The sequence below is a fragment of the Hippichthys cyanospilos genome, chromosome 2 (genome assembly GCF_059441005.1).
Source record: "Hippichthys cyanospilos isolate Australia breed blue-spotted pipefish chromosome 2, RoL_Hcya_1.0, whole genome shotgun sequence".
Classification (NCBI taxonomy): domain Eukaryota; kingdom Metazoa; phylum Chordata; class Actinopteri; order Syngnathiformes; family Syngnathidae; genus Hippichthys; species Hippichthys cyanospilos.
In genome coordinates, this window is record NC_142370.1 from 11,323,378 (window position 1) to 11,380,615 (window position 57,238).

Consider the following 57,238-nt stretch of genomic DNA (forward strand, 5'->3'; position numbering starts at 1 on the left):
AAGGACTTAAAACATGCCATCAGTGTCTGATGTATTCAATTTTAGAACCTTTTAAACTCATGAAAAACATCAACATAAAGTGTCCTCTTTTGGGTCATAGAAGAGATCTGTTATCAAAAAGCAATAACTTAATCATGAATAAATATTTGTCTGCAAAAAATAAACAACATAAATTGCCAGAAATTATTATAAATAAATATTTGTCCACAGATAAATATTAAACATATAGTGTCTTCTTTTGCGATTACAGTAGAAATCTGTTCACAAAAATAAATAATTATGAATAAATAGTGTCCACAGACAAATATTAAACATAAAGCGTCCTCTTTTGGGATTACAGTACAGATTTGTTGACAAAAATAAATAATTAACTTAAATATTAATAAATATTTGTCCACAAAAAATAATCTACAAAAAGTGTCAGACCTATTCTCAAAAAGAAATATTTATGAATAAATATTTGTCCACGGGTAAATATTAAACATCAAGCTTCCTCTTTTGGAATTACAGCGGAGATCTGTTGACAAAAATAAATCATTATCTTAACCCATTTAAGCCCAAATTTTTCCTGAGCATGAAAACATCCAAATCATATGCTACTGGTAACCCTTTGTAATAATCAAGAACTTAAAAAAAAAAAAAAAAAAGTTGATGAAAAGGTGTGTTTTATGACCGGTCACGTGGCGGGTGTGATAATATGTTATCCTCAGTTAAAGCTGCTGCAAGTGCTCTTTTGTTTTGTTTTTTGTTTGTTTTTTTTTTTTGTTTTTTTTTTTTAATCATAGAAGTCTTTGTATTTTGACCGCAACCGCTGAAATAGAGGGTTGGGTCATCACTTTAATGATGATTGAAACAATGCAAAGACTAAAGATCAAAATATGCTAACATGGTTTCTTGATTTGAATATAATCGAAGCTGCAAAAGTGTCACTTTACAACAATATATATTGAAACATTTACTTTTAATTAGAGAACCAAGTGCTTGATTTGTTCGTGCATAGCTATCTTGTATAACAATCATTCAAACATACTGTTATTACAGTAACAGGAAATAAATGTAATGTTTTGGACGGACGCCAACATGTAGGTGATAAAAGCAATGATCTGATACTTGATCTATCAGCCCCACAGCCATACAGTCAGTCGATTTTTCATATTGGTGACATCTGAAGAACCGAATACCTGTGTTGATTGGCCAGTGAGAGTCTTTCTCATATCTTGTCGTATCAGATGTTGTACAGAAGCCGCCAAAATGGATCTCCTTCCATGGAGTATTGGTTTCATGCTAAACCTTTGCAAAAGGTATGTGCCACTGATCGTGTGAAGGTGAGCAGGTCAGTGGGCATTGGATGAGGATGGCTTTGACTGACCCATTCAGCAAAATTTAGGTGCATCAAGCTATATATTCAGGAATGCTAACAGCCGATCGGCCTCTTTGACCGTTTGAACGCTGTCAATACTTGTTAACACTTCCAGTTGTGCACCATGGCTAGTAGATCTTGAAGTTTTCTCAGACTGAGCCTTTTTGTAGCTAGATGACCTTTGAGTTTCTTTAGCCTTGTCTCTCTGGCAACTAGAGGTCCAGGGAGGTTCCTCAGACCGGACCCTGTGGAGGCCAGCGGGCCTCAGAGGTTCCTTAGAACTATTCCTCTGTTGGCTGGAGGACTTTGGCTTGTCACCAGTTGAAAGTGGTGAAGAAAGAGTGTTGGGGAGGGTTAGGCCAAGATCACAGATAATGTTTCTGTCTTGATCTTTGTGTCCCTTGCAGCTTTGCTCTTGTGGCTGCCTGGTATGGCCGATTGGGGTCCTGTATTCTGTCAGGTGGTGTGAGAGGGCTAGTGAAGTGGTGGAGGGAAAGGTCATGTTCAGCATATGTATTTATTGTCATTGTTGGTAAATGGCCTATCTCTAGAAATTTAAGTGCATATTATCTCATATTAAAAAGAATACATTGGATGAAAATAGTAGTAATGTATTCCCCGGCTAAAATATAAATTCACCTTTTGTAGCCACGCTGTTTTGTGATTGTTTTTGTTCCATCAAGGTTTGAATTTTAAGAGATTATCTCATGTAGAGGCTGCGCTGGAAGCCATAGGTTATAACATCAGACATTTGCGCAGAAAGATGGCACATGGACATTTTTTGTTCACGTGTCATTCAAAACCTTTTTTTCAACCTCCCTCGTTGCATCAACATGATGCTTTCGATGCAGACATATTAGGAATAAAGGGGACTGCAAACATACTTTTAACATAACACCGACACACTCGGATTGTTAGAATGATGCACCAGCACAGGAGTAACATGCCTAAAGCGTTTATTAACGGAGTCCCCTCTGGTGGCGAATAAAATGGTGGTTCAAACTCGAAATACTTCGATAGTATCTCTGTCAACCTCCACCTTGCAGATACAACATTTTTGTTTGTAACCCCTGCGATGAATGAGGGAACAGTGTACATTGAAAAGACATTCAAAAAATATCGAAATTTGATAGGAAAGCAAAAGAGAGACAAAATTTGGACCATATCGAACAGACTCAATTGCTCATCAATGAACGACTATATTTGGACTAAACTTAGAACACAATGGACAAGCTGAAACACAACCACATTTTCATTGACTATTTGTGGACTAAAGCTTGTCTTGAATGGACAGACCAGATTTAGCCCAAACCTCAACATCCAGAGGACGTCTTGGTGGGTGGGATGCGCCGTTCGTGGGTCCGACAATAATGTGAAAAGAAGCTTCCATGGAGTACCTCATGTTAGACACTGTAAATGTGACCGAACAAAGGAACTAAATGACCAGTTGCCACATTTTCTTCCTGAAACCCCCTTGAAGGGATCTGCGTCCTCCTTGTTTTGTGGCTTAAAGCTATCCAAATCCTACAGAAATGCTTTGAAGCCACACAAACGAAAGCTTCGTTCTAAATAAAAACTACATCAAATGTGAGAACAAAACCCAAGTGCTAGGGTGTGTGTTATCAGTTGTTATTCTTTGCTAATCTATCTTTTGTTTGTTGTTGTTTATCAGTTCACAAGGTTACGAATCGCAGTCATTAAATATATGAAACAAAAAGACAAAAGCACTACCTATCCGGTGATGACACGGTTTGGATGGCATGCTACCATTCCAGTCGTCTGAGGCGCTTTCAGATTATTATTATCGTCATGTCACCCTTTGAAAATGGAACAATACCTTCAGGGTGAAATACGATGAAGTTTGAGCCAGAAAGTAAAAGAGGAAGATTTTAAAAGACCCCTTTCCCAAAATAATCTAAAAGACTCATTTTAAAAAGCCACCGCTGCCTATATCCCTAATTTGGTCTTGTCCCACTCGCCGTTCCACTGAAAATTTCTGGCTATGTCCCTTTTGGCAGCCCATCTAGTACCCATCAGCACCAGTTCGCTGAAAGTAAAATTCAAACAACTTGGAATGATGTCCCATTACAATTTTTGGGCAACCGAGTCATAGACCCTGGTTTTAAGGATCAGCCGATACCGAGTGCCAATCTGATACGTCAAAAATAGATTTACATTGTTCAAAAACAAAATAAAAAACTTCCAAATAACTTCTCAAATTCATGTACATAACGCTATGCTATTATACACAGTACATTTAGATTCATATGAACCAAGCCACCAAAACAATCTAACAATGCTAAATCTTCATGGCTTTTTAACACCAAATTATACTAAGTGAATGCTAACGTTGAGCACAGTACGTATCAAAGGCTTTATTTGCATGCAGTCAATAGCAGCGTTGGGTAATGTCAAAATCCAGGTTTTGTGAAACATTCAGGGCCCTATTTTCGTGCTCAGGCGCCGTGTATGATTATCAACGCGGCACAGACGTGCTCGGGCTTGGGTTAGACCTGTGCTTCTCGATTATATTTTGCCAAGCCCCCCTAGGAAAGAGAAAACTTTTCGCGCCCTCCCTCCCTTACCCACTCGACGCGCTCGACGACTAGAAATAAGATTATTAGCTATATACATTGTAGAAGTATACCTAAACCTGTATCTTTATTATTAACAAAAGAGAAAAACAGTTGAAATCAACTTTCAACACCTGATAATTATTTTTTACAGCATTTATACGGGTTACAGCCAAGTGCATCAAAGTGCCTGGAAAAAAAAAAAAAAAAAAAGACAATAACACTTCACATGACAAAAACAAAGCCTTTTCCTTGTGGTCACCCGCAACCCCTCCATGCAATTTGGTGGTCAGGTACAGCTCCATGCAGGTAGACTGACATATCCAAACCCACATAACTCTCCCCTCTTCTTGTGAAAAAAAAAAAAAAATGGGGTCCGTTTGCGTGGGGAAGGTGTCTTCAAAAGTCTTTGTTCTGCCAGCCATTCTTAAACCCTGACTGATATCTTTTCTTGAAGGCCACACCTAGCCTTTTGCTCCTGGTGGAATGTTGTGTCGGGGGATGCCATCTGTTCCTTTTGGAGGTGCCGACTTGTCTTTCTCCTGGGCCAAGACCATATCTGCTTTGGACTGACATTACGTCGTCTCAATCTTTGTTAGAATAACACAGTTCCATGTACACACTATTTTATTGATATATTGAATTTGAAAAATATTTCCTTCAGTAGATAATAGAATCAGCAGCACGTTTTATGCTTCCCTCCTACAAACATCTTGTCCAAAGTGGAGCTGTGTGATTTTGCGTCAGACGCGGAGCAGGTGATCATTACACCTGCAGATTAAAGGCAAGAGCGGCTTGCTTGAGGTATGTGCGTGAGTGAACTCTGTTTATGACTGCTACTGAATATGCAAATGAGAAACCGGACAATTTGGCAAATCTCCAATTTGTTTTCGACACCTATTTTTAATGAAAAAAAAAAAAAACGGGCATAAGTAAGACAGAGCAGATGTTTATCTCCTCTTTGCAAAAAAATGGGTTAAGCATAGACTAGGACTGAGGCGGTCTGAGCCATCCGGGTGTCAACACAGCCAGCACTCTGATACTGTAGCTTTTTAGTATCGCGAGTCCCGGGGACCTAACAGTTTCCTGAGATAAAATGAGCACTGAATGAACATTGCCATATGTCATGCAATTTTTCGGCAGGTCAGCCAGAAATAAAACAATTGACGTTACGTCACGTCAAGCTATAACCCTACAAATGTTGCTCTAAAGTTAAATGAGTCAGATACAGCACAACACTCTGTTGAAACGTTTTTGTTTTTTTTAATCCAAAAATCCTTTGCGCATTTTAGGATTTTCTTGGCTGAAAAAATATTTCCCAGGGAATATATCAATGAAAAGGTTGAGAAAAAGAAGGTTGAGAACCACTGCTGCTACAAAGATGACTTCAGGCATGTAGAACGTCACCTCACTGGTAGGGAAGGAGCCCGAGCCGGTCTGCGAGGTTGGCAAGTTCAAACTAGAAATCCTCAGGGACTCAACCTATTCATTTAGTGTCCCATTTGTGTCAGCAAGACGAGAAAGTTAAGACATCATTGGAAATGCCATATAATCAAGCCCACCTGAACACACGGCTTAGGTTGGTTCTTCTACCTGGAGGACAGGGGTTGGACTCGCAACAACTCAGCATTCTCTGCTAGTATAAAAAGTACAATGGGAATCTACGGGCAAACAATGAATAACCTTAATCTAACCCCAACCCAGTGTTTCTCAACTATATTTTGCCAGCCCCCCCCCCCCCCCACCCCCCACCCCCCGTCGATGCACTGACTATAAATGAGGTTATTATTGAAAATTGTTTAACTATACCTACACGTGTATCCTTTAACATTAACAACGGAAAAACGCAATATAAATCAACTTTCAACAACTGTTAATTATTTGTATCGTGTTTATACGGGTTACAGCTTAGTCTAAAACGGAAAAAAAAAGAAGCAAGTGCACCAAAGTGTCTGAAACTAAAAGTAAATGATGAAAATTATTACTTTATTGCTATTACATTCTGAATGACAAAAACAAAGCCTTTTTCCTTGATCATCCACACCCCCCCCCCCCGGCATCACCTCGCGCCCCCCATGGGGGGCCCGCCCACTATTTGAGAAGCACTGCCCTAACCCAATGTTGATTAAAAAAAAAAGGCTACTCCCTGAGTCTGGGAATGAATTGACTACAACAATAATGCTATTATGTTTTATTGCATGATTGGTTTGTTTGTTTTGCTTTGTTTTAAGGAATCAATAAATGAGAATCAACTCATGTGTTGTAAATAATTGGAGAGTTTGTAATAAACCAAAGAATACAGACAACTGAAAACTGATTTTAGATGATATATCACAATAGTCGAGAAGGTATTGTAGTGGATTGTGTGAGGAGTTGGAGGGCTGCTCAGTGTTCGCATTGGTCAGCTTCACGGGCGCACACAAATCTGTTTTCATCTGTGCAGCTGTCATTGTCCCAGAGAAGATCTAGAAGGAAACGCAAAACAATGAAAATCTTCTACATTACTAATCAATATGCATCATTTCCCTAATGCAACCAGCCGAACTAAATTTGCAAGTCGCTAATTTTTTTTCATCTTAAAAGGGGAAGTCAACCCCAGATTGTTCTTAATAATAATAATAATAATAATAATAATATTATAATGAAAAAGAAGAGGAATGTTCTGTGCCCCTACTAGTTAAAGCAAAGCATTTTTTTTCATCTCGAGGAACGGCCATTTTGTTATTGCGATTGTCTGAATTAGCATAATTAGTTGCCATGATTGGGTGTTACTTTAACCCTGAGCAAATCTGATTAATTCCACAAACATAATAATAATCACATTGCCATGTTCACACTATTGGTGGAGCATAGAACATACTATTGTGAAGATTTTTTTTTCGGTTGATTTCGTTTTTAACGTTCTTTTGTATATTTACCGTCAAATTCAATCTCAATGCAGTCTCCAACATCGTTGTCATTATTGAAGGCAGTGAAATCAACGTCTGAGCCATCGGTCCAGAAGTAGGCGTCAGCCTGGAAGTCGAAACAATAAGTTAGAAGGGATATACGTTATTGTAGTATGTTCTACTGTCATGCGCATCATGAATAGGACCCGAAATCCAGCCAATGCTGAAGAAAATGAGTAGAAATGCTCGTGACATCTGAGTAGGATGAATGTGGCGCACAAGTCAACGCGTATTGTTTAAAACCGTTTTATTTAAAGGTTTGATGAATTCACCATACTACCTTTAGCTCCCCATACCCTCTTGGTCTCAATTGGCGCCTGGGCCTTTTCTGTCATTGTTTCTGTAATTGGCGTTGCTTTTATATGACATTGATATCGTACTATGTTTCATATTTTCTTATGGTGTTCTACTTGGTCCGGTTGGCAAAAACTTGTTGAAGTGCTATATCTTCCTGAGAGCTGGCCTATTTAATTCTGTCCACTGTTGCATTCATTTTGTCTCAGCAAGACGCCTGTAAATTGCATTCCCACCCAAAGAGATGAGGCATCATTGGAAAGGCAAGGATGTCCTCTACCAAGCACACTAGGACTTAGTAGAGGAGCTCCACAGTCAAAAGATATTCTGTCGAGTAGACCAAAAACACAGCGGACAAAAATGAGTTTGAATTTATGAATTGCTGTCAACAACTATCATAATGATTCATAGCATTCTATAAAATAATCACAGCGTTTTATACCTTTTTCTTCGAGTTAAAATATATCAGAAATTGGTGAGATTGTCGTAATGTTCCAGATCAATTTGCGTTATTTTTGTTTTACTATATTTTTTTAGCATCAAATGGATCAGCTGGTCAAAGAGTTTGTAGGTTAAATAAGGATTGATTGTTTTGTTTTGGGCACTTTGATGCACCTGAAATTGTTTCTCAGTTTCAGACCAACCTTTTAACCAGCATCCACCCTGTAAAAAGTAAAGGTATCATTTGTTGATCATTTATATTGCTTTTTTGTTTGTCGGTGTTAAAAAGGATACAATTTTCAGAGATAATGATTTTTAGATCTCTAGAATGGGAGCTGGTCGCGAAATGCTTTCTCTTTCCTTGCGGGGCTTTGCAAAAAAGAATTGAGAAGTACTGAAATGAAGGCAGGTAAAAAAGCTGATGTGATTTTTGGTATCATTACTCATCCGTCCATCACTCCGGTTAATCCACTGATTACAGTCGTTTCAAGAAAGTTGACGACTTTCACCTCAATTGCCTCGTGTAGTCCAAGCCAAACATCATCAGTTGAGTCGGAGGCCGCTTGAATCAATTCAAGAACTACGGCATATTCTAGAGCACTGTGGACGGACGCCAAATTCCCATCAAGAATGTTGCAGATACTCTGGAAGAAGAAACAACAACAATACATTTTATTGGAATCCATCTGTGACATTTCGGCAATCGACAGTAAAAAAATCAAATGTAGCTCCTGCGCGAAATGTTTGTCATACCTCTGCATCTGCAAACTGCCTTCTACTATCTTGGTAAATGAAACAGCGACAATCCAACTGAGTCCAACCTTTCGGGCAACAATTTTCTGCAACACAATTGTGATTTTCAGACGAAAATGACGATTAACCCTGGAATTAAATGTAGGCGAAAGCAAGAAATGCTTTTTCTTTTACGGATTAAGAAACAGCTGTTCACCTTTCTCGTGTTTGGTAGGTTTCGACCACTGCGAGAATCCAAAACATGTTTAAGTCCGATGCAAGCACAATTAGGGACAGCAATAAATCAAACATGCGCTTCTTGAAATAATTGAAGATTTTGACTTACAACTCCGGTCAACAGTCCACTGATCCCGCAAAGGAGGAACAACGAGCGAAGAGCAAATGCCATCTATGTAATGCCAATATATATATTTGTCAGTCCAAGAACCCCTCAAAATGGCCGAGGTGAGTTAAACAAAGCAGGATATCACTAGTGAGCAATATTACCTCTACAGTGGTGAGGCGTCACGCCGAGAGTGCGGTTTAAGAAGTGAACAGCAATCCATTTATAATAACTTGTGTCAACTCTGGAATGTAGACTGCAGTAATCATGCAATCAAACTAATTAAAAAAAAACAATAGCCTAGAATGAAGATGAACCATTTTTCTCTAAGGGTGGTGTCACAAGGAAATGTTCTCTTGCTCTCATAATTATAGATTTAAGTTCTATACAGTCAAAGCATTGTTTTAACAACAATATCGCAAATGGATCGACCATATGATCATACTTGGTAGAGGCCTGTGTTTCATTGTTGAAAAACTCATCATGATCGTCATTGGTCGGTTGTTTGGTGAGCTAATGGAAATGACAGGCCATAGCGTGCGCGAGCGCGACAACAGAGCGACAACACAAGGCAGTTATATAAAGTGGCCCTGAGACTAGGGTGTAACCTTATCATTGACGTTCATAGCATAAAAGAGGTGCCAAGATGACTATGGCGATAAAAGGAAATAAAATAAAATGCAAAGCATTTATTCAGCAGTATAACCTTGTTTGAATCATGAAAGTAAAAGTTGTCTTTGAAAGAAGCAAAGCGTGAAGTGGTAATGGACCACGGGACGGAACGGTCGAGGGATGGTCATTATGTTCTTGAAAAAGAATCAAGCAACAATTGTATGAACTGAAAACCGATTGCGCACACACACACAGCATAACTCTCGGTTGATAAGCACCAGGCTTACATACGTACAGTGATATTGAAACCTAACCTTAGTTTCAAACCCTACTTTAACACCATTACCCTAGTGTAAAGCCTTACTATTACTTTGTCACCGTAAGAGGGTATCAAATTACGGTTAAGATTTCAAACTAGGGTTGGGGTTTCAAAGTCATGTTTCAATCTGGAGTTACGGTTTTCTCTTACGGTGACAAAGTAATAGTAGGGCCTAGATGTATATCATAATATTACTTTGAAATTGTACTTTGAAGCCCTGACTGTAGATTGTAATTCCTAAACCTTTCTATAAAATCTGACTTTGAAACCTAAACCTATTTGAACCTCTAAACTATATTTTGAAAGCCCACCATGCTTTAAACTCTACTTTGAAACCTCAACTCCTTTTTTTAAAACTCTACTTTTACACCATGATTTAAACTCTACTTTGAAACCTCAACTCATTTTTTAAAAACGCTACTTTGAAACCTACGTTTGAAACTGAATCTAGTTTACAAACTCATCTTGGAAAACCTATCCATTGATGTAGCGTGAAAGTCATTTTGATTACCGTTAAATGTAAGAATCAAGTGTTATTTGCAATACTTTGAGAGTTGGCATTCAGTTTAGTTCATTTTCTCCTTTACTATGCAGGTAATACAAATGCATTGTATCAGTGTGTTAAGTAGCGACTGGTGCCAAATGAAACTTTTGAGAGGCGCACACAGTCACTTGTTCCAGTTGCGTCAACGACTGAACGTCATTTCATTATTAATTTAAACAAATGGGCATATAATGGAATAAAGCACACACAGGTATTAGAAATAAATTTGATTTGATAGATATTTACGCAATTAGCTGTGTGACTACAAATGTGATGTTTTATGTGATGTTATCTATTGATTTATGTTTACATGTGAAGCCCTTCAAAAGTCTGTGGTGATTAAGGGCTATAAATAACTTTGACTTGGATTGACATGAACATAATAGGGCGGAACACGCTCACAGTCTATGGATGAAGAATCTTCACCTATAATTAAAATTATTTAAATGCTTAAGATAAATCGAGAACACCGGGTGGGGGGAGTGAATTTAACACTCTCGGCAAGCGCTGTATTTCTTTGCTGTTAGCAAAGATTTTTGCATCCGCAAAACGCGCTGCTCGTCTTGTATTTTCTTAGCTGGTAAAATACACATTTTGCAACGTTTCTCACAGTGCTTTTTTGCCGCTTGGAATTGCAGCATAAAGTTAAATTGACGGCATTGTATGCTTTGTAGTTTGTTATTTTTAAATGTAAGTTTAGAGCCTCGCATTGGTAAAAACAGATAACGCTGTAACGACGTCGTCTCTGATTAGCTCAGCCAAGCTGTTGATTCATAAAACAAAATACAATGTTTTGCCGCGAAAAATAATGTGAAAATCATGTTAGTAATATTATATTCTTTTTACGTTTATTCATTAAGATTGAACCATGTAATCAAACGACACGATATCGTATTTCACTCTGTCCCAAACCCATTCTGGAAGTGCAATTAAATGCTCTTCCACTAGATGGCAGAAGAATCATAACGACAAAATTCTGGATATGTCAATGGCATGCGGATTAAGAGTCTATTTGTGAGTAAATGTGATGCGGTTCACGCTCATTACTAAAAGATCGTTTTACGTTGGTCGTCTACTGTAAGGATTTTACTTTGCCGCGAGAATACGAAAATAAAAGAAATATGGATTGGCAAAAAAATATATACAAATTTAAATACAGTAAAACCATAGTCTCTGTGTTTTAGAAGGAAATGTATGTCTTTCCCACACCAAAACGCTTTATTCAACGCTTTATTTAACGCTTTTTACGTTTATTCATTAAGATTGAACCATGTAATCAAACGACACGATATCGTATTTCACTCTGTCCCAAACCCATTCTGGAAGTGCAATTAAATGCTCTTCCACTAGATGGCAAAAGATACATAACGACAAAATTCTGGATATGTCAATGGCATGCGGATTAAGAGTCTATTTGTGAGTAAATGTGATGCGGTTCACGCTCATTACTAAAAGATCGTTTTACGTTGGTCGTCTACTGTAAGGATTTTACTTTGCCGCGAGAATACGAAAATAAAAGAAATATGGATTGGCAAAAAAATATATACAAATTTAAATACAGTAAAACCATAGTCTCTGTGTTTTAGAAGGAAATGTATGTCTTTCCCACACCAAAACGCTTTATTCAACGCTTTATTTAACGCTTTTTACGTTTATTCATTAAGATTGAACCATGTAATCAAACGACACGATATAGTATTTTACTCTGTCCCAAACCCATTCTGGAAGTGCAATTAAATGCTCTTCCACTAGATGGCAGAAGAATCATAACGACAAAATTCTGGATATGTCAATGGCATGCGGATTAAGAGTCTATTTGTGAGTAAATGTGATGCGGTTCACGCTCATTAATAAAAGATCGTTTTACGTTGGTCGTCTACTGTAAGGATTTTACTTTGCCGCGAGAATACGAAAATAAAAGAAATATGGATTGGCAAAAAAATATATACAAATTTAAATACAGTAAAACCATAGTCTCTGTGTTTTAGAAGGAAATGTATGTCTTTCCCACACCAAAACGCTTTATTCAACGCTTTATTTAACGCTTTTTACGTTTATTCATTAAGATTGAACCATGTAATCAAACGACACGATATCGTATTTCACTCTGTCCCAAACCCATTCTGGAAGTGCAATTAAATGCTCTTCCACTAGATGGCAAAAGATACATAACGACAAAATTCTGGATATGTCAATGGCATGCGGATTAAGAGTCTATTTGTGAGTAAATGTGATGCGGTTCACGCTCATTACTAAAAGATCGTTTTACGTTGGTCGTCTACTGTAAGGATTTTACTTTGCCGCGAGAATACGAAAATAAAAGAAATATGGATTGGCAAAAAAATATATACAAATTTAAATACAGTAAAACCATAGTCTCTGTGTTTTAGAAGGAAATGTATGTCTTTCCCACACCAAAACGCTTTATTCAACGCTTTATTTAACGCTTTTTACGTTTATTCATTAAGATTGAACCATGTAATCAAACGACACGATATAGTATTTTACTCTGTCCCAAACCCATTCTGGAAGTGCAATTAAATGCTCTTCCACTAGATGGCAGAAGAATCATAACGACAAAATTCTGGATATGTCAATGGCATGCGGATTAAGAGTCTATTTGTGAGTAAATGTGATGCGGTTCACGCTCATTACTAAAAGATCGTTTTACGTTGGTCGTCTACTGTAAGGATTTTACTTTGCCGCGAGAATACGAAAATAAAAGAAATATGGATTGGCAAAAAAATATATACAAATTTAAATACAGTAAAACCATAGTCTCTGTGTTTTAGAAGGAAATGTATGTCTTTCCCACACCAAAACGCTTTATTCAACGCTTTATTTAACGCTTTTTACGTTTATTCATTAAGATTGAACCATGTAATCAAACGACACGATATCGTATTTCACTCTGTCCCAAACCCATTCTGGAAGTGCAATTAAATGCTCTTCCACTAGATGGCAAAAGATACATAACGACAAAATTCTGGATATGTCAATGGCATGCGGATTAAGAGTCTATTTGTGAGTAAATGTGATGCGGTTCACGCTCATTACTAAAAGATCGTTTTACGTTGGTCGTCTACTGTAAGGATTTTACTTTGCCGCGAGAATACGAAAATAAAAGAAATATGGATTGGCAAAAAAATATATACAAATTTAAATACAGTAAAACCATAGTCTCTGTGTTTTAGAAGGAAATGTATGTCTTTCCCACACCAAAACGCTTTATTCAACGCTTTATTTAACGCTTTTTACGTTTATTCATTAAGATTGAACCATGTAATCAAACGACACGATATAGTATTTTACTCTGTCCCAAACCCATTCTGGAAGTGCAATTAAATGCTCTTCCACTAGATGGCAGAAGAATCATAACGACAAAATTCTGGATATGTCAATGGCATGCGGATTAAGAGTCTATTTGTGAGTAAATGTGATGCGGTTCACGCTCATTAATAAAAGATCGTTTTACGTTGGTCGTCTACTGTAAGGATTTTACTTTGCCGCGAGAATACGAAAATAAAAGAAATATGGATTGGCAAAAAAATATATACAAATTTAAATACAGTAAAACCATAGTCTCTGTGTTTTAGAAGGAAATGTATGTCTTTCCCACACCAAAACGCTTTATTCAACGCTTTATTTAACGCTTTTTACGTTTATTCATTAAGATTGAACCATGTAATCAAACGACACGATATCGTATTTCACTCTGTCCCAAACCCATTCTGGAAGTGCAATTAAATGCTCTTCCACTAGATGGCAAAAGATACATAACGACAAAATTCTGGATATGTCAATGGCATGCGGATTAAGAGTCTATTTGTGAGTAAATGTGATGCGGTTCACGCTCATTACTAAAAGATCGTTTTACGTTGGTCGTCTACTGTAAGGATTTTACTTTGCCGCGAGAATACGAAAATAAAAGAAATATGGATTGGCAAAAAAATATATACAAATTTAAATACAGTAAAACCATAGTCTCTGTGTTTTAGAAGGAAATGTATGTCTTTCCCACACCAAAACGCTTTATTCAACGCTTTATTTAACGCTTTTTACGTTTATTCATTAAGATTGAACCATGTAATCAAACGACACGATATAGTATTTTACTCTGTCCCAAACCCATTCTGGAAGTGCAATTAAATGCTCTTCCACTAGATGGCAGAAGAATCATAACGACAAAATTCTGGATATGTCAATGGCATGCGGATTAAGAGTCTATTTGTGAGTAAATGTGATGCGGTTCACGCTCATTAATAAAAGATCGTTTTACGTTGGTCGTCTACTGTAAGGATTTTACTTTGCCGCGAGAATACGAAAATAAAAGAAATATGGATTGGCAAAAAAATATATACAAATTTAAATACAGTAAAACCATAGTCTCTGTGTTTTAGAAGGAAATGTATGTCTTTCCCACACCAAAACGCTTTATTCAACGCTTTATTTAACGCTTTTTACGTTTATTCATTAAGATTGAACCATGTAATCAAACGACACGATATCGTATTTCACTCTGTCCCAAACCCATTCTGGAAGTGCAATTAAATGCTCTTCCACTAGATGGCAAAAGATACATAACGACAAAATTCTGGATATGTCAATGGCATGCGGATTAAGAGTCTATTTGTGAGTAAATGTGATGCGGTTCACGCTCATTACTAAAAGATCGTTTTACGTTGGTCGTCTACTGTAAGGATTTTACTTTGCCGCGAGAATACGAAAATAAAAGAAATATGGATTGGCAAAAAAATATATACAAATTTAAATACAGTAAAACCATAGTCTCTGTGTTTTAGAAGGAAATGTATGTCTTTCCCACACCAAAACGCTTTATTCAACGCTTTATTTAACGCTTTTTACGTTTATTCATTAAGATTGAACCATGTAATCAAACGACACGATATAGTATTTTACTCTGTCCCAAACCCATTCTGGAAGTGCAATTAAATGCTCTTCCACTAGATGGCAGAAGAATCATAACGACAAAATTCTGGATATGTCAATGGCATGCGGATTAAGAGTCTATTTGTGAGTAAATGTGATGCGGTTCACGCTCATTAATAAAAGATCGTTTTACGTTTGTCGTCTGCTGTGAGGATTTTACTTTGCCGCGAGAATATGAAAATAAAAGAAATATGGATTTTGAAAAAAAAAAGATACAAATGTAAATACAGTACAACGATAGTCTCTGTGTTTTAGAAGGAAATGTATGTCTTTCCCGCACCAAAACGCTTTATTGATTTGTGATTATCATTTGTCAGGACACTTTTTCAAATAAATTTGACTGACAGGAATTAATACATGGGAATAAAGTGATCTGGGTATGTAAATCTGAACTTCAATCTTCGTTCCAGGTGAAGGATGGTTGGGGTTGGGTCACTACCAATTGCCACAGTAATAAGGAACCTCTTTGGCACAAACATATTTGTTGTTTTCATCGCAATCGTCTAGGTCCCAGAGAACATCTAGAAAGAAACACAAAACAGTGTGAGGACGAGAACATTTACTGAGCCACACAAAAGAAGGAGTACTCCAAGGGGAGATTTCGAAATATCTTTTGAAAAGGAGCGTCCATGCAAAAAACAATGGTTTGAAATTAACTATTCATTTGTCTCTACATCCATCCATTTTCCAGAGCCGCTTATCCTCACAAGGGTCGCAGGCTTGCCAGTGCCTATTCCAGCTGACTTTGGGCAGTAGGTGGGGGACACTCTCAACTGGTTGCCAGTCAATTGCACTGAGACGAACAACCAATCATGCACCCAATCACTCAATGTAATACTTCCAATACACCTGCCATGCATGGTTTTGGAATATGTGAGGAAGCCAGAGTGCCCAGAAAGAGCCCCCGTCGGCTCGGGGAGAAATTGCAATCTCCACACACGATGGTTGGAGCGGGCTGGATTTGAACTCAGGACTCTGAACCCTGAGGTGGACCTGCTAACCACATTTCCACCGAGCCACCCTGGCCTAGTACATTTAAATAACAAGTATTTACTCATTCGCTACTAGTACAGTTAACAGGGTTATTCAATTGTCAATTACAGTTAAGTACGTTAAGTACGGAAACGCAAAATTAGAAGAAGGGAAATTTGCAATTTAATTTCACAATGTTTTCAGGAAAACGCAATCAGGGGAAAGGTATACACAGCGTTCCCTCATTTTTCGCAGTTAACGGGGACCGAAAATAGGATATACATGCATAAATTAAGTGTTTTGGTAAAACCCTCCGTACCTTTCTTTCCCATGCCCAGTGATCTCCTAACCATAGAATGGAGGATGAACAGTCTCTCTTGGGGCACAAACCCTATTTTTCTTTTTCAAAACATAGCAAGGTGCATGAGTAAGTGATGAGCGCCCCTCACTAAATCTCAACTCTCGCCGCAGCACAGCGCGCTAACCGCTACCCCTTGCCCCATCTATTCTTTTCTTTAGGGGCCAGTCTGTGTTGTCACTTTGTTCAATCTGCTCACCCCCCCCCCCCCCGCCCCCACATGTAAATCCCTACACAGCTCATCGAGTCAAAAATGAGCACAGTCCGAGAGTTGTGTAGAGATCTTGCCAAAATGCCCTTTATACAGTGTGAGATGTAAATGAGCAGTGATTTAGTTTTAAGCTCGTGTGCCTTCATTTGAACAAGATTGTGTACGAGGGCTGTTAGACTGCTTCAAATTCCACTTTAGGACTGAGCGTGGGAGTGTTGCAGTGCATCATGCGCTGCTGTGGCGATGGTCCTTTGGGGAAAAAAGAAAAAAAACGCAAAACAATGAGATCGGGAAAAGTGAAGCGCAAAGTGGCGTGGGAACACTGTATTTCTTTAGAATGATCCGTCATTGTTTTCTTTGGAGGTTTTTGTGTATAAAAAGTAATAGAGGTGTCCGTATTTGGTATTGGTGACTATTCAAGATATCAGTCAGAAAAAAGTAGTATCGAACATCCCCAGTAGCGAATGAGTTAAATTAGTCTCTGCCAGTCCGTTTGAAATGGATATTTGACGTCTATAGAGGTCAATGGCAGTGAATGAGTTGAAAGGTTATATGCTATCTACCATCATTTTCAATGGCAACGCAGTCTCCATCATCGTTGTCACCGTTGAAGTTAGTGAAATCCGCTGGTGAGCCATCAGTCCAGATGAAATCATCTTCCTGCAAGGCAAAGAAACGACTCAAGTCGCACCAAAACAAGCCACGAAGCCTGAAATATTTCATTGCCGTGAGCCCAGCTGGTGCCGAAAACTACGTTTGCGCATCGGCTTCTCGGCGGGATTGTGGTTACTCTTTACCGCGATCCGCAACGTTTACCCAAGGCCAGCACAAGCTGAGAAGTTTCTTGTGCTGTAAAATGACTTTTTTTCCCCAACTTTTTGTTCCAATCTGGAGTTCAACAGGTTCCCCCAACCTGCTGCAAACAAATGCGAGTCCCTCCCCACGATGACAGTTTCAGGACTTTTTAAATGCCCTCATGACAGCATTAATTGAAACACAAGTGGAAGCATTACGTCAATGAAGCTGACAGCAGAAGAATGCCGGGTCTTCTGCAATTTGTCAAATGATCGTAATAACCACAAAAGTTTTTCACATATTTGAGAAATGTGAGCCATCATTTTAGAAAATATCCAGATCAACCAGTTACAGGTACAAGGTAGCGTGAAGCGATTTTTGTAATAAAATCTTGTTAACCTGCAAGGAATTTGCAGTATGTTCCAGTATGCTTACAATTACGTTTGAACGTATTTATGTCTGAATGCACGTTAGCTTACATTCAAACGTATTTAATTGATCAAATGAGTTTGAGCACTTAACCACTGCGGTCATGTCGAAGCGTCCTTGAGCAAGGCACTGAAAACCCAGTTGTGTCTGATGGTGCAACATCAGTAGGTAAATAATCCGTCAGTGTAGAGCATTTTAAGTTCCTCGAAGTAGAAAAGCGCTACAAGTTTGAGACCATTCAAACATCCGAATGTGTTTTTCAAATACGTTCAAACATACGAACATGCTCTCAAATACATTGAAATGTATTTAAATATTGTTGGCTAAATCACAATTGCCAAAGTCATTTTGCAAGGTTTTTGGAACGAAAACAAACATATTTAGAGAACACGTTGGTATTTTTCCCCCCTTTTGCTAACTTGTTTTCACATTTGGTTCAGGGTTTTTTGTTTTGATAAAAAAAAAATAATAATAATAATAATAACCATGTGCTCTAGAAATGATGTTTTTTCTTGGTTTCCAAAAATGATGCTACGTATCCAACTATTTGGTTCAACGTACTTCCAGATTTGTTCAAACGTACTTTTGAGTACACTCTAACATATTTCAATATTTTCAAAAGTACTTTAATTACGTCTAAAAATAGTACTCAAACGTAATCGTAATCAAATATATGAGCAAATGTGTCCGAAGGCGTGTTCAAATATGTTCCAATGTGGTTAATTATTTTTGAACGTACTTACTAATATTTTTGAACGTGCTTCCAGAGGCATTCAAAAATATTCAAATATGTTTATTCGTACTTGCAAGTATTTGCAAACATACTTGCAAACATGCTCAACCCTACGTTCAAATACATTCGAGCACGTTTAAATATGTTCAAACATACTTGCAAATATGCTCAAACTTGCTTTCAAACACATTTGAACGTATTTAACCACCGTGCGATATTTTGTCCATTCTTTTCATGTTTACATTAAGGGCATTTCACATCATAAAGAAAGACATTAGGGAGCGGAAATTTCACTCAAATGGTGACAGCATGTCAAAGTTCAACGCGGCACGGACACGGTGCTAAAATACTGCGAGAATGATGTGGAATAATTATTTGAAAAACGATTCACCAGTATAGTCTCATGAAATCCAATCCAAACGTCCACACTACTATCAGAAGTGCCCGCCCTGTTCAGTTGGACGACGACGGCATTTTCCAGGGCGTTGTGGATGGAGACCAGGTTTCCGCCGAGAATGTTGCAGATGCTCTACGGGACGAACCAAAATGACCGTGGAAACCTCAAATTCATATGTCAAACATTTGCTGCTTGGTATCGACGGGCGACGGCCGCCTCGAGTCTTTGATACTACCTCTGCATCGGCAAAATCCCTGGCCTCATCTTGGAAGATTAAACAGCGATCGTCCAACCGGGTCCAGCCGTAAGGGCAGCAAACGCCAGCTGCACAAGTGGTGATGGATGGCAACAAAATGAGACGTGATGATTCAAACTGATATCAACTCCCCCCCCCAAAAAGAATCAAAAACATGATCTGTTGCTTCATGTGTCATCCGCGCAGTTTACCAACCTTTCTGATGATGGACGAAATTAGACCACTGTGGAAAAACAAATGAGATTGTGGAGAATGAACACAAATGAAGGTGGCAAAAACTCAGACATAACAATATATGTATGGAGCTGCGATGGGACTTACAGCTCCATTTAGCAATCCACTGATCCCGCAAAGGAGGAACAACGAGCAAGCCAAGGTCATCCTGCGCGGGGACAGAAAATCACCACTCGGTTCAAAGGAAAACTTTGCAAAAGCTTTGAAAAGGGAGACGAGTGTCAGCGCCGCAGTCGTGACTGATGCTGACTAAGTGGACAAACTATATATAGTCGGGGGAGCAGCTTGTCAGTCAAGCGGATGAGATAAAACAAGAATTGACATAAATTATTCTTACCACTGATGTCCTTCACTCTGGAAGTTTTGGCGGAATGACAGCAACGCATTCTCAATCAACCTTGCATGACAGAACTCGTTTTTCTGCGTCAAAATCTGTCACTTATCGGTTGACGTATAAGAAAGATGACTTTTAATTGTCACCGCTCACTAAATGCAGTTGCTGCGCTTCCATAGGGGACTCATTTTTGCATATAACTCATCAACATTTTTTTTTCTCCTTCCAGAACTCGTTTAATTATTGTACGGCGTTACGTAGACAGACCAACTTCAACCACAAGCGTTCCTGCTAGGCATGACAGTAAGACGCCACCTACGCAGTGAGAAGGCCAACTTCAAAATAAGCCTCACCTTCCCAAATAACATTTGGACACCAATGCCTTGATAGGCTTTTATTTCGAAGTAGATCCCGGCGGCATGTCGTAGCGTAACGCTTAATTTGACTCATCTGAGATATCAACAACACAATGTTGTCCTGAAATCAAGTTCAATGCCAACAATGCTAATCAAGGATGCTACAAAAAGACTTAATCACACTGACACTGTATTCATTATACTCGCCAGTGCTAAACAGCGGCTCCAGTATTAGCATCTTGCAGCGGTGAGCAGCACTAAACGTGTTAGCAGCTGGCTACACTCTACTGCCCCCTAGCCGCCAGACGATTTTTCAGAAGCACTTTAATACACGTAAATGATTCAATTGACTCAGATACGGTGCCTTCCGATCACTTTTTAACAACGGCCAGCAGGAATCACTACCGTGGTTGTTACAGGTACACCTGTTGAAGCCTATTCATAGAAATAAAAGACCAAAGCCACTTTTTTGCTCTCATATACTGTATCAGCTTCTGATCTCCTCCAATAATCACTAAAAAACTCTGCTTGAAGGTTTTTCTCAGAAACCTTTAGGTAACATTAGATATTGACTCATTAGAGGGATCAACTAAATGTAAAGCTATCTCTCAATTATTTTCAATCTCAGTAATATATGTACAGTACCATATTTAAGACACCACATCCATAGAAGAAAAATGGAAGGTATATATATATATATATATATATATATATATATATATATATATATATATATATATATATATATATATATATATATATAGATATATATATATAGATATATATATATATATATATATATATATATATATATATAGAGAGAGAGAGAGAGAGAGAGAGAGAGAGAGAGAAAAGGATGGATGGATGGATGGATGGATAGATAGATAGATAGATAGATAGATAGATAGATAGATAGATAGATAGATAGATAGATAGATAGATAGATAGATAGATAGATAGATGTGTGTGTGTGTGTGTGTGTGTGTGCGCACGCACAAATGAACAACAGAGTATATTTTTGGGGGGTTAGTTGGAAGAATTTTGTGATGTCAAATAAGTAAAAACTAAGTTGGGCAAATGCCAAAAGTGAAATGAGTTCAATCAGATATCCCTCGAAAAAAAGTGCTTTATTGTGTGATAGACATTTGTTCTTCTTCTTTGTCAAATTTATTTGACTGACAGCAATAAATAAATAAGAATAAACATATCTGGTTTGAAGAAGCAAAGACACCATTGATTTTTTTTTTTTTTTTCAGGATACTGCAGAAGGCATTATGTCGTTTATGCTGCTTGAAAGTGTGTTTAGTGACTGCATTGATCTGCACGTCTGGCACAAACAAATGTGTTTCTGTCACTGCAATGGTCATTGTCCCAGAGATTATCTAGAAGAAAACACAAAACTGTGTGAGGTCAACAAATCTTAAAAAAATCCTCAATCAACCCAACAAACGAGCGGGATCAATCTTTTTACATCTAGTATGAAATGATCCCTCCGAAAGTCATGATCAATTACCACTGCGTTCAATCTCAAAGCAATCTCCGTCACTTTCGTTGTTGTTAAAGGCGGCAAAGTCAAACGTTGAGCCATCGGTCCACAAATAGTTGTCATTCTGTAAGACAAAAGCACAAATTAGTCACGCCAACAGGAAAACGCATTCTTGGATGCTTGTCAGAACACAATGACACATCTCATGGACCTTGTGACCAAGGTAGAATTGCTCATCATTAAACAACAGGTGTAAACCTGTTTCGAAACAGGTACTTTTGAGTCACTTTAATACAAATATATCACACTGAACATATCGTACACAGTACACAATTTGGTTATGAAACCGCCCTCAGCCAAGCAAATCTCAGCCTGAATCCTTGAAATGCTTAGTTCAATTGTTTTGATTTTTCCTATTATTCTACAATACCTTTCAACATGTTAATTTCTCTGTAGAAAATCCCCAAATTACGCATGGTGGGATATTTTTTATTTTGCAGTTTTGAGTTGTGTTAAGAATTAGGACGAGCTTCACCTGGATTGCCTCGTGGAGTCCAAACCAAACGTCGACATTGGAGTCAGATTCTGCTTGTATAATTTCCAGAACCACGGCGTATTCCAGAGCACTGTGGAAGGAGGCCAGATTCCCACCTAGAATGTTGCAGACGCTCTACAAGAGGAAAGAGCAAACCCCCGCAAAAACATTCAATGAGGATGTGGGAAAAAAAGTTACAAGAGCGCTCCTGTCTTTACTTTAATTAGTATTTTTCCACCATTTTTGCCATTTAACAGCTCTTGATTATACAACACTAAAGCACAACTACCGCGTGAATGCTTTCCATATATCCACATCAAACTCTATTTTGATACCCCAACTGTAAGTTGTATGTTGCGGAACCCAATCCCTCGTTTGAATCCCTATTTTACACCCTCATAGACGTTTGAAACCCTACTACCAAACCCTAAACTACTTAAAACCCTAGATTGAAACCTAAAAAAAAGTCTGAAATTCTACTTTAATGTTACAACCCACCGGTGAAACCATCCTAAACCATGTTTAAAACCCTACTTTGAACCCCTCAGACTAGTTTGAATGCTCGTATCAAAACACTAACTATGATTTTAGCTCAAGTCTAAAAGACTACTTTGAAACCCATCCCCGACCATTAAGACCATTTGAAAACCTACTTTAAAATCCTAAACCTAGTTTTAAGGCCTCATTTGTACCCCTACCCCACATTTGAAATCTTAACCCGAGTTAAAATCCATGGAGTGAAAGTTGAAAACGCTACATTGAAACGGTAACACTAGTTTGATTCCCCAACTCAAGTTCGAAACCCCATTTTGAAATCTCACATGTAGTTACTTGAAACGCTAGCTTGAAAGACTAACTCTCGTTTGAAACCCAGCATTGAAACCATAATCCTGCTAGTTGGAAACCCTATTAAAACCATAACTTTTTCTTTTTTAAAACCGTAGATTGAAACCCTTATCGTTCAATGAAACCCTAGATTGAAACTCTAACCCTAGTTAAAAATCCACTCTACAAAACGCTCACTTGAAATCCTCCTTTTAAATTCGAACCTTAATTTGAACCGCGACTTTGAAAAGCCTAACCCTAGTTTGAAACCCAACCCTCGAGAATTTTTTGCAATTAACATTTATTGCACACGTGTTGACTGTTGAAAAACTGAAAACTAGTTTACATAACTCTAAAGCACAAACACAGTGTGAACGTCTTTCATACCTCGGCATCTGAAAACTGTCGACGATCATGTTGGAAGATGAAACAGCGCTGTTCCAACTGAGTCCAGCCTTTAGGACAATTGCCTGCAGCACAATTATTGTGTGAAAAAGCAAACGAGGTTTACGAACTGAATCTGAGAACAAACTGCGATGGAAAACGTATAATTAAGATATGTCCAACCACCTTTCTCGAATTTGCTCCGCCTTGACCACTGTGGAGAATAAAAACATGGTTAAAACTGACAAATTTCAGTCCGGGATCTCCATTTGCCATCGCTATTGTTCCTTGGCTTGTCTTCTTCCACTGTTATTTTTACAATGAATAATCTTATTACAAAAAACACACATATCAAACATAAGTCATAACAACACGCATAAGAAAAAAAAAACTACAAATGCAGATGAAGGCAGCGCTAAAACCAACACAATCGCAAATATGAGTTTAGAATCAGCAGCCGAGATTTGACTTACGACTCCGGTCAAAAGTCCACTGATTCCGCAAAGGAGGACCAACGAGCGAATTGCCAAAGCCATCTGCGCAATGACAGAAAAACTCCGTTACGGTCACAAAGCCTGGAAAAAGTCACACAATTGCACGCATCTTCAATAAAGCACGGAAACGTGTGCGGTGTTACCTCTGCAGTCACGGTGCTTGCTGCTGAGTTCGATGCGCTCCATCAAAGAAACAGCCTTTTATATTGGAGTATTGGAATGTGTTTTCTGGGTGTCATGCCGTCATTGTTTTTCTAGAATTAGCAGATAATGAAGATAATGAGATGCTAGAGAGTAAAGGTGGCGCCACAAGAACATTTTGTCTTGATGTCTTCTTATTCAGAAACTATCCCACACCCTGAGGCCTTGGTTGTGATCCGCCTTACGATAAAACACACCCAACCATTAAAATATTTGGCGTCATAAAATGATACACGTTCAGGTTTCGGCATCAGAAAGGATCCATCTCTATTTTTTTAATACATTCATTCATTTTAATTTCAATTCATGTTTTAATTTTACAACACAAATGAACAATGATTGCATGTTTTTACGAGTAAGGGATGTGTTTTTTTTTTCGGGATTTGTTGCGGCAATTGAGCAACCATCGGAGAAGCGCCTACTCTAAAGATAGCTTTTAAAACGTCATCAATTTTCTATTGCCGCTTATCCTCACAAGGGTCACAGGCTTGCTGGAGCCTATCCCAGGTGTCTTCGGGCAGTTTGCTGGGGAAACCCTGAAAAGTTTGCCTGCCAGTTGCAGGGAACACAGGGACGAAAAAAACATTCACGCACCCAATCGCACCGATGGACAATTTATGATGTCCGATACGCCTGCCATAAATGTTTTTGGAATGTGAGAGGAAGCCGGAGTGCCAGGAGAGAACACAGGCACGCCATGCTAACTCCACACAGGAAGACCAGAGCGAGCTGGAATGGAACTCAGGTCTTTTAATTGTGTGGCGGACGTTCTCGTCACTCTTAAACTACGTTTAAAATAAGCTATTCCATAAAGCAGTGCTCTGTTTAACTCAGTTCAGCAAATCTTGATTTAACTGGATTTAAAGTTTCAATTTTAAACTATACATTTAAATCAGTAAGGATGATTGTGTATACAGTATTTAAATTCAAATTAGCAAGAAATGACACCATTGAGTATAAAGACTATATACAGCGGTTCTCAAATGGGGATACAATTACAGCATTTCAGCCCCAAGTTAGAACAACAACAAATCTCATTTAATGCCATGGTGGGAGCAGTATATTCTTGTTTTCGAACTGAGAACAAATGAATTAGAACATGAGGCAACTAATTGCCAAATGGTGTTACTCTTTGCAAAATATTGCCCACCTTTATTTTGACACATTCTATATCAATGTACATTGTTATTATTAAAGCAAAGCTAGATTGTTGTTGTGGATATTGTTAAACAGTCTTATCGAGCTGTTGAATAAAAGACAAAAACCCCTCTCCTTACACCAAAAAAAACAACCAAATTTATATTAAGAGAAAAAAAAAACAATCATAGTCATACATGTTTCCTCCAGAAAATGATGGTGGAACATGTGGGAGAAAAATCCCTGACGTTTTAAAACTTACCTAAAATTAAGGCACAATTAAGTTGCACAGTTAAGATCAGTGGTTCTCAAATTGGGTTAGGTGGAGGCGGTATGAAAAATTTTAACAAGGTCTCTGCAGGTATCTGCAAATGTTTTTTGCCATGGCAGGAACGGTACACACTTCTTTTCAAATAGAGAAGAAATTCATGGCGGCAACTTATTGATCAATTGTTATAGTGACTCCTTTGCAAAACATTGTATGCTTTTATTTTGTCAAATTATAATACAGATGCACATTGTCAGATGTCAGCTCAATTTGCAGAATAAAAAACACACCACTAATGAAAAAAAAAAAAAAAAACAACACCCGCCCCCAACTCTTTTAAAAACAATGAAGATTTACTACGTTTCAAACGGAAATCGGGGGAACATGAAAAAAAAAAATGTTATAAAATCATTTATATAAAATTATAGAAAGGTCCAATTTTTTTCAGGTTACACAGTTTAAACCAATGGTTTGAGAACAAGGGTACGTGAAGGCATTTCAGAGGGTATGTAAATTTTTTACAAAGTCTCTGCAAGTATCAGCAAATCTAATTAAATGGTTTTTAATGCTGTGAAAAAAAAACATCACTTTTCTTTCTTCATTTGCAAATTGAAAGCAAATAAATTGGAACATGAAGCAACCTACAGCCAGTGACCCCGTTGGTTAGGGGTACTTGGCCGAAAATGTTTCGGGGCGATGCATCATTGAAAAAGGTTGAGAACAACTGGTTTGACAAATGTTACACATTACACATTTGGATGAGGAAAAAAAGTTGTTTTCTCACAAATTTCTTATTGGGCACCATTTTGCAAAGTTTCCCCCTCACCTTTGAAGCAGGTACCCTTGCAGCATATCGGTTTTCATTTTTCTTTTTGGTTAACCAGGAGAGGCGCGTGGCTCCCGTGAGGAATTATCTACCAACGTGCAATTTACAAAAACATCAAACGATACCGCCTCATTTGTGGCAAGTACCACAAATAAGTCGTACCAATCATTTTAAATGATGGCGCCCCTAGCTGGGCACACCTATCTTGTCGCGTCATCGCGACATTTGTCATTCACTCTTTGTGTTCTTGAGCCAGTTCCGTCTTTAAGCTCATTGGCGCAGATTTTCTATCAAGCTTCACTTTTGAGCCTCATGAAAACGCGTTGAAAAACAAAACAAGCAATTTTCAGATAAGTGAGCTGCAGAAAGCTTTGCTGGACTGGACGCACCATCGTGCGCTCACATACAGTATGTCACCTATGCGTAAGTAGTACCCACCCCTCGCTCGCATTCCAAAAGAATTATACCATTTGCGGCTTGGGGCGTGTCGGAAAATCTGGATCTTAAACAATTTTCGCCACACCGACTCAGGTTGGTGCAGTTCTAACAAAGTCTTGTTACACAAGGCAATGACAATAAAATGGCCAGCGATATTCATCAGCATCATCCTCACCGCTTTGTTTAAATACAAAATTTCCAGCTAGCTAACAATGCCTTTCGCGTGGCTAACCGTTTTGCAAACTTGCTACAAGCCTTTAATTATAAATCACCTCCAAGGCTTAGCTATACGACAAGTACAATATTGCTGTCAAGTAAGCGATGACGAGGTGTAATTAGCAATCGACAAACCAGCTACGCTAACTGCTACGATAGCGCATCACGACTTGTGCTTGAGAGTTTAGTGCTAGGCCCAGGGATCTGAAAACTAAACTTTTGACTGTACTGCAAGGGGTACAAATATTTGAGAACACGATCCAGGGACATGCCTTCCGTAATTCCCGCTACTGCATTCTTGCACCAAACGCGCGCTTCGCTCATTTACGAAGACAAAGTTGACCAGAGCACAAACCTCCTTTTCACGTTTTAATCAAAAATGTTTGTCTTGGCTTAAAAACACAACACCGAAGCCCCCCCCCCCTGCGCAAAGAGAAAAAACAATGAATACAGAGCAGACATACGACAAAGCAACTTAAGGAAACACTTTTAAAAGACAATTTAAAGTGAGCTCATTTGAGAAAAGCAATTCATTTGAATAATTATGAATTAAGGGTGAGTGCGTGCCAGGAAGCGGCAAAAATAAAAGGTATTCAAACTAGCACGAACACACCCCGTTATTGGCTTGATGTTAGCAGGTTGATGTCATGAGTCAGTCAATGTTTGCGGTGAAGCTGGTGGATGGCGTCAGACGGCCGTGCGGCATCTGTTCTGGAAAAGCTGTTCCACCACCGATGAGTCGGCCAGCGTGGAGATGTCGCCCAGGTCTCGCTCGCCGCCGGCGATTTTGCGCAGCACACGCCGCATGATCTTGCCTGGAAGAGGAAACGCTTTTGGGTAGCGCCCTTTTCAAAAGATGCAAGTCTTTTGGGAAATCTGCTGCTGCTGACTCCTGGCTCATTTCCAACGTTGACCATGAAGTTTCTTTAGCAGAAACCGATCAATTTTGGGAGGAAACAAGCTTTCCAGGGGAACTCAAACTTCTAATTTTCTTTACAAAAAACATCTGCTATGCTGCACCACGTGTTCTAAACACTGTGTTCTGATCATATTGCGCTTGTGAAAGATGAATTAACCAGCAAAAAGACTTCTCCAATTCTTTTTCACCTTAATGTATTCTTACCGCATACAAGCGGTCGTACACAAGAAAGCCTGATATCATTTAATATATACCATAACCTTATATCCTTCAAGGAATAGTGTTTAAAATTTAGACCGTTTTTCATTACGGACAGCAGGAGATGCTGCATTTACCATTATCCGTAGCTATAACAAGCATGGCCACCTCCAGAGAAGTGCCACCCAACATGTAATATCATTGAATGATTATTCGACCTATGATTTGTTCTGGATTTGTGCCTTGGTTTTCTTTTTTTGGCGCCGCCTCTGGCCGCCGTTAGCAGGGCATTTCTGAATGGGGAGGGGGCTGCTAATGTTAGTTTATATCAGCATGTTATACTGCTGTAAAATGGGCCCCCGAGTTACGAGATAAATCCGTTGTGCGGTTGGACTTGTAAGGCGAATTCACCGTATGGCGGGCTAACCAAACCCATGTTAAATAGCTGCTGCGTTTAGAACCCCAGGTAAAAACATCAAAATTGTCCATACATACATACATACATACATACATGTATACAATCAGAAAACATCACACATAAAAAATATAGAAAGGATTAATTTACCTTTGAGTTGTGCTTTTTATGCCCATAATCCCCCGTTAGGGTATTTTAGGCAAGATTAGCTTCATATGTCTTGATTATCTCCAGCATCGTTTCCATATAAATCATCTTCTTACTTCTCTCTTTAACATCACTAGCAATCTTGGGACCCATGGCTAACCCATTCAACTTTGAACCAAGCAGTAAAATGCACCATAAATAAGTTTTTGTAACCACTCGCAATAGAAGGAAGTTTTACCATTCCGCCATTTTGAAAAAACAGAATCTATGTGAGGAGACGCCGACCAATAGCAGACCAGCATTGTAGTGACGCGTTGCATGGAGGCAAGCGTGACGGCAACTGAAAATAAGTGCAATTACCCAAAAATGCCTGCAGATAGAGACAAAACAACACAAATACAGCCAACCCCCTAGGGTCATGACAGTTTTTTTTGTCGCAAAACCAGTAAAATACCATAAGGAGGGGATGAAAAAAAGTCAGTGATCCACATCGCAACATGAATAAAAAGTAAGCCAGGGACGCTGTAACCACTGCAGATGCTATTGGGGGGCCACTATGTGGAAAAGTGTTTAGCACGTCCACCTCACAGTTTAGGGATCCAAGTTCAAATCCACCTCGCTCCATGTGGGGGATAGTCAAGCGTGGCGTTGTAGCCTCTACTTTAAATATTTAGTTCTATCTCCTAATCCTCTGTTTGCTTTGAGGTTTATTGCTAATATACAACATCAATCAATGGTTTATTTCCAACAATTGTAAATAAAAGTTTCCAATTTTTTATAAAAATCCAGAATTTTGCACCCCCAATGGTACCTGATCGAGTCTTGGGGAGAGCTGGAGCCTCCTGAATGAAGTCTGGTGTAGCGATGGCACCAATCTTTTCACGCACTGTTGACCAAACAATAAAAAAGGCTTCACAATTCAATAAAAAAAAAAAAATCACTTCCCATTTTTTCCCTGAAAAATAAAACATATACCTTTAAGATTGCAAAACTGCTGACTTGCAAAAACATTAATGCAATTATATAATGTAATCTAATTGCATCATTATTTTAGCCATGTCGGAAAAATTGTGTAACGTCGAGAAAATGTACTTCTTCGGTTCGACCAAGCGTTTAGTATTAGATGTAAGGTACGACCGATTAATCGGCCAAAAATAATTGGCCAAAGAGCAGAAATTCTTTTAACTTATTACTTTTATGTACTCAATTCCCAGCAACTGTACGAAAGTAACAATGCTGTCATCACTTATGAATGCATACTATAACCTAATATTCTGAAATATATATCATGAATTTGTTGAGGAAGTCATTTTGATGACCCATCATTCAAAACAAAGCAAATCTTAACTATTACAAACAATGTTTAGGTGAATAACGCCAGGAAGCTGTGAAAAGAATTGACCTGGGTGTCACTACTTTACACATAACCTAAAATCACGTTGAAAAAAAAAATGCATAGTGCAACGTAAATTACGCATACATGAAATGTGTGTTAAATATGACACCCATTCAACCACTAGTGCCTCAAACACTTTAATTTAATTAATTGTGCCACACAATGCAATCAGTGAATTGATAAGTTTTTTTTTTCAACAATATATTTACTGCTGACTCCTGCTATTCACGAAGAATAGCTAACAAGACGGTTTGTGAATTATGAAAATCTGCATATAATTTACACCTATTGAAATGCAACGCGGAGGAAATGCTATCTTTTTTAACGTATTTCTCAGAGTACAAGTTGACCTCGCTTATAAGCAGAACCCCCGCATTTTTTTTACTTCAATTTGGGTGAATTTTACAAAGACGCCAAAGACCCTAACCGCGGGACAAGTGTGAGGTAATGTGCGCATACGCATAGATGCAAATGTTGAAACTAATGTTGCAACAATTATATGATTTGAAGTTTCAATGCTTTATTTTTAAGACACAGCTGAATATCAATTTGTCAAAAAGCCCTAAAAGTCATCACCACGATCTAACACGCCCATTTAACTCCCAGACGTCCTCTCCTTGTCCATTGTTCAAAATCTTTGTGACTCTTCCGCAAAGAGTAATCTTCCGACCCATCCAATTCCTTTGAAAAGGAGGTCTTTGGAGATTTGCTGATCATCTTACTTGGGATGTTCTCAACTGAATACTGTTGTAAGATCAGAGCGTGAAAGATTGCTCTTCGCTGCCCCCCCCATCTGCCGACATCCATGCCGACTTGTTCAAGCACACGTCTAAGGTCTGAAGGAGTCAAGTCAAACTGCCTTTTCTTTTTCATAAAGTGTCAAAGACCAAATCACCCACGCGAAAAAATTGGTCTGTTTTGAGTTATGCGGCTCTAAGTTATGCCCCCCCCCCCCCTAAGTGGAGGTTGAAAATGAGGGGAAAAAAAATCCACTTGTCCTCTGAGAAATCCGGTTGCTAAAAAAAAAAAAGCGGACAAATAATCACTAAACTGTTATACTGTTTCTAACAAAAATCATGAATGGCCTGGAAGAAAGAAGCTATGAATTAGGCCCTAATTAGATCTACTATGATGACATACACACCGCTCGTCACATACCGACCAAATATAAAAAGAAGTACAATAACAGTAAATATAGTACAGAAATCAAACGTGAATCATTTTAGTGAAGCCACCTTGTTTTTTAAGCTGGGCCTCCAGCGTGTGATTGAAGGCGACCCCGTCACGTAGCGTCACAAAGCAGTAGAGACTTTCTCCTTTGACGGGATGAGGCCGCCCAACAACGGCGGCCTCGGCGACGGCCTCGTGCCCCACCAAGGCAGACTCCACCTCCGCTGTGCTCAGCAAGTGGCCTGCGAAGTCGCATTAAACGACTGTCAGACAAGACCTGGGCAACTCTTACATGAAACCCCCCTCTAGAATATAACAAAAATTAGATTATTTGGTGTTTCTTGGTGTGTTTTTTACACTAAGTTTTCCAATCCTGTAAAAATGATTAGAACAAATATGAACTTTTTTTTCCTACAAAGATTAGCGTCACTGCCTGTGACGCACGTTTTCCTCACCTGTGTGAATGGCAAGGCGATGAGCTCATACAATGCTACTACGCTTTTAACGAAAAGCAGTGTTGATGGAAGGCTAATATAAATACTTAGGTATGGGTTGCCTTTATTATAAGGCTTATGAAAGGCTTTAATTTTTCTGTTTTGTTGTTTTTTTTTTGGGTTCAGATTTGTTTTTATGTTCCAATATGGCTTTTTCAACATTTTATGTTGCTGAGCCCTGCTCTAACCTGAGACATTGAGCATATCATCTATCCTCCCGGTGATCCAATAGTATCCGTCCTTGTCTCTACGGCAGCCTGCGCAGGGCACACGGGGCGTGGCACAGACAAAAAAAAAAAAACACATCAGCATAGCAATGCATCACAGAGCCACTTTGCCACTGCATCCTCTCACCGTCTCCAGTCACGTAGTATCCCGGGAACTTCTTGAAGTAGGTGCTTTCAAACCTGGCGTGGTTCCCAAACACCGTCCTCATCACACCGGGCCACGGCTGCTTGAAGACCTATTTTGGATTGACTAGTCAAACATGACACCATTCCTTTCACTACAGAGTTGTGTGCTAATGTGAAAGGAGGTGCTGCCTACCAGGTAACCTTCACTTGTGCCCTCCAACTCCTCGCCCGACTCATTCAAGATGGCTGGCACGACGCCAAAGAATGGAAACGTCTGAAAAAGATATGTTTCTTCAGGATGTTTGGAAGAGACTCAAAGAACCATGCTTAGGGTATTTAGGTGATATTTATTATTGCTGTTATTCTTTTGTTGCTGCAGATGCGAGTTTCCTTCAAAAGCATACAAATTTATTGGTATGGCCCCAAATAGGACTACGAACATGTCAAACTTGCCCCAAACTATCTAACACACAGGGAAGAAAAAACATGTATAAGAAAGAGAAGAGAATTTATTGCTCCTGTTGGCTTGTGAATGTAGATGTCGCAACAACAAGTCACACACATGATTTGTTGGACAGTAACACAACTGTAATGAATTGAAGAAAATGTAAACAGAAAATGGATTTAGGGGCAACCTATTGGAAAATGGCGTCATTGTGGGAAGCTTCTGTAACAGCTAGTGACCTCTGGTGACAGAAACAAGCACTGCATTTGATTTGGAAAAAACCCTTTCCGTTGAATTGCGAGTGAATGCTCAAGTGAAATCCTATTACAAAATAAAAATTAATGAACTACTACTACTACTATTGTATTATATAATTTATTGTTTACTTATTTATTATTGTGGTTATGTGGCAGTTCATCTCTTAAAAAACATTGTGACGGACTAATTTATATGAATGATTTTCAAACTACTATTTGTATTTGGGGTTACAGGTTATTCACGTGCAAGCTACGGTCATAAGCCTATCAGTCAAATTTCATTAAATAATTTATTAATAAATTGGACATTCGCGTTGCAAACTATCATCTGTTGATGCGTGGGCTAAAATTGCTGTCAAAAAGACGTATGCGTGCGGATGACGTGCAGATCGACTGACTATGCCTGATAGTTTGGTGTGACGCCATCTTGATTTGCATATTCAACTCAAATCCAAAGGCTTATATCAACGAATGCAAAGGATCAGATCCACAAATCCAAAGGAGAGATACATGCAAAGATGCGAAGTCGTGTCTCGCGTGGTCATGATGAGAGTCGTATTCAAAATTTTCAATTTGTAAACATACGAAAACAATTCAAACTCAACACAATTTAGAGTTGTACTCATACAAGTTGTTAAACATGCATACGTCGTTTTGACAGCGTTCTTGTGCCATAGATTAAGCGTTTATTAAAATAATGAACATTGGTTGCAGCCATGCACATTATTTCTGACTTACAGCAGAGCCTGGCTTCATTGGCGTGGCTGCCGGCAGAGGCGTCATCACGTGTCCGCCCTGAAAAACACAAAGCAGAATTATGAAGACGTGTCCAGCCGGGAGCGCAAAACAAACTCACCGTCTCCGTCTGCCAGAACGTGTCGACGATGGGACATCTGCTGTCTCCCACCACTGTGAAATACCAATGCCATGCCTCGGGGTTGATAGGCTCGCCGACCGTGCCCAACACCTTCAGAGAGTCTCGCTTGTATCTGTGCACATACACACAAACACACATATCGAAACTGAAGCCGTGTGAAGATGGCATGACTTTTGACTAAAGGGACATTAAGCTGCTCACTTGAGCACCGGTTCGCTGCCATACTTCATCAGCAATCTGATTGCGGTGGGCGCCGTGTAGAACTTGCTCACGTGGTATTTATCTACGATCTCCCACATGCGACTCACGTCCGGGTACGTTGGAAGACCTTCAAACTGAAAGACACAGGCATTCACAACCACATCCTGACTCACCTTCAGCCAGGCGCAATCACAATGTAGCTTCGTCGCTGAGTGGATCGTGATCTCAGCCCCCGCGCGGGTTCTCACCAAGACGCTAGTTGCGCCATTTGCCAGCGGCCCATAGGTGATGTACGAGTGTCCGGTGATCCAGCCGATGTCAGCCGTGCACCAATAAACATCATCAGGACGGTGGTCAAACACCAGCTTGAAGGTGGCGGCGGTGTAGAGCATGTAGCCGCTAACAGTGTGAAGGACGCCCTGCGCAACATAAGAGGGGAATAAAACATCTTGACTTTTTTTTTTTTTTTAACTAGGGTTGGGTTAATGAGCCAGGGCTGAGATAATCTAAATACTGACAATACACTTAACTACTATACATCACAATGTCTACCATATGTAAGTAAAAAAACACATTAAGGTGCAAGGCTTAAAACATTTTTTTTGCAGATTAACCCAGAGAGCTGAAGGAAGAGTTTTAATAAACAAGTACAAATATTTAATTATTGATGGTTGGTATTCTTTTTATATGTATGTTCAACAGATGTTGTTTTTTAAATATAGTACAGTATATATTTTTTGCTGTGAATGGCAGCAAACTTAATTTTCTTTTCTAAAAGATAAATGGATAAAAAAAGAATAAGAAAATAAGATCTACTGTAGTGCTTCCTATGTAGAGGTACGGACATTCCATGGGGTACGTGGAAACACTAATATTTCAGTTCAAAGATGATCATTCAAAATTTCAATTATTTCATAAACTCCCTAATAAAACAAGGCAAATGTTTTTATTTAATATGTGTTTAATTATATTACATACATCTTTTCAAGGTAACATACTATTTATCTATATTTGAGTCAAAAAGAGCTAAATATCTGTGAAATAAAATTAATGACACAAAAAGATTTTCTAACTCTGGACTCTGTTGTGAATTTACATTTACATCTCATTACATCTCCAACATTCAGCACAGCCTGCCATAAATTCTTTCCAGGTACGACTCAGATTAACCAGTCCATTCGGAGATCTTTCTGACTTTAAGGGTAACTAAGTTACTACGCCATTGTTTCCATCGAGGACTTCTACATAGCTTAATCTACCTTGGGCTTGCCCGTGGAGCCGCTAGTGTAGAGGATAAAGAGAGGATCTTCTGAAGCGCACCACTCTGGTTCACATTCATCCGACGCGTCAGCCATCAGAGCATGCCAACACTTGTCCACTTTTGGGTTCCACGGCACCTTGCGAGGAGTATAAGTAATCTAATGTTACAAATGCTGAAACCCACATGCCAATGTCTTCAACCCCTAAATTCTCTCAACAAAAGCGAAGAAAGAAAGGTTAGTCAGAAGGACAAGGCACAAAACCCACACGAAACCGTTCATCGGCATGAGCTAAAGAAAAACAAGTTATCATGTGTACAGTACTAGTGGGAAAAAAAAATTATGACTACATAGAGGTACATCTATTAATACAGTATATCGGAAAGCATCAACACTGGAATTGAACTAAGTCTTCTGCCATGATGCACTATAACGGTTCATTTTATAGGTAATTATTTGTGTGTAGACCAGTGCTTCTCAAAGAGTGGGCGGGCCCGCCATGGAATTACAATAAAATAAGAATTTTCATTCTTTTATTTTTTTTGTTTCAGTCACGTTGATGCACTGGGTTATTTTTCTGTTTTCGACTAAGCTGTACCCCATAAAAATGCTGTAAAAAAACTAGAACAGTTGTTGAAAGTTGATTTATATTGCATTTTTCTTTTGCTATTTAGAAAGGATACAGGCTTAGGTACACTTACACAATTTGTATAGATAATAATCTTATTTGTAGTCAGCGTGTCGAGAGTGAAAGTAAACAGAAAACTAAACATTTATGACAAGTGATACATAAATGTTGCTAAAATAGGTTGTTAATCATTATTATCATGCTGGTAAAAACAAATTTGGATGCATGAGTAGAGCAAGTGTGTTGAGAAATGACAAAAAGTGTGTTACTTTTTTTCAAGGGTCGGCGAACATCTGATAACATTGATACCCTTTTCTTTTAATGATGGACGGCTAGCTGACCACATTTCCGTTTCTCCTTTTTGGTGCTCACTTAAAAATGTCAAAAAAAAGTGAAAAAATAAGGACGTTTTAAATTATGCCCAACCCAAGTTCCAATCAGTTTGACTACATTCCTTACGTGACTTTTCAAAGTTGTCAGATGTTTGTCTTAGCGACCACATAATTGGAATATGGCTCTGATGGGTAAAAACAACATGAATCTTTTATGAAAACACTTTTGGGTTATGACAAATTTTTGACACTTTTTTTGTGCTGTACAATACTACATTGACTATGGGTATAATTAAAACTGCAAGCTTCATGATGGAATTTCAAGTCTCAGTTTCTAACTTTCCACGAGGAGGCCTGGAAAAAGGCCACAAATATGAAAAAAAAGGTCAATTTAACTTCACTATTGTAGCACAAGATAGAAAAGGCATCAGTGAAAATCATAAACTTGATTGTTTTTACCCTTCAGCAGATCTGAGTCAGCGCTAGAGCAAGCGAAACAAAAACAAACGTGTGGCAGGGTTTTGGCAGGTAGGACGACAAGTACCTGCGGAATAGGACGCGTTTTTCTTACTCTGTCTGTTTCTGCCACCTGCTGGAGGGAGGAAAAACAGCAAGCGAGGGGTGACCATTACGATGGGTTATTTTAGAGATGAAAGTGAAAATGACAATATCAGCACACGGAACCTGTCTAAAAAAGTCCAAAGTTCATCAGGTTGTTAAGGTCAGAATACAATCGCTGTAAAGTACAAATCTCAGGGGGCATAATACAGACGATAAAAAAGTATGAAAAAGTCTAGACAGTGACTTGTACATTTGTAACTTTTTTTTAAACTTGTATAAGACAATAAGTACAAACACTTTAATAAAAAGTGCACCTGGGACACTGTAACTAGCGTTGTTTACTTAGCAAAGTTAATCCTCGTGTAAGGAACCCAACTTTAGCTCTTTACTTGGGCAGCCGGTGCACTCGAAAAATTTAAAAGCGAAAATCATATCCTTTGATATGTTGTTTGGAATTTGAACACTCTGGACTATAATTCACTAGTGGACCATTAGTGGACCATGATAATCTGACAGGAGTTTCAATTTCGGATTGGATCAAAAGGAAATGAGTTGCTCAAAAGGGAAAGGATTCTGAAATTAGATTGGAGAATCTAATACAATTCTAGTTTTAATGTGCATCAAATGATCAGTTTGTGTTGATTAAAACATTTTAGTGGAATTTAGATGACTTGGATCAAACAATAAAACAAGATTATCCTCACCCAAAAGGGAATAGGATTCCAAGGCTGAAGAAAATGTCACAAAACCTTAAAATTGGTGAAATAACCAATATTTATAACTTGTTTTGTTTTGCGCAAGATTTGTTCACCTATTACAGTGATGACATAAAGACGGTAGATATAGTCTACCAATAAATCCTTCCTCTACATTTTAAATACATTTTTTTAAACTGGCCGACGAGGTTTATTGGGTCATCAAAGGAATAGACGTGTTAATAAAAAAAAAAAAAAAAAACTGAGCTCACCTGAAGGTCAGGACAAGGTCGTTTGGCAGGAGGGGAGCTAAGAGATATTTCTTGTGCTTCTTTCGATAAATGTTTCAACACGATGCATCTCTCAAGTGAGAATCCTCTGGACGCAAAAAGAAAAAAATAAAACATGTTACATCGCTTCCACTCTTTTTTTTTTTTTTATTCCCAAGAGTTGTTAGAGTATAAGTGTCGAGTCACGCATCCACATACAGTAAATGGAATTTGTTGCTGTCCAATGAAACACATGCACGGAAAAAAAAAATCAATTTTCCTTGCATTTAAGGTGAAATGAAAAAAAAAAAAAAAAAAAAGACAAAATACATTTTGTTACAAGTCTGTGCGTGTGTGTGTAGAATACTTGTCTGTGCATTTCTGCAGAGCTTCATCCGCCAGGACTTTTAGGTTGATGAGCTTATCACCTCGGTAGAAGCCATCTGCAGGAGGACGTCAATTACAGAAAAGAAGACTCAAAAAAAGATGGAAAACATGAGAGATCACACCCAATCATAATGATGCCGTTGATTGGGATGCCAGAAAGGATACTTCTACAGCATCGTAACAGAGCCTCTAAAAATGAGGGCTTTCCCAATACTACCCAGTAGCAAGTCTAATGTAGCAAATATTTAAAGAGCCCATAACATGGAAATCCTACTTTTTGGCACTTTTAACCATGTTACAAGAGTAATCAACCCCAAAACTCCCCCAAAATGTTTTATCTTCCCTCATTGATGGATTTCAAAGAATTCCTTGCTCCTGGTAAAAATTACTTGTGACTGGCAATATGCCGATAACAAGCCCTCTTACCACGTCTACACCACCATTGTATTGCTCGTGCAAGAGTAAATACATGCCCAAGGAGCCGTTGTTTTTTTTTTTAACTTTCAGTTCCATTACAGGGTCGGGGAGGAGAGATTTTGCACCAAGTTGGCCAAGTAAACATCAACATTTCATTTATTAGGTACCGTTTAACAGTAGAAAATGTCCAAGTGGCAAAAATGTATGCTTGGGAGCATACAGCCAGGTAATCAATGTTGTAGTATATAATTCACTCGCAGTGTTAATGTGCGTGGTCTCTTGAAACGCATTTCGCTTTGTTTGCACTTCAGGTGATTTTAAGGTCAGTAAACCACCAGTTTTTGGCTTCTTCATTCACTCTGCCTCTCGTTACTGATCGCTACAGTCAGCTGTTCTGTTTTGTTCATCTTTGGAACTATGTCATGAAAAGGGTGTGGCAGCCACACAGTGACAGGTGCAGCTTCAATCAACAAGGCATTTCGTTTTCTGTTTAGAAATGTCAGTAACATAAAACGCTTATTTCATTTATATGCATATATTTAACTGTGGAAAATGTAAAATCTCATGATATGGGCTTGTTAAAAAGGAAGTCAAGACAAAAGTTTTCTTTTTAAAAAAATATTGTATATGAGCCCCACTACTCTAAAAACTGCATTCTGGTTACTATTGTGTTTGCGGAATATGAATTCAGCAGCAGAATCCACCTGTTTGTATTCATCTCATGGGTCTGCCACAGACACATTTGATTTTAGATATTCTCAAGTGCTACCTATTTCTGTGTCATTCTTTGCTTTTTCTGTTCTTTTTTTCGACTGCATTGAGCCGGCATTGACACTTAACTCACCTGCAGTGATGAGGAGTGAACACTGCGAGTCCACAATCCTGTCACACAGCGACTCGGCAGAGAAACCTGCAAACTGTCAAGAGAGCAATACGAGGTCATTTCCCATCCGCAAGGTCCCATCTACGCTTTTTGCTCAAGACGTACCACAATGGAGTGAACAGCCCCAATGCGAGCGCAGGCCAACATGGCCACAACCAGCTCCACCACCATGGGCATGTAAATGGCTACGCGGTCCCCTTTCTTCACACCTGCCATATAGAACCACACAAATAAATAAATAAACATCACAGTCACTCGGTCCAGCTGGCCTCGTTCAAGTGGAAGCTTCAAAAGTACCCTGTGTCTTCAGCACGTTAGCAAAGCGACATACACTGTTCAGCAGCTCTCTGTATGTCACAGTCAGCTCATCACCGGGCTCATTGCCTTCCCTGGCACACAAAAGTCATTAACTAATTAGCATAATTTCAAATCACCAAAAAACATTTTTTGAGGAATTATTGTGAGGTGCAGGACTGGTTGCCACCTCGGTCTGCTTCTGAGTTCCAAGTAGCAACTTGGCATGAAAAATGAAAATCTGTCAAATCTTAAAATCTATCTTGAATAAAATACACCCAAAGATATCACTTCAAATGTAGTTCAAGAGATAAACTAAACAGAAATGGCATAGCATTCTGTAACTTCAGATCGACCGTAACAAAAACCATATTAAATAATTACATGAGAAGGAAATGCCCCTCTAAGACTGAGTTATATCAATTAAGACACCTGAGAACTGTTCAAACACATGAGAACCGTTCAAACATGAACATGCATAACATGCTTCCACTATTACATTTTAATAAACAACTTTCCTATACTTAAAGAGACTCTATGCAGAAGAGATTTCAAATTCAGGGCTTTGAGTATCATACTGACCAGTAGAATGCCACTTTCTCGCCTAACTTTCTGTCGTGAACATTACGGTCTAGCACATTGTAGCAAACGTTGGTGGATGCGCCCTCCATGCATTTGATGAAGATCTCTCCTTTGGTAACGTCAAAGTTGTAGTCCAAGAAGCGGCCTGTGTGTTTGGTCTTCCAGAAGAAGTCCTTGGCCATGTTTCCCCAGAACTCTGCGAGCCAGTGATATATATTTTTTATACATGGTGAGCTGGTAACATATCAGTGTTACTTATGTTTAGAAGAATGCTACTTGTGTTTGGAAGGCCTGTGTAAGGACACCTTGAACTAGTGTATGGGCATTCAAAACAGAGGACCCCTGTGAATCACATTGCGCAATCTACAATTAAGATACAGTATGTCTAACATTAAAAGGATAGTCCAAGTATTTAGCCATTTGAAAGTAAAAATATATTATTTTGTCTATAGTTCATTTGATGGCTAAATTATATTTCATGTATAATTAATATTTTTAAAGACACATTTTGCCACTTGTTCTCCTTCGACTGTAAATTACCACATCAGAACAGTGTTCCAATTTCGTGCTGTACAATGAAACGTATTCTATTCGATCATTAGTCAATTCAAAACGAGCTTCAGAACTTGGCTAACATGACAAATACGTGTGCACGTATCATTTGGGGTGTACATGAGTTTACATGAAAAATAAGTATCGCATGAATTGGTAGAATAAACACGAACCTTTCTAATGTTGAAAATGGCTAAATAAGTGGACTATCTTTTTAAGATGTAATCAACAAGCCAGCCATTCTTGCGGCATGTGTAGATACTCATTCACACCTGAACCATGAACGATTTAGTTTTCAATGAACGCAATGCATATTTACGTAATGCGGGAGGATGTTGGGATAAACACATAAGTGCAGAGATAACAAAAAAAAAAAAAAAAAAACATTCTCCACAGGACGGAAGGATAGGTCAGGTTCGAACTCGCAACCTTGGAAGTGAGACAGACGTTCAGACAAGCATTTCTTATCTGCCATAAAACGTTGATGACTAACCTGGCGTTTGCCTTTTGGATGTTGTAATATGACGGATTTTATTTATCACTATTCACTTTAACATAGTTTTTCTTATCAGCGCTTACACTCCAAGACATGATTAATCAATTTCACACAATCGATCGATTGTCACACTTACGGTCAGGGTCCTCGATGGACTGCATGTACATTTCCTTAAATTTCTCAAATGTGGGGACGTGAGCCCCTTTCCGCATCTCCTCCGCCCCGTGAAAGACGTCGTCCTCGGGCGCCTTGTCGGGAATCATATTCGGAAGATGCGTTAGATGCTAACAAAACACACAATGAATCACAGCAAGCAGGTGCTAGCTTGGCTGCACACAAGATTCCACTGTTTTGCCCGTTTCCGAATGTTGTGTTAAAAAAATAAAAAGGGTCTTTTGCTGGTCGACTTTGGGTCCCTTGTGCGTAGTGACGCTTGAAGAATAGAACCGAGGTCTGGAGAAATTTTACGCGGAGGTCTCAGTCGCCACGAAGCTAACGAGCTAAAATAGGGGAGATGTTGGCGCGCCGACGACGATGTTTCGTTTTTTTGTCACCAGGTTGGTTAACTTTGTTTTTGAGAGACGCATAGAAATTCCAAAGGCGCCTCTGGTTCCTCGCGAGGCTAAAAGAAGAAGGAGCGGTGAACCGAGTCCTTGAGTGATCCTTGATGATTGCAAAGTCTACTTTTCCCCCACTCTTTTGACAAGCACAACGAGTGGCTTTGACCTCCGTTTACCCCCGGCTAGTAGCCAATCAGAGGTGTGGTGCGTTTGCGAAACCACCGACTTTACATAATTCTCATAGGTCCAATCAAATTTACGTTCCCTACGCCCAACCAACAGCCAATCGACGTTTGCGGGGCGTTCAAAGACTTATCTGAAAGCTCCGATTTTACACGTGGACAGTTTCTCGCCCCTTGCGTCTCAATAGTGAGATAGGATAGCGAAATAGATTTAAAGGGATAATGTATAATATTTAGGCAGTTGTTCAATTGAAAAAGACACTATACATTTCAATAAGCTGTAAATAAATGTGTTCCATCAAATCAACATATTGTAGCGGCGTTGGGAGTCTGAGGGGACAAGAGCAACGGGCGTTTTATTAACTTGACGGTTCATCTACATCACTTAGCGCATTCTCCAGTGGGTTGGCGCCAATTTGTGGCACTTACGGAAAAAAACCTTTGTTTGACAGGGAAAAAAAGGTTAATTTGAAAATTTGCTCAAAGCTAACCGCAAATAGGCAAGGGGTGACTGGTTGAGTTTAGCAATCACACAATGATGCGTTAAGATTTAAAGGGAAAATGAGTAAAAGAGTAAGCTTTAGACAATTTTTCATCAAAAAGGAATGATTATAAATTTCAAAAACTTGCAAATAAACGTGTTCTTAAAGATCACCACAGTATGTTTTGAAAATATTTGTAAGTCTGGTGATGATTATATTACATGGAGGGTGGTGCTCCTCCTGAGGCTGCCATTTCTGTTATAGCTACAGACATTGGTAAATGTCGCACCTCCTGCTGTCCGTGATGAAACACGGCCTAAATCTTACATTTCGTCTCTTTGTTCCGTTTAGTCCATTAGGTCTGCAGAAAAATAAATGTAACAAGGAAAAATGATTTGCAAACAGTATTATTTATTGAGAAGGCAAAAAAACACGCAGGCACCATTTGATCGTGAGCAACATTCACTCGGTTAAAGGCTGTCAAAGAATGAGGCTGCTGCATGTCTCGAGGATTTGGCAGGATCATCTGATTGACGCTCTCAAACTCGTGCGCCTTTTCAGGATCCAAACGCCAAAGTTAGTCCTCGGAAGGGCACTCGTAAAATTATCTCAAGAGATAAAAATATCTTTACACTCACACGCACAAAATACAACGACACATTACATTGAACCTGTTTGGACACTGTGACAAATGACGTCATTCTGTTGGTATATGACTTAAACTAAAGGTCGGTCCCACACCAAAAGGGACCAGCACATCCGTCAGAAAGTAAGAGAATTTTCTATGAGTAAAAAGGCAATCAAATATGGCCAACATGGCGTAAAACATCCGGCTTCTTTTGGAAGTATTGTACCAGCTGGGAATGTCAAAACAAAAAAAACAAAAACAAAAAAAAAAGGGGGGGGGGGGGGGGGGACAAAACGTAGGGGCACACGCCAGCAGGGTTACAACTATGAAAACTACAAACAGTGGCAACCGGTTAGGTGGACTGAAAGTCTTCAAAAGACATCTTGTTGAAAAAAAACTGTACAGTGCATACAAGTACACGCACAGAATTTTCTTACACTCGTGTGATAAAAATCAGATACTTCCTGACAAGGAGGAAGAGGATTTCATTGATAAAGAGTTGTTAATCCAGCAGCAGCGGCGAACCACTACCATAGGACTCAAATGAGGACGTCGAGGATGATTTTCTTGTTGGGGGGGGGGGTTACACTGCTAACACTCCTCTTGCTCTTCGGCATCTGGGATCTCAAAACCCTCCTATATAAAGCCAGAGAAACCAGGATGAATACAAACAAAACAAACCTTTAGAAGTATATCCATATCCTTGTAAAAACAAGTTTTCCATAACTACACACAGGTAGAAAATCAGGCAATTAACGAGCCCCGGGTTATGCGGTGGTGGTGTCGGCAAAAAAAAAAAAAAAAAAAAAAGACTTGATTTGTGAAATCCTTCCTGCACATCACTGAAACATCACATTCTAAAAGTGGATTTCAGATGGGGCTAAGTGTAGCTCAAAGGCTATATGTTCGTGAGCTTTTAACAGTGTTTCTGCAAGCATTTGTGAATTTCAAGCTAATGCAGTGACAGGACCAGAACATTTTACTGAAGTAAAAGCAAATGAATTGGAACATTAACACAACTTGTTAATTGTGCTCTAGTGAGCTGCAGTCAGTACGGTACAGTTTTATCATATTGCGATTATTTTGCAAATGGATTAATCGTTAAGAACCACTGTATTATATCAGTTTCATATCAGACCCACTATTGTTTGTCACGCTGCTTGACGAAAACATAAAAAAACAAATAAGCAAATAGAAATAACTTACATCAACAGCGTAAAGAATTTCAACAATCCTCTGCAGTGCCGGATGGCCCTGGCCTTCATTCTCCTGGCAAATGAGCTCAATGTTCCGCAGTTTACCGAAGTAAAAGTCCCTCTCCTTCTCAATGTCCTGAACGGTGCATCTCAGGTCCTCCACCTGCACATGACGACAAAATAATCACAGTCACACACTAGCGTCACCAAACATGTTTTTTTTGTCCTTACTTCTGACAGAATCTCCGCCACGTCCACATTGGCGGTGGCACTTGCAGACTTTCTGGCAGTAACGGACGCCATCTTGGGGGCAACTTTGGCAACTGGTGGCCTCTGAGGAGCTGGTGAGAACGACGGGAAATGAGATGCATGGTGAGATAAGAGAAAACAAAAAACCTCCGGGTTTTTGATAAGCGTCACGCTCACTCCGACTGATGGCCTTCTTTGGGGGTTTGTTAAGGGCCGACATGGTGGCATTGAGCACGGGTGCAGCATCTTGGCCCTTCCTGGCCTCCACTGGATCATACTCGCTGTCATGGTGGTTGGCGTCGAAAAATTTCTTGAACCACTGCACAAACTCAAAGTTGTCTTGGAACTTGCCCTTCACCAGCTTATCCACTGGAATGATCTGAAAGAGGGACATAGCGACAGCGGGCCTTCGCTTCAATATTGACTGTACCGCAAATAGACGCTACGACCCAAAAAGATTGACGCGGTGGCAACCTCACTGGCCGTGATGATGCACGAAACAAGAGTCACTCACTTTGTCGATGTTCATCTTTTTGAAGGCAATCTGGAGAAGCTTGAAGTTGTGTATGTACTCATGCTCCAGCTTGGCGCCAAATTTCACTTTCTTCAAAGGCACAGAGCCCGGGAACAACATGTCCATGAACTGACAGTAGGCGGCACCTGCACAAGCAAATACAGCGGTGCCATGAGATGTGACTTTAATTCATGACCACGCTTGAAACTCAAAGCACAACAAATGGGAGATCCTGAATAACTTCACTTACCATATTGTGACACTAGTTTGCCAACAGTGACCAGTATAGGCGAGTGTGCCAGATATCAGAAGTGAACCAAATTTGATACATTTCCATCAATCAAACAGAAAAGGGAGGAGCTCTCTACAATGGGTTCTCGATGTTGTAACGATACCAGAAGGGCTAAACAATTTCAGGAAAAATAGGAATTGTGATTTCACCGACACATTTTTGTATTTTCTTTAATATATTATGTATCGAGCGTTGGTGTGATAATAATGTGCAGGAACATTTAAAAAATTACAGAAAAATCACCATACCATTAAACGCAAATAATACAAACAGGCGGAAGTTTTGAGCAGTCCTTTTTTAAATGTTTCTAAAATGTTTGCAACATGACAAGACCTTCTGTACTACTTGCTGTCAAGTATAATTAGACATTTATGTGTACTTTTGCTTGAGATTTAAGTGCTTCAAACAAAGACTGAGGTTTTAGCAAAACGGCCTGAAAGATATATGTTTATTAATTTAATGTTTTAGCAATAAAAGGAACGGTTAGTGTAAAAGTGCAAAAATAATAATGGAAGTATTTATGCATTATTTAAACGTGAAAAAGTATGCTTTATGTTTTCTTTGTTAGTTATGTATTGGAAGGATATATATGGAGCTGTAGGATGGCGATGCAGTGGCTCTTACCTCTTCCAATCCACAATTTCAGTGTACATTGCTACAATGACAATAAAGGCATACTATTGTGTTCTAAAAAGTCCCTGTTAAATTTGGTCAAAAAGTATGTTTATTCCACTCCGCTTCTCTTTTTTGAAATTTTCATGTAGACACCAGCTTTCTCTTTTGTCACAAAATCTATGAAACATACATAAATAGTCACTACGCAACAAGGGGGGTGGGGGTCCATTCATGACATCACTGTAGCTCAAGAAGCAAATACTTTTTAACCTGAATCGTGATTCACTGGGAACTGTCGGATGAGTACGACTGTGAATATGCCACATACTCGCTATCACTATGACACATAATATTTCAAACAAGTCTCACCCGAACACAACATTTCTATCTTGGTGAGATCCATCTGTAGAGAGTCGTTGATCCACACAAGCATGTCATGGCGACTCAGGTTTTCGCTAGTCACCGAGGTAGAGTAGACGTTCACAGCCATCGTTTGTCTCTGAGGAGCCAGAAGAAAGTGATTAACATTAGAAATAAGGATTAAAAATAAATAAAGCCCTGATGGGAAGGGCTACACTTTTGGAATTCACTTTTAACTACAGTACATTTCAATTACATATTAATTACACTATTCTAATTCTAACAATTATACATATTATTTATATATATATATATATATATATATATATATATATATATATATATATATATATATATATATATAAAATAAATAAATTGACTATTGCTATTAAATAAATTATTTGGTAACTGGTATTGTCTGTAAAATGTCATTAAATACCACTGACATGTGAAATGCCTTCGATGTCAAGAGCAAAGTATTGGACAAAATATTGACTTGAGTTAAAGCTACCTGGGGTGCTCATTTTGCAACTCGTTATAAACTGAAATATCAAAGTTGATCAAGGCCCAGGTAACTACCAATCACCTCTTAGCTTGCTAATGTCACTTCAGCGCACTCAGAAAACATGGTTAGCTTTAATTGGTCATTTCCTGAGCCGTAAGCAACTGTGATGTAATTTTTAATACCAGGTGGATTTTTCTGCTTTGTTCATATTCAACAAATGCATCATTAATCAGAACACCATTTTTCCATCCCTCTTAAGGGGTGGTCATTTTGCCAATGGCGTGTCATCTAAAAATAACACCACAATTGTTCAACATAACAATCAATCACAGATCGTCTGTCTTCTGAGTTAGGTCATGTAATGTTCACAAGCCTTGCAATTACTTGGAAACCATTCAGGGTGACCACCAGGAAGGCACCAGGAATCCTGTGACCCTTGAGAGGATAAGCGGCTACACAAAATTGATGAATCAATAGATGGATGTTTACAAGAAGAGCCATGATTGGTAGTTACCAAAGGTCTGAGCAACTGTGATGTCATAGACACTGATCAGTGTCTAGACCAGTGGGCAGGCATAGAACATGTTGTAGGGAACATTTTGGGGTTGACTCCCCCTGTAAAAACTATATCGCCAATTACAACTGATAATTTCTTACAACAATAAAAATAATAATTTAATTAAAGTATAGGAGCGTTGGGAGGTGTATATGTATATATATATATATATATATATATATATATATATATATATATATATATTTTTTTTTTTTTTTTTTAAATTGGAGATCAACACGCACAATGACATCTCATTCTCACACTTGACAGATTAACGTCCGATCATAGACTAACGGCCCCTTCCCAAAAATACCTAGCACAAAAGGCGATGACGATTACAGACTAATAATAATAGTTATCTTTAACTCGCGGTTTAAGCATTTCACTGCTTTTGCTCCCTGTACAAACGGCAATGCGACAGACTTGAAAATGATTTCGATGGATCAACACAACTGGGCCGCACTGCTAGCCGGTTAGCTCGGCTATGCTAACCACCGTCGAAACAAACGGCGTTTCCCCGCCCTAAACCGCACTGCGGATTTAACATCCTGCCCGCGAGGAAGTCGGTTGGGATTTCTCTCCATTAACGTATTCGTTTAGAAATTACGTGAGTCGAAGACTGTTCTCTTAGATTCTGTTACTGTTTTTTTCCCCTTTTTTCCACACATAGGGAAGTGAAACGGACATGACGGGTTTCCACTGCCACAAACTGGCCGCTGTCGTCTTTAACCAAGGTTTAAGAGCGGATTAACGACGGTCAATGAAGAACCCACCTTGATGGCCAAAGCGATTACTCGTTGTTTGGTGTTATTAGCGGCTCGGTCCAACTTTAGTTCGCCGGTAGCTGAAGAAAAAAAATGAGGGTATCCTTCCCCTTCCTCTTGTTCTCGTGTGGCTACTTTCTTCTTTTAGTGTGGACGTCCACTAAAGGCTTGTCGTGATTGCGCATTACAGCCATCTAGTGCCGAGGAAGAGCAACGCACACATGTTGACGCTTGATTCCCAAGCGAATCTTCACCGCTAAAAGGTAATAAATCAGATCAAAAACATTACATTGGAGGACATTTTTCTCTGAGTAAATTTACTTGTCCTGAGATCAAATATACCAAATATAAAACAAAAAACTAAGAAAAATGAATAGTTTTCGATATACTAAGTAGGTCTCTTGTCCCACAAACACTGTAATAATCAAATTGAATCTCATTAACTTCTCAAATAGAATCAAAATTGCATTTTTGCGGTGTAATATTCACATGTGAAAAACGAATTTTGCTCCAAAGTCACCATTTGCCCTTTTACTTAGTGTTTTATTTTCATTTGAAGCTGTCCCTTATTTTTAGGCCTGCTAGGGATCAGATATGCCTGCAGACGTAGTTCTTAAAGGGTTGTTGTAAACACAAAAGCAAAGGGAAAAAACAGAAAAGAATAAGTATATGTTTGAATGAAAAGAATACAAAGATTATTTTAAATAACTAAAGATGACATCACCACCCAAAGAAATCCCAATATATAAATCCCAATAAATAGAATAACAAAACCATGGTATTTATTTTATATTGCAAAATTATGAATTGGTTTTGTACAATCTTTGGGTGTATACAAAAAGTTTTGAGTACAAAACTTATGTAAACAAAGTCCTTCTCAAAAAGAAATGAAAAATAAAGCTCGTGAAGAGGACAGAGGTAAAAGAGCATGTTAATAAACAAAACCTAGATTTTTATTCACCCACACCATTAGCATTACTCACATCACATATTTTAAATGTGAAATAGGGCATTGAGGTCAACCATCCATTTTGTAAACACAAAACATGCCTGTATGTAAAGATTCCAACTCAAAAACAAAGCCAACAAAACAAGCCTGTAAAAAGGACAGAGCAAACAAAACGTTTTAAGTTTTAAAAACACCTATGCATTCAGCATTAGTAACATCAAATACAGTATTTCAAACGTGATTAGGGGTGCTGCCACATGAAATGGGGCTTTTGGCCAACTGGCCCCTGACTTCAATTAGGGCTTGAAGAAGTCAGGGTTGAAATACTTTTTCCACCCTGCATGGTGACATTTACACCTTGCGTTTGTTAAAAACATGGACAACATGATTGTTTGTGCAGCATTATTCTAAGAAAAATGTCATTACCTATTGTTGTAACAAATAGTTGAATTGCATTGCATTTGTCCAAAATGCATTTATGCATATATTAATATATTTTTTCTGTGGAAAAGAAAATGGATGGATGGATAAAATATTCTTCTTCCCTGAGTTAGAAAATGGAATTAAAAAAAACAACTTGTTGAGTCAACTTTTGTGAATGGTTACGTTAACTTAGTTCATGTAGATTATAGATAAACCTGCATTAAAAAAAAGATGCAAATACTTGAACCAACATTTTTTTTAAAGGGACACTGTAAGATTTAGCCCGTTTTTTATTAAAAAGGAATAAATTAAATGATTATAAATTTAAAAAACTTGCAAATAACTGTGTTCTTAACGACCAACAGTAGGTTTTAAATACAATCGTAGGTCTAGTTATCATTAAATTATATTACATGAGGGGTGGCACTCCTCCGGAGGCTGCCATGTCTGTTATAGCGAATGACAATGGTAAATGCACCACCTCCTACTGTCCGTAATGAAAAATGGTCTAAATCCTACACATTGTCCCTTTAAAGAAACATCAGTGTCTTCCTAGCCAAGCTGCTGAACCGGTGGAGGGACGCAGGTGGCATTGGTGGCTGGGCAGGGAGAGCTGAAGGTAGTGAGCTCCTCGCAGGCAAAATAGTCCTTGAGCGGGGCGAAGAGGTGTCGGATGACGGGAACACTCCACGCTTTGCCCAGCACCTTCTGTCTCTGCTGCCGGTTCATGTTCCTCACATCCGTGTAATGTTTGGGAAAGCCAAAAATCCTGACAGTGTCACAAATGATTGAAAAAGTCAGAATGAAAAATATACATTTAATTCACACACACTACACATTTTTTTTTACTTTTCTAGTTCGGTGATCCAAAGAATATCTTCTTTGCCTTGGTCGATGACTGGAAGTAGCGAGACATATTTGCCCTGCTTCAGTGAGTTTTGGTTTGTGGTGATGGTTCTCACTTTGGTGAACTGGAAGAGACCCCCAAAACAGCAGCTATGTTAACTGCTCAAACATGAACCATGTTTCCTATCAAATATGCATTTAATTGAGAAGACAAAGTAAAAGGTTTAATTTTTAAGATTATTACCAATGAGACTGCGTACAAATGACTTGCATATAAATGACTTGTTCCAACCCCTTCACAAGATTTTCATTCAATTATTATTTTTATATTTATATCGTTTGGTTTTTGTATTTTCGTTTTTTTACACATTGCAACTTATGTGCCATTGAAACAATGGAGTCATCTGCATGGTATTAAAGCAGCATGGTGTGTGGAGTTACTGACCCTGGCTTCCCTGCCAACTTCCAAACATTCTTGCAGAGTCAACTTGTCATTCTGGGAGGCTGCAATGGGCCTGAGAGACAATACAACTCAAATGCAATAACAGAAGGTGATATGATGCCTAGAAATTTATTATGCAACAAATTCAAGGCTTTTAGGTGTGCATGGAATTAAAACTACAGTGACAGCTGGGGCTGCATTTGCATTCTGTTATGTATCCACTAGATGAAGTTGCGCTCAAGGGAATGACAACTCAATGATCAGAAGTCAGCAGTTTGTGCAGTCAGCACATGATAAGAAAGCTGAACTTCAGAGGAATATGAAATAATCGGTAATTTTCTGCCAATCCCAGAATATGTGAGTCACCTGCTCATCCCTGGGATGTTCCCCCAGAAGTAACGCGCTCTGTGGGCTGGGCTCACTTTGACGGCATCCACCAGAACCGGGTTGCACTGTCGATCAAGAGAGCAACAGTGAGACAAAGCGTGGTGGTGGGGGGTCCAATGGACAGTGGAGTGGTAAAGGGTACCTCAAGGAAGCGGCAGATGTTGACTTTGTCATGCGTGTTCATAAAGACAACATTCTCAAAGAGCCAGAAGAATGGCCGTTGGTCTTCTTCTTTGGGCTTGAGCAGCTGCAGGATGCGGTAGAAGTCAAAGAAGAGCCTGCCTGAACCCTCTGAGGATGGAAGAGCATGCTGTTTCAGATGCCATTAAAATTGCTCCCCCTCTTAAAAAAAAAGAAAAAAAAGAATGGCCAATCCATACAGACCGTAGAGTCCTTTTCTGATAGGGTTAACGATGGAGAGGTCGTTGCAGGGGCTCCCACCAATCAGCAGGTCAAAAGGACCCCACTTCTCTACCTAGAAGGCAAAATAGTGGCTAATTCGCAGATTTTCAATTATTTTAAGATATTAACCCAAAGACTTGTTTTTAGGTAGGTTTTTTTTTTTTAATTATTTTTCTGGTGCCTGAAAATCCCTGCCACAGAGTGAGTAAATTATTTTGTTTTTGTTGTCTACCCTCCTTGTTATCAGTGAATAAAAAACATAGAAAGTTTATCAATGTTTTGTGTGTGTGCTCGTACAAGTTCCTTGGTGATGGAGCGGGCATCCCCAACATGAACGATCTTCCCATCGTGGTTGACAAAGGCGACCGCAATGGAATCTTCGCAAATCTCTGATGCAATGTACGTGTGGATCTTAAAGCCGAGGTCCTTCAACACATGGTATCCTGCAATAGGATGGGTTTACATTATGAAACTGGGCAACTCGCATTTTCCGTGTCTGTCGATACGTTCACACTTGGGCTGAACAAGGCACAGACTGCAAAGATGAAAGTGCTAATATACTGCATGTGAATGTGTCCATCTCAGACGTGAACCAGTTAACATGCTTAAACCAAAATCAAGATTCTTAGAGTAATATTTATGATTGTTGTTGTTGCTGCAATGCCATGTTGGCACCCATTATTTTCATCACTATCCCTTCTGTGCCAGAGACACATTCACACATGTTCACGTCTGATAATCAAACGAGTTAACTAATACTGAATCATAATCATCTTTGATCCCGAAACATGTTCACAAGTGACACGGAAAAATGCGGATACCTGATATTTGAACAAACCCAGACCTAATTCTGCAAAATCTTTACATTTGATATGGAAATGTTTTCACCTCTGACCATAAATTTTGTTCACATATACCAAAATAGTGATTCTCAAATAGAGGGGGCATTCTAACAGGGTTTCTGCAAGTTTCAGCATATCTGATTTAATGCCGCGACAGGAGCTAAATTGTGTTTTAGTGACTCCTTTGTCAAACAATGCATGTCTTCCTGTTGTGTGCTGACCTGTTGCAATGCCATCAAAAAGTGACAGAACTCGGATAGGTCTTCTCAGGTTTGTGGGGATGGATGGGTAAACGCGGTGCGGTTCCTGCAGGGGAAGATGACAGATAATGACAAAATGCTAAAATGTTTGAAATACTGCATGTTATATAATTCCTAAACAAGTCAAATCAGAACATTTCTTCATGTTCTATGCAGCCCGACGAGTCTAAACACAGTATGAATAACAGTTGCTCAGGTAATGACAAATCACAGCTCAGTTTGCAATATCACATGACCAAGCTCAGGAAAGATGTCAGCCATGTGCATGAGGAGATATTTTAAAGAGCCAGATGACTTTTGGACACTTTTTGGCAACTGCAAAATATCCTCTACAATTTGGTTTATGGTATAAACAGCAACAAAAAGCATTATGTACAAAGGTTGTCAAGCAAAGACTCACAAATTCCATTGCGCTGTTATTGGCAAAAAACTGCTGGACGCGAATGCTCCAGTCCTCTCTGGGAAGGAGGGCACGGTGGGCTCGGTGGTCCTGACACAAGTAGCAGATCCACGGGTCCAGATGCTTGAGCGAGTCAAAGGTCCCACATCCCACCAGGATGTTGAGGCAGTCGTTGCAGTAGGATCTTGGATATGAGAACACATAGTTGACAGCGAGTCATCTTAAAGGATGGCGAATGTCCAAATAAACAAACGGACCTGCTGCAGCCGTCATTTCCGCATAGGAGGACCTCCAGGCCATAGCAGCAGATGGTGCAGTAGGACTGATAGCCGTCATCGTCGTAGCGATACAAGGTCTCTGTGAAGTTGTCCTACAGCGAGAGCATTGTGAGATTGTCGCAGAGAAGGGAGAAAGATTCAGGTTCTGAGGTTGAGGGATCAAATCTCTCACTCGTGCTTGTGTTGGAATTTCATCTAACGTTACCAAATTCAAAGTCTCTAAATTGTATATAGTTGTCAAACAGGATGTTGATGCAGATTTTTGGCAGTTAAAAATACTGGTTACCAATTCCAGCACATATTATAATATTTTTTGTTCATTTTCTATATATAAACATTTCCTGAGCAATAAATAATGGTAATAAACAAGCCACAATCGGGGTTAGCTTTCTTACTTTGCACTTCAAGCAAAGACCTCCTTTGAAGAGTGGGTGGAAGATCTCCACATTGTCACTCCCACAACACAAACAGAAGCCTACAAACGCAGAGACAAATTTCATTTCAAGACTGACATGGACAGATGGATTTTCTCAATAGATCACACAAACCTTCAATATCGAGGTCCAGTTCCACAATCCTCTTAATTGTCTCCTCTGCACACACAAACATATATTTAAGATATTTTTAAGACACATGTAAATTAGAATGATGTTTATATATAATATTTGATTTATTCACTGCCAAAGTCAATGCCAATGGATATCAAAGACACATTTTGCAATGAGTGTTAGAATGCGTTAAAAGTGGGGCTCCCACTAATTACCTATTCTTATTGGAGGTATATTATTTTCTAATTTAATAAATATACAATAAACACAAAAAAATATTAAAATATGTTAATATGTTTACTATTTTCTAGCTAATAAATGAAATTCAAAATTTTTCTACACTTATACTAAAAATGTTCAAACTGTTGTTATTGAGGTAAAAATATTACAGGTGCAACATTTAATCTACAAATTAATCAATAAACATTTTTGATAACCAATTCATCATTTAGTGCTCAGAATTTCAGCTTCTCGACAGGAAAGCAGAATGATTGGCATTGTTTTGAATCAGAATAAACACATTGCAAACTTCTACTTTTACTATGTAAAACAATGGTCAAAATCTTAGACGATTCAGCCTACTCATATATTTTGTTGCATTCTTTATTCATTATTATTATTTTGCCTTTATTGATTGCATTGCAGCCTAAAAAATGAGGAAAGGCGTGGCCTAACGCCTATTTTTTTTAATGGAGACAGAAATCAAAATGTTTAAAATCAGACACAATAGCCATATATTAAAATAATCATTAGTTGCAGCCCTGGAAAAAATATACGACAGGTTAACATAGAGCAAGTAATTTGTAAATTGTACTCTGAATGGAAACAAACTCACGTCTGTGTTTCTGGTTGGGCTGAGTGTAATTAGCGCTGTTGGACGGGCAGACCTTGTTGTATGCTCTGGTCAAGGACTTCACTTTGAGCATATGGTCGGGCGAGCGGTTGCCATCCAATACGCGGCCCCAGGGAATGTTCCCTCCCTTGGACTTCCTCTGCAGACCTTTGCCTTTCTCACACTCGTCTTTCTCCTCCTTGCCCCAATCTGCAGAATCATTAATGGATTTTTTCCTGACGTGGCGTTTCTTGTATTTCTGCTTGGTGGCGCTCGGTGTCTTCACGGGGGTACTGGTGGAGATGCTGCTCTCCCGTTTTATCTTTCTAAGCTTCTTTTTTTTCCTGACGTCTGAATTTATCTCACCTTGATGGGAAGAAACATCAGGACAGGGCTTACTAAAAATAATGAGCCCATTGTTTATGTAAAAGAAAACTTTCAGTAGAATGAATGAGAGGTAAGCATATCTGCCTTACAGTTTTGAGGTCCTGGCTTTGAATCTGAGTCCTCGCCCTGGGGTGGGGAGCTTGCTTGTGTGGTGGGCCAGCATCCTGCCATATTTCCAAAATGAGTGTCAGGTTGAGTGAAGTTTCGGGCAGGTGTAAATTTGAGGCGAGGGTTAGGGTTGTCTACAATAACCTACAATCTAGTATTGGGTCAAAGTCTTAGTGGTGTTATAGAAAAAGATAAGAGATACATTCTGTACGTGCCTGCACCATTGCCACCGGCCTCTTCGTTGGACACGATGATGTCATCTTTGTCATCATCGCTGCTTAGCACGTATATAAACTCCGCCGGAGAATTATTTGAAGCTGGAATAACTGTAAACAAAGACAAATGAGATACAGTTCTACTCCTTACCTTTAGTTTATGTTTCAAATTAGGATGTTCAGATTTGAAGTGCTGCACCTTGAAGTGCATTTTTTAAACTATCTTTTTAATTCTTGCTTTTCTTGTTTTCTTTGTTTTGCATTTCGAAGAGGCCTGCCATGTCAAAAACTCGTATGCCTAAAGCAAAAGTAGCTTTCAGGGACAGAGTGAGCAGTAGTGCATTTTCAAAAGAATTAAACGATAATAATGATTTGTCGTAGGCGTGCTAGGTCTTACCGTGTGATTGTGTTCGGAAACATTCCTTGATCTGAATTTCTTGGGCTACGTCAATCACATCTACCAAAAGATAGGACCAGCCATGTTAAGTTTGATAATAGCCATGACGTATTAGTGCCACATAGGCATTTTTAAAAAATACACACACACACACACACACACACACACACACACTGAGAAATGGTCCTGAGAATATTAGAGAAAAGAACATTGTGAACAAAATTATAGTGCCATTTTTTAAGTCTTATAGAATCGAAGACATTTTTCAAGGTAAACAAAATTCTCTATCTAAGAAGACTACATTCATTTGTAGCACAAATATTTGTTTTCTCTCCAGTGTGGCCCCGACACTCGTTAGAAATAAATTCATGATTATATAACAATCGTTTAAAATAAATTCATTATTATATAAAAAGTCCTACCAGATGAATGATCCGTGTAACCTGAGGAGTCTGAATCACACAAGTCCCATATACCATCTTCCTGATCTTTTTGCTTGGTTTTATCTCGCCCATTGCGTGCTGGAAGTAAAACTTGGTATGTTTCTTCTTTCAGATTCCGTGACAGAACCCAGGTATCTGTGAGAACCTTAAAACAGGAAAACATAGAATTAAAAGCTGTGAAAAGGGGGCCCATGCATTTTTTAGTACGCTCCCCAATCATCACTAAACAAAATTATCAAGCTAATATGCCTATCATTCAGCTAAACAAACAAACAAAAAAATCACAACAATAATGAAAACCTCTAAAACAAATCACAACTCAATGTCTAAACATTTATATATGTTCTTACAGTATACTGCATACTATATGATATATAAGGCAAAGTTTTGTGTTTTACATTTTAGCATGGACTTTTAAAACTAACAAACATAAACACTCCATTTCATTGAATGACATTCAATATCATTGAATCAGCCCATTAGCAGCCATTGAGTATTAGTTACTCTTATAACTTAAACATCCACTGGATACACACGTGTATATTTTTTATGTAAATTATCAGCCCTCGGCCATTTTTTAATCGATTACTTATGCGCTAATTTTAAGGAAGAACAGAATACAAAATCATATTTGTATTTGGTGCCATCGCCTACCAACCGAAATGCATCATGGGACAGTTAGGAAGGCCGAAGGTATTTGTGCATTTCGACGTTCGTTCCCGAATATGACTTAAGTTCCGTAATTAGAAAACGATTGATGGATGGACGTATGAATATATGAAGAAAACAGATTGAAAACCACAAGGCGCATGTGCATGTTGCGTTATTCGTGGAATCCGGAACAACTGAAAACAGGAAGTGACGATTTGTTGCCCAATCACAGTAGCGCGGGTAACATTTTAACCAATAGAATCAATAAAATGCAAGGGACTTCTGTGCACTGATTCG

At 38.8% G+C, this 57,238-nt stretch overlaps 6 protein-coding genes across 13 annotated transcripts; all 6 read right to left on the reverse strand.

The window, feature by feature from the left end:
• Positions 1-6,108: 6,108 nt before the first annotated feature.
• On the reverse strand, positions 6,109-9,090 carry LOC148427276 (galactose-specific lectin nattectin-like). The gene is made up of 7 exons (XM_088404521.1): positions 8,856-9,090; positions 8,695-8,757; positions 8,566-8,593; positions 8,370-8,455; positions 8,126-8,260; positions 6,852-6,948; positions 6,109-6,398 (listed from the first exon to the last, which is right to left on the reverse strand). The coding sequence occupies exons 2-7, from the start codon at positions 8,755-8,757 to the stop codon at positions 6,319-6,321; spliced, it is 489 nt and encodes a 162-aa protein (XP_088260647.1). The 5' UTR covers positions 8,856-9,090; the 3' UTR covers positions 6,109-6,318.
• Positions 9,091-15,421: 6,331 nt separating this feature from the next.
• On the reverse strand, positions 15,422-20,474 carry LOC148427277 (snaclec 6-like). Of its 5 annotated transcripts, none has more exons than XM_088404482.1 (7): positions 20,399-20,474; positions 19,589-19,649; positions 19,463-19,490; positions 19,247-19,335; positions 19,006-19,143; positions 17,221-17,317; positions 15,422-15,637 (listed from the first exon to the last, which is right to left on the reverse strand). In XM_088404482.1, exons 2-7 carry the CDS (start codon positions 19,646-19,648, stop codon positions 15,552-15,554), a joined length of 498 nt encoding a protein of 165 aa, XP_088260608.1. In that variant the 5' UTR covers position 19,649; positions 20,399-20,474; the 3' UTR covers positions 15,422-15,551. The 5 variants fall into 5 exon arrangements, with proteins under 5 accessions (XP_088260608.1, XP_088260634.1, XP_088260625.1 ...); XM_088404508.1 differs by having other exon boundaries at positions 20,189-20,468; XM_088404499.1 differs by having other exon boundaries at positions 19,839-20,468.
• Positions 20,475-21,299: 825 nt separating this feature from the next.
• Positions 21,300-24,275, reverse strand: LOC148427278 (galactose-specific lectin nattectin-like). Its single transcript, XM_088404535.1, has 7 exons — positions 24,059-24,275; positions 23,895-23,957; positions 23,608-23,635; positions 23,425-23,507; positions 22,213-22,347; positions 21,705-21,801; positions 21,300-21,573 (listed from the first exon to the last, which is right to left on the reverse strand). The coding sequence occupies exons 2-7, from the start codon at positions 23,955-23,957 to the stop codon at positions 21,494-21,496; spliced, it is 486 nt and encodes a 161-aa protein (XP_088260661.1). The 5' UTR covers positions 24,059-24,275; the 3' UTR covers positions 21,300-21,493.
• A 1,441-nt stretch (positions 24,276-25,716) lies between these two features.
• acss2 (acyl-CoA synthetase short chain family member 2) lies at positions 25,717-41,960 on the reverse strand. Of its 3 annotated transcripts, none has more exons than XM_088408155.1 (19): positions 41,365-41,960; positions 40,181-40,376; positions 39,602-39,693; positions 39,410-39,513; positions 39,266-39,338; positions 37,985-38,060; positions 37,621-37,726; positions 36,637-36,681; positions 35,133-35,270; positions 34,122-34,292; positions 33,874-34,007; positions 33,652-33,784; positions 33,534-33,590; positions 32,287-32,367; positions 32,095-32,203; positions 31,929-31,997; positions 31,312-31,488; positions 29,492-29,566; positions 25,717-27,816 (listed from the first exon to the last, which is right to left on the reverse strand). In XM_088408155.1, exons 1-19 carry the CDS (start codon positions 41,489-41,491, stop codon positions 27,689-27,691), a joined length of 2,091 nt encoding a protein of 696 aa, XP_088264281.1. In that variant the 5' UTR covers positions 41,492-41,960; the 3' UTR covers positions 25,717-27,688. The 3 variants fall into 3 exon arrangements, with proteins under 3 accessions (XP_088264281.1, XP_088264280.1, XP_088264282.1); XM_088408154.1 differs by having other exon boundaries at positions 36,637-36,684; XM_088408156.1 differs by lacking the exon at positions 36,637-36,681.
• An 883-nt stretch (positions 41,961-42,843) lies between these two features.
• Positions 42,844-48,272, reverse strand: LOC148427280 (microtubule-associated protein RP/EB family member 1-like). 2 transcript variants are annotated; one of them, XM_088408953.1, is made up of 7 exons: positions 48,141-48,272; positions 46,316-46,445; positions 45,040-45,185; positions 44,703-44,904; positions 44,508-44,617; positions 44,287-44,439; positions 42,844-43,716 (listed from the first exon to the last, which is right to left on the reverse strand). In XM_088408953.1, exons 2-7 carry the CDS (start codon positions 46,434-46,436, stop codon positions 43,672-43,674), a joined length of 777 nt encoding a protein of 258 aa, XP_088265079.1. In that variant the 5' UTR covers positions 46,437-46,445; positions 48,141-48,272; the 3' UTR covers positions 42,844-43,671. The 2 variants fall into 2 exon arrangements, with proteins under 2 accessions (XP_088265079.1, XP_088265080.1); XM_088408954.1 differs by having other exon boundaries at positions 46,316-46,453.
• A 756-nt stretch (positions 48,273-49,028) lies between these two features.
• On the reverse strand, positions 49,029-55,299 carry LOC148427281 (DNA (cytosine-5)-methyltransferase 3C-like). Its single transcript, XM_088441918.1, has 14 exons — positions 55,217-55,299; positions 54,744-55,106; positions 53,909-53,953; positions 53,756-53,835; positions 53,340-53,452; positions 53,083-53,266; positions 52,644-52,728; positions 51,878-52,023; positions 51,563-51,653; positions 51,321-51,469; positions 51,158-51,243; positions 50,795-50,864; positions 50,353-50,474; positions 49,029-50,272 (listed from the first exon to the last, which is right to left on the reverse strand). Exons 1-14 carry the CDS (start codon positions 55,296-55,298, stop codon positions 50,056-50,058), a joined length of 1,833 nt encoding a protein of 610 aa, XP_088298044.1. The 5' UTR covers position 55,299; the 3' UTR covers positions 49,029-50,055.
• Positions 55,300-57,238: the final 1,939 nt, after the last annotated feature.

Bases quoted from the DNA above. Each gene is read 5' to 3' on its own strand.
- LOC148427280 (XM_088408953.1), bottom strand. From the start codon at position 46,436: ATGGCTGTGAACGTCTACTCTACCTCGGTGACTAGCGAAAACCTGAGT. The intron at 44,440-44,507 runs GTAAGGACAAAA...CGTCATGTGCAG, and splicing joins TGGCGGAGATTCTGTCAGAA to GTGGAGGACCTGAGATGCAC. The intron at 43,717-44,286 runs GTAAGTTATTTC...GGCTTTATATAG, and splicing joins AAATTCTTTACGCTGTTGAT to GAGGGTTTTGAGATCCCAGA.
- LOC148427277 (XM_088404472.1), bottom strand. From the start codon at position 19,887: ATGCGTTGCTGTCATTCCGCCAAAACTTCCAGAGTGAAGGACATCAGT. The intron at 19,144-19,246 runs GTAGTATCAAAG...TTCGTCCCGTAG, and splicing joins GGGATTTTGCCGATGCAGAG to AGCATCTGCAACATTCTCGG. The intron at 17,318-19,005 runs GTGAATCGTTTT...TTTGCCTTGCAG, and splicing joins GATTTCATGAGACTATACTG to GAAGATGATTTCATCTGGAC.
- LOC148427276 (XM_088404521.1), bottom strand. From the start codon at position 8,757: ATGGCATTTGCTCTTCGCTCGTTGTTCCTCCTTTGCGGGATCAGTGGA. The intron at 8,594-8,694 runs GTAAGTCAAAAT...GGATTCTCGCAG, and splicing joins GTGGACTGTTGACCGGAGTT to TGGTCGAAACCTACCAAACA. The intron at 6,949-8,125 runs GTGAAAGTCGTC...TTCGACTTCCAG, and splicing joins GACTACACGAGGCAATTGAG to GCTGACGCCTACTTCTGGAC.
- acss2 (XM_088408154.1), bottom strand. From the start codon at position 41,491: ATGATTCCCGACAAGGCGCCCGAGGACGACGTCTTTCACGGGGCGGAG. The intron at 40,377-41,364 runs GTAAGTGTGACA...ACTGGCTCGCAG, and splicing joins GTCCATCGAGGACCCTGACC to AGTTCTGGGGAAACATGGCC. The intron at 33,785-33,873 runs GTGAGCAGCTTA...GTATGTGCACAG, and splicing joins GGCAGCGAACCGGTGCTCAA to ATACAAGCGAGACTCTCTGA.
- LOC148427278 (XM_088404535.1), bottom strand. From the start codon at position 23,957: ATGGCTTTGGCAATTCGCTCGTTGGTCCTCCTTTGCGGAATCAGTGGA. The intron at 21,802-22,212 runs GTGAAGCTCGTC...TTTGTCTTACAG, and splicing joins GACTCCACGAGGCAATCCAG to AATGACAACTATTTGTGGAC. The intron at 21,574-21,704 runs GTAATTGATCAT...GTTTTCTTCTAG, and splicing joins CTTTGAGATTGAACGCAGTG to ATAATCTCTGGGACAATGAC.
- LOC148427281 (XM_088441918.1), bottom strand. From the start codon at position 55,298: ATGGCAGGATGCTGGCCCACCACACAAGCAAGCTCCCCACCCCAGGGC. The intron at 53,954-54,743 runs GTGAGTTTGTTT...TTGTGTGTGCAG, and splicing joins GCCCAACCAGAAACACAGAC to AGGAGACAATTAAGAGGATT. The intron at 53,453-53,755 runs GTAAGAAAGCTA...CTCTCGCTGTAG, and splicing joins GTCTTTGCTTGAAGTGCAAA to GACAACTTCACAGAGACCTT.